General features: G+C 35.1%; 2 protein-coding genes, 2 long non-coding RNA genes and 1 pseudogene across 4 annotated transcripts; 3 read left to right on the plus strand and 2 right to left on the minus strand.

Annotated features, from left to right (window-relative positions):
* The first annotated feature begins 15624 nt into the window (after window positions 1-15624).
* On the plus strand, window positions 15625-19305 carry LOC136820341 (uncharacterized). The gene is made up of 3 exons (XR_010848561.1): window positions 15625-16056; window positions 18937-19011; window positions 19237-19305. It is a non-coding gene; the product is annotated as an uncharacterized lncRNA (long non-coding RNA).
* Window positions 19306-25622: 6317 nt separating this feature from the next.
* LOC136820377 (uncharacterized) lies at window positions 25623-26720 on the minus strand. Its single transcript, XM_067076563.1, has 2 exons — window positions 26418-26720; window positions 25623-26105 (listed from the first exon to the last, which is right to left on the minus strand). Exons 1-2 carry the CDS (start codon window positions 26718-26720, stop codon window positions 25623-25625), a joined length of 786 nt encoding a protein of 261 aa, XP_066932664.1.
* A 12554-nt stretch (window positions 26721-39274) lies between these two features.
* LOC136820378 (uncharacterized) lies at window positions 39275-41230 on the minus strand (annotated as a pseudogene).
* A 4786-nt stretch (window positions 41231-46016) lies between these two features.
* Window positions 46017-46993, plus strand: LOC136820379 (uncharacterized). The gene is made up of 2 exons (XM_067076565.1): window positions 46017-46197; window positions 46344-46993. The coding sequence occupies exons 1-2, from the start codon at window positions 46017-46019 to the stop codon at window positions 46991-46993; spliced, it is 831 nt and encodes a 276-aa protein (XP_066932666.1).
* A 2779-nt stretch (window positions 46994-49772) lies between these two features.
* LOC136820349 (uncharacterized) lies at window positions 49773-52656 on the plus strand. The gene is made up of 3 exons (XR_010848567.1): window positions 49773-49888; window positions 51623-51850; window positions 52326-52656. It is a non-coding gene; the product is annotated as an uncharacterized lncRNA (long non-coding RNA).
* The last annotated feature ends 19433 nt before the right edge of the window (window positions 52657-72089 follow it).

The following is a 72089-nucleotide window of genomic DNA, read 5'->3' on the forward strand; positions in this document are numbered from 1 at the left end:
GGACTAGGTTGGATTGTTAAACAGTGGACTAGGTTGGATTGTTAAACAGTGGACTAGGTTGGATTGTTTAACAGTGAACCGGACATGGCTAGGTTGGATTGTTAAACAGTGGACTAGGTTGGATTGTTTAACAGTGGACTAGGTTGGATTGTTAAACAGTGGACTGTACATGACTATAGGTTGGATTGTTAAAACAGTGGACTAGGTAGGATTGTTTAACAGTTGACTAGGTTGGATTGTTAAACAGTGGACTAGGTCAGATTGTTTAACAGTGAACTGGACATGACAATAGGTTGGATTGTCAAACAGTGGACTAGGTTGGATTGTTTAATAGTGGACTAGGTCAGATTGTTTAACAGTGAACCGGACATGGCTAGGTTGAATTGTTTAACAGTGAAATACTTTCTGGTCTGTATTTTATAACATTACTAGGTTAAACGAAATTAGGTTATATTCTTTAACAGTGCTCTCCACTACTAAAGAATCCAACCAGTGACCACGCTAACTGCACCTGATCCGTTTGTTCTTCCACTTGCAACAAGAAGGAAACTTCAACGTTTGAAAAGTTTATGGCGCAAAAAAGCAAGCAACGATCTTCAACTTTATTTGCCGGGTCTATCAGTAATAACAAGAAAGTTGCAGTCAAATCTAGCCCAAAAGAAGTTAAATAAATATTGGGTTAATGACGAAAGACTTGAACAATCAGCTTAAAAACCAAAGAGGTGTATGGGCCCATGTGACCCTTAGACCAATTTCTAATAGTGACGAAGTTCAAAAGCTGGCATTAGAAAAACATGCAACATTAGATCAATACTTTTACCCCAGTGATGAATATGTTCTCCTCTAACCAGACGAGAAAATTGTATTGAAGATCCCAGGATCAGATGTGGACTTCACTGTTGAATATAAAACATTTTTGCAAAAGCCATACAATAGAGTCGATCTTTTTTGTGCTTGGAATCGGACTATATGGACAGTGCTGATGAGCCCACAAAACCTGACAATGAAGCTAAAGACTACTCATTCAATGGTGAAGATGATAATGTTGAGGTTGAAGATGGTAGTTGCAGTATCAGAAGCCAAACTTACAAAATTTTGGTGGACCACCGATCATAGCTGATGCAGAGAATTTATTGGACAACATTGTAATAATTCCAAACAACATTGCTATGGTTGATCAAACTGTTCAAACATACCCTTGCCCATCATGTCAGCAGCTTTTTCCTATAAATCACAAAGAAGCACGCGCTGATGAATGTGCTGCCAATGCTTCTCCCTGGAAGGGGGGTACTAGGGTTGGCGAATGAGGGGTATGTGCGGACGGGACCTCCGAAAACCGACTCTTAGAGAGACTGATTTTTGCTGAAAAGGTGACCCTTAGAAAAACTTTATTACAATTTTTTGCAAGTTATAAAGATGATCAACCCCTTGTTAAAGGGAAAGCATTCGAACAATACCAGAGAGAAGCAAAAGAGACTTTGCCTTTAGAAGAGAAAAATGTATAAAAAACAAGGTAAAGAAGAACAAAAAAGATAGCAAAGAAAGTTCTGTAAAAAACAAGAGCAACGAGAAGACCAAAGAGGAGGAAGGAGAGAAGAAAGGAGCCAAAGATTGGACAGACGATGAAATATTCATCCTAATAGATATGTTGGAGGAAAGGCCTTGTTTATTGGACTGTTTTGATAAGGAATATTCAAAGCGAGACCTAAAAGATATTGCTACACAGAAATCGCAAGTGTTTTGGAAGTAACCATAACATCGCTAAAAAATGAAATAAATGGTTTGAGGGCACAATTTGTATGGGAAGTCACTAAAGCGAAAAAGACAAAAAGTGGGCAGAGCATAGCCTGGAAATCCAAGCGTTAACTTTGTTCACAGTCTAGTTTATGATATTTTTGCTGCTTGTTTAACGCTTGGCGCATGTAACTCGCCTGCAGGGAGATTTTTCCCTGCAATGCAGGCTCGGCCTGATTGGCAAGCTTTCGGCGTATTACTTAACTGTACTTTCGCGCGCATTTTGATAATTTCGATGCGCGCGCATAATTTATGGCAAAAGCTGACTCTGCAGAAAAAAGGAAAACAAATGAAAATGAAAACATAGATTCATTTCGAAACAAAATGGCTGTTGGCTGGAAGTCTAAATACATGTGGCTGATGTTTTGATGTGGTTTTTAGTAGTTTTGAAAGTCTTCAGATCTTGTGAAAAAGTTTTTATGGTATGTTGACTATGTGTGTCTGCCTGGGTTTCCATAGTTCAAAAAGTCTGTCAACAAGGGTTTATAACATTCTGTGTCAGACTAATCCACCTGCACCAAGCTCTATAATTTTAGAACTTTGTGAGGTGAGGTATTTTTTGTTTTTTCTAAGATTATGAGCTTGGATTCCCAGGCTAGGCAGAGCACTGACGAGCTTCATGTTCCTAGCTGGATCTATTATCAGCGTCTTTTGTTCTTGATGCCTGTCGTTAAATCAACTAAGAGTAGAGATACTCACAAACCTAATAATGATAAAGAATTTTAAGAAATTGAAGATGAAGAGGACATCAAGCCCCCGTTAACCTGAGAACAGATTGTAATTGTTTTCTGCCCACCACGTTGAAGCTCTAAAGGGATGGCTGAAAACAAACAATATGACGTCTCTGTTGGACGGATTCATGCGAGACTGCGTTCAAAACAATATCCTGGAAACTAAAATTTCGACACCGCTTCAAGGTTTGTTTTGATTTTGCTGCAAAGGATTATGGGGTAGATTATTTTTGATAGATTTGGCGGGTGAGAAATGGCTCAAATGGGGCACTGTTTTAAACTTTCAAAGCGGTATGGTCAATGTCCACAGATGTTATATTTCGCATCGTACCTTCAGAGCAAAGCGTGTCGATAGCGAAATCCACATCTGGAGCAGGTAAAGCCCCCGTCAAACAAGAAGAAAAAAAACATTATTGAGCGGAAACTAGATATACTATCGAAATGCGTAGAAGCTATTACCAAGATGCCTACATAGATGGAAGACTCTCTAAATTAAGCAGCCGTAGAAGAAGATTTGCTGAAAAACGATCTATTACTTTTTAATATTACTTTATTTACGAAAAGTTCAAAAGTTATGTTCAAAAGCCTAAAATGTCAGTTTTAAAAAATGTCAAAAAAGGCTAAAAACCATAAGGGTATCAATTTATGAGAGAAACGACTTCTCTTTTACCAAAACATTAAAGTACAATGTCTTGCTCCTTGTAACACTCTTTATGTTTCCCCTTTAGCACTATTGTCTTTTTTTACTTCTGTTTTTCCCTTGGGCATAAACAAGATGCCGAATGCTTCAAACCCCACAAAATTTTCAACATCTTCCCAAGAGTTTCCAAATGTTTTTCTGTGTGTGCATCATCGTTGAGAAAGGTGGAAGGTGAAAGTTTTGAGAAAAATGCTTCGTTTGAACTGTTGCAGCTCATCTCGATGATGATTTAATGTATTTACAGGGATGCATAATCTTGTAAATAAGTGCTTTTTACGTAATGGAAATACATTTCCTGATGCATAAAATCGTGCCTCTATCACAATCAATTTAATACTCTCGTTTTCGCCTTTTTCTGTCATTTTTTAAAATTGATATTTTAGGTTTTTGAACATAACTTTTGAACTAATAAAGTAAAACTAAAAAGAAATACACCAAATTTTAAGTTAGGCTTTCCTCTGAATGATTCCGAAAGAATCTCTTTTCTACTGCCTACAATATCAAACCAAAGAGGGTAATTTTTTTGTGGCACACCCGGTACAAGCTGCTAAAGTCTGGTCCTGGACAATAAGCTGGGTTTTCTAAAAGCATATTGTGCAATGCTAAGGCCGAGAGGATTACGTTTTCGACATGATTTGGCTCTAAATTTATTGTAGTGAAAAATACTCTCCATCTGTTGGTAAGAATACCAAACAAATTTTCAGATATACGTCTTGCTCTACTGTGTCTGTAGTTGTAGATCCGTTTATCTTCCGTTAAATCATGCTGAGGATAAGGTTTCATCGTGAATTTCTTTAGTGCAAAAGCATCATCCCCGACAAAAACATAGGGCAAAGAAATACCACTAAATAAATCGTCATCCTTTGGAAGCTTTATTGAATAATCATGAATAGAGTTTAGCAATGAACAGAGTCGTTAACTCGACCATTAGCATACAGGCATTCATACTCTGGACCAGCAATCGCTAAAAGAATTATCGAGTGTGTATGTTTGTAGTTGCAGTAGTACGATCCACAATTAGCAGTCTTTCTGATGGTAATGTGCTTTCCATCGATTGTTCCTAAAGCATGGGGATAATTCAATTGCGTTTCAAACTTCTCGGAAATCTCCAGCAATTCTTTCATTCTCAGTTGATGATGGTAGTTGAAGAAATTTTGGGACTAATTTATCCACCAAAGCCTTACAACATCCCTTGATAATGTAGGATACTGCATTCTCAGAAATTCTAAACTGGAAATGAAATGATTGAAATGATTCTCCAGTCGCAAAAAATCGGAGAGTAAGGGCAAGTCTCTCTTCAGAAAGTATTGGTCGGTGGCCACCATCACTGTTACCTATCTGACCAGGTTATATCACATAAACTTCGTTTAGCACAAACTCGAAATCCCCCACATCCATTCGAAACATTTCCTTGAAGCCAAGTCTGTCCTCGATTTTTAGCTCTAGGATAATGTTGTGGAATATCCCTTTTTCTCTCTTCCCTTAATCCACTCTAGTTTTTCCTCTCGTTGGTTTTTCATCGTCTGAATCGACGAGCTCGTTGAGCAACGCCACCATTGCTGCATTTCTTTTCTCGGCCACCATTTTGTTTTGAGAGAACGAATGAAATAATTATCGTTCGAAAGAATTTTTAAATGAAGTACCTCAAAACTGAAATTTCGCTTCATCCAACACGAGTTTTCCCATCCAACATTGGAAAATCGTGTTGGATGAAATGTTGGACTGGTTTGCCCTGGCCTTTAGCTTTAGATAAACCAAATATGGTCTTTCTAGCAATAATTGTTATATATTGTGCTGCATGAAAATTAATATTTCCATTTAACTCTCTTAGCCTCAGCAGCAGCTGGAACAAAATAAATGAGTAGTGCATCTGGAACAAAAAGCAATAAAACCATTTTACATTTACCAACTGACACCTTAAAACAATATAGTCAAACGTGCGCACTGCACTGGGCTCAACTTCAGATATTTTGTTATTCGAAAGCCCAATTGTAACATTTCAAATATTTGGTATTAGGTAGCAAATATTATAACTTTGTCCTGTCCTGGCTACTCAAATCATTGTTATGATTCAAAAAAAATCCCGACTGATGATTTGATTTATAATTAAACAAGCGAGACACAAAGGTTAATTTTTGAGGTTTTACTCCTGGGTTCTTCTTATATTTTTTAGATTTTGATTTTAATCGAGGTTTTACTCCTATATTTTTTAGGAATCACATTTTTAAAGAAAAAAACAATCGAGTCAATAAGATACTGTATATATAATGTAATACTGTACATGGGCGTAGAATGGCGGTAAAAAACCGCGCACTGGAAAAGGAGGAGGAGAAAGCGCAGGAAATTTTTAATAATTCATTGATATTCCTAAAATGTAGATTGAAATAAAAGTAATAAAAAGTAATAAATTAAACATTTTTCCAAAAATCCCCATAAAATGACAATAAGAAATCTAAGACCCGACAAAACTACTTTTCACTTAAAACAGAAGCTGCATTAATTAGATAATAATCATGGTAAAGTTAAACTGGCATGGCCAATATACATTAAGTCACTAACCCTGAGCGAGATAAGATGATAAATATATACGGCGATCTCGCGCTTTACATGATTGGCTTAATTAATGGAAGTTTAATTACACTGATAATTTCTAATTTCTCAATCATGAAGTTTCTTTTTAATATTTTGATGGATAAATTAAATATTTTGATTTAATCTCAGCATTTTAGTTTTACAAATAGATTTGCCTACAATATCAACCTGAAATCGAGTGAATTGATGGAAAACTCGAACTTTAAATGAGGATTTCTTGTGATGTATACTCTCGGGGGGCTTTTTCAGTTTTTTAGAATCAGATTTCACTGTAACGAAGATCAACCTTCTTTTTTTTCTTATTAAACTTACATTTGAATAAGGTCTAAATTTCGAGTTTTCTTCTTATAGGGTCAAATTGAAAAAGATTTATAAAGTTTTATAAAAAATTGCTTCGTGATTTATTCACTCTTATTTTGTGTCTTTCTCTTAATTGATCAATCAGGTTACCATAGAAGCGCAATTAAAAATAAGTGTAACTTAATAAATAGGGAATATGTTCTACAATTAAATGTAATTAGAAACGAATGCTGACTCATTTGAAAAAGTTTCTAAATTTTACAGAACGTTTTCACAGCTATTAGAAAAGAGAAAATAATATGTAAAAAGAGCACTTTGAACTTCCAAAGCGAGATCGCAGTGATAGTTTTGATAGTTATAATAACAATAACAATAATAATAACAACCACAAGAAAATAATGGTTCCAAAGGGGTAATAACTCTTATGGTAATAATTGTGAAATTCTTATTATTTATAGTAATAATTCTTAAAATGGAACATATTTTATTACATTGAAATTGCTTAACATAGACGAAGAAAAGGAATTATTTTCCGTTAATGAACTCAGGTCAGTTCTTTTGAAAAAGATTCTGCAGTAGTCCTGTGTTGTCGAGCATGTTGCTGCTTTTATCAAGTGGCTGCAGTGCCGAGTGCTGATAAAAGATGGTGAACTATGGAAGGTGCGTCAAATGTTTGAGGAAAAGTTGAGGTCAGATGGGCATATTGTTGGTTTTTTTTTCATGCCCTACAGCTTTGGAGAAGAAGAACAATGGTCAAAAACTCCGCCTACCCGGACTTTCATTTTGGTTCATGTTTGATTGGCCTGAATACACGCTAAGCTCATTTGAAAACCTGCTGACCAAATTGTTCATGTCCATTGGTTCTGAACATTTGAAATGTAAGGCAATCAATGGAAGAGGTTTGTTCTCTATTTCACTTATTACTGTGTGGCTGATGTATCTTTTTTTGTATTTCCAGTCTGCATATAAGACATATTTTAATTGAATGAATGCCTTCGAGCATTAGGGTTTTGGTTATGAATCTTTCGCTCCCCTAGGCAACAAGATTTGTATTTTTTTATAATTTCTTCCACAGCTAAACCCATCGTTTTGGAGAAATATCTCGCTTCTTTTTGCATCACTCTTAAGGATCACGTCAACGATAGTCTTCTTCGCTTTATGACGAAAAGCCTAACCCGCTGTTTGAAAGCTGCCAAAGAAAATGTCGATCTTGAGACCGTTGAGCTGACCGAAGGCACATATTACTCGAGCCAGTATCTTGCAACACTATTTCTTTCAAAACGAATGAACCTGAAATGTGCCGAAGAGCTGAAGGCTGCAAAAATCAACTTGCAGCAGTACCTCCAGCTGAAAATTGTGCACGAAAGTGGGAGGGCGCATATAACTTTTGATTGAGATTCCTGTGTGAATGGTCTAAAAACAATACTTTCACATTTGAATCACAAGTTGAATCAAGCTGTTGATATTGTGCGTCCGTACATGGAGAAATTCAATTATGGCTTGTATGACGGCTTGGTTTATAAAAAGCCACGCGTGGCCAAGTTCACCTACGTTTATTGTTCAGACGTTGACCATTCGTTTATCCATCATATATTGGGTAATTCTGAAGTTGCGGATGCCATTGTATCGTACGTCACCTATCGTTTCCTTGCTTTCTGTGAAAGCATGTCGGATGATCGACCCCATAGAAATTGATTTTAATTACATCGGAGTCAAACCACTGGGGACATGTTTTAACATAGAAGGAAAACGCTTTGAGGTTGATCCTGCTGGTCTGAAAGATAAATTTTGGAAATTTTCAAATATGTGACTTTCTCATAGGTTTCACCAGGTTTCTAAAGAAAATGTCCATAGTCGCGATTTTCGTTGCACTTCTTTTTAAGCTTTTTAATATTCCTTTCGTCCTTACAGACGTACGTGGACTACAATTATACGGGTGAAGTGCCGTGCCCTGAACCCTTTGTCAATGGCATTCGTAATTCGTTCCCCGATCCAAAAGAAATACTGCTGTTTCTTCGCAAGTACTGTCAGCTTTTGCTTCATGGAAAGTTTCCACAAAAAGAAAAGAAATTGTGTCTTGTTGGGAAATCCGACAGTGGAAAGACCAGTTGGTTTGGTGCCTTTCAAGGTGAGTTTGTTTGTTTTTTGTGTGTAACTTTCGTTTTCGCAAGCAATGTTTTGTTCTTTTAAAAGATGATTTTTTCTTCTTGCTCCACAAATGTGTTAAATCAGATTCGCGCCGTTTTATAAAGACTTTGAGTTGTTCGATAAGTTTGTTTTGATTGATAGATTAGACTTTTTCTTTTGTTCTTTCTTTTCTTTTGTTTTATGTTTTCGAATGTAATTAACGACCTTATTTGATTTGAGACATTCGAATTCTTATCAAAACAAAAAAAATCTTTCAAACTATATCTGTTAAAGAAAAGAACAAATATAAAATAAAACATAAAGCCACAAGACAAGTTTGTTAGAACAACAGCAACATTAAAAATACATTCAAAAGGCGGTAAAAACTAGAGTTCTTTTCTATGTCGATAATTATTTTGCTGTAAATCTAAGTTATTGTTGAATTTGAAAAGTTATGACGAAGTTATTTTATAAAAAGCAACATAAAATTGCGCTATCACGCTTTTTGTCTGCGTGTCCTAGCTGCCTTCCGGGGGGGGGGCTAATGGTTGCGAGCTGACTTTCGGCCCTTCCCCTAGGAGCCTTAGTAGAATAAAGAGGAGAAGAAACAAGGGAAATTGCGTGAATTTTAATTCACTTTTTTTTTTTTTATTGAGACAAAAACACGTGTACACTACGAACATATATTACAAAACATTACTTAAACATAAAATATAGTCCCTCCCCCCGCTAGGAACTAACGTTATATCGCCAGAGGTACTAGACTGTATCGATACATCAAGTTTTTACGGCACCGTATGACATCCTCGCTCTATGATATCGATGGTCCACATGAAGAAAAATAAAAGTTTTTTTATTTCTTTTTCTTTTTTTTTCTTTTCCTTTTCTTTCTTTTTAATTTTTGTTTTTATTTTTTTTAATATTATTTATTGTTTTTTCAAAAAATTCATAAAAATGCTTATGAAACCCATGAGTCACCATACACGACCATGTTTTATCACTTTAAAATAATTATCAAAAACTTCATGTTTGTACACTTTCTTTACAAAATTTTTCTCCATCAAAGATGCAGTCTTTTTAACTGAAGGGATACCAATGATCTTAGCTGCACAACGTTCAAGAGAAGCAAGCTTAGATTTTTGCCCCTCAAAGGACGTGGTTTTGATCGAGCAACTATAAGTCAACAGTGGGACAATCATCAGTTCATAAATTGATTGTGCAGCACTGGCTGTCAAAAATTTTCGAACACCAAATAACAAACGTAATCGACCAGGCAGGCAGTTTTGTAGAATTTGTCAAAATTAGTGGAAAGGTTGAGGTGGTTATCGATGACATTTCCAAGATAACAATATTGGGTTACAGTGTTAACAATGGTGTTGTTGTACTTTATTGTAACTGTTTTTCCATACCTTGTCATTCGTTGAGCAGTACCCAGCAACATTACCTCAGTTTTACCTTTTTTGAAATTTAGTAAAAGTTCATTCTCCTCACAATATTTGACAATGGTCGATAGATCTTTATTGAGGGCAGTTTCGATTTCATTTGTTGTTTTGGCACCAAAATAGATAACAGTGTCATCGGCATATTGGATGATTGAAGAGTGTTGGATAGAATCACAAAGGTCGTTAAAACAGACAATGAAGAGGAGAGGCCCAAGAATTGACCCCTGTGGGACTCCTGATGTGATAGCCTCTTTTTCCGAAAAGATGCTATTGATTTCAACACATTGGGTACGATTGAATAGATAGTCGGTGATCCAGGCTAGTTCTGGCCCAAAAACATCATGTAATAAAAGTTTTTCAATGATCAAACTGTGCCCCATTGTATCAAAGGCTTTAGAAAGATCTAAAAACAGACATCCAACGAGAAGTCAATCTTCAAACCCTCTCCGCACAGAATCACACAAAAGGGTAGCAGTAAATTTGGTGGATCGTCTTTTTCGAAAGCCAAACTGACAGTCTGAAAGAATTTTGTCTTCCAAGAAATAATATAACTGGTCATGAACTGTTCTTTCAAGCAGTCTTGACAAAATCGGTAATATTGAAATGGGTCTATAGTTTTCAACAAGATCTACGTTTCCGTACTTGAAGACTGGGTTAACTTTTGCAGTTTTCCAAATGGTGGGCACTGTGATGGTCATTAATGATAGGTTGATGATGTGAGATATCGGATCAGCAATCTGCTCAGCGCAGTCATTTAACATATTCGGCGGGAGTGAATCCATACCAGTTGCTTTGTTACGTTTTAGTTTGTTTAAATGTTTTAAGATATAGCCAGGAGTAATGAACGAGAACTTGAAGATACTATTAGTTCGCAAGGGACGTTTCCAGCAGTAGTTCCACGTACAGTTTCTGAGTGGAAAGCTAATTGACTTTACGATTGTAGAAAAGTAGTTTGAAATTTGTTAGCACGGACAATGGTTAGAATGGTGCCAGAAGAAGCAGAGTGTTTGGACTTTGCTGGAAAAATTGATTTGATTGTTTTCCAGAACTTTTTTAGGGATACACGGTCATTTTCGTTCAAAGTATTTCGATAAGGGGCCGACTTTGCTAAAAGGGTTTTCCCTCTGAAAAATATTGAAATTGGTGGGGGTGGGAAGGTAATGCTTAGCCTCGAAGATGTATCCAAAATTGGTGAATTACAAAATGTGTAATGCATAAAAGAAGCATGAGGGAGTGAATTGGCATTAGTTTTATTTTTAGTTTTATAAACCTGCTTGGTCGAGGCCACCAGCAACAGGCAGCTTCGTTGCCCGAACGGGCACGAATTTGAAGAAAAAAAAACGAAGCCAGTCGATTCAACTACTGGCATGAAGACCATCACCCAAACAAATCGTGATTGAGAGAAGAGTGTAAATATTTTTTCTTGTGGATTTACATTGATTGGCTCGCCTAATAGTGAAAATTCGATTCACTTTTTTATGGATGAAATTCATTTGAATCAGATTTTTACTTAGATCATTTGAAGAAAGGCTCCCCGCACAGAGACTGTTTAAAGTTACATTCTACCTTCATTTAATTTATTTCATTAGATCAAAACTCTCAACGAACAACATCACTGGCACATCGTCACCATCAAGGCCAAGATCGATTGATATATAATAAGCCTATATTTGGGTTGGAAAAATTTTCAGTTTTGCTTACAGGGGTCACATGACCAAAAATCCGCCATTATGGATACCCGGGTGAGAAATCCATTAGGAACAAGAAAAACCCCAAGAAAATTAATCCACCAAATGGATATCATACTTCCCGGCTGGTACCTGTCTATCAAGACCTTCCTATTTCATAAGTCAAAAAGTGCTAGTTTCTGGTCTGTTAAATACACGGTTTTATGATCAAATCTGCTCAAAATATTTTCTAAGAAGGTTTTTAAACTCATTACTATCTCTGTTGTAAATGTAAACACCAAATCACATTAAATTTAGAAGTTATTAAGCGAAATACAGCTAAGACCCATAAGGTAGAACTTGAAATATGAATTTCGGAGAGATTCTGGTCCAAATTCTTAGGTCTGTAAAAGTAGGTATAGTCAAGCAAAAAAAATTTCCAAGCTGTCTTATTATATGTAAAGGTTTCAGAAAAAATCAATTTTGGCTACCAAATCGATGTTTAAGTGAGTGTCAAAAAAAAAATCGGATTTTTGGAAAATCTTCAATTTTTTTGACAATTTTGAATATTCTGGTCTATAAAATACACAATTTTTATCCAAATGATCTAAAATTTTGTAGGAAGTTATTTAGTATATTTATAACCTGTGTGCAAAATTTTAGAGCTTTATCATTTAAACTTTTTGAAATATAACGGAAATCAGTGACCTACGCCAGGCAAGAAAGTTGTTCCCCATTTTCTCTACCACCCCCCACTTAGGGCCCTACCCAACATTCTTGCCCCATAGTCAGCCTGAAAACCATCGTGATTCTCAAAATATAGGTATGTTGGAACCCAAAAATACTCGAAGACCTTGGTCACCGGCAAGGTGGGGGTAAGTGCCCCATATTGCCTGAACTATGGCTTATATCTTCTTACGATTTTCTTAATAAGCTTTGGTGTTTTTTATTTAGTATCATAGGCATTTTTCGAGCCTCAAATAGCTTTAAATCTATTTACTTTTAATTTCAGTTTGTACGAGCGATCATGCCATAAAGGACAGCGAATATGTTCATTCCAAGTCACCAGGATCAATCGTTACCCAACGTTCCATGCGTATGTGTACTACTTAAAACACTCAACCATATATAATGACACTGGAGTATCAAAGATGCTGCAAGTACTGAGCCAAAGAAGGATACGGTCAATATTCTTCTGTAATTAATGGGCATCAAATGACCTATGTGCTAATTGGACAATTCTTTAACCACTGGTAATATAATTCCAATGGATTTATACGTACACAAGTATAACCAGAAGATACACTCAACCATCAACGCAACAATTATTGAACACTGCTCACGAATGATTTGAATCGTTTCCATAACATTTTGCTTTTTCATGACATTGAACTTTGATACTTAAGACATGATTAATAGTGGTTACAGTGTTATAACCTAATTATTTTTGCCATTGAAGGGGTCAGATATCCTTGTTATTGTGTATTGTCATGAATTACAAATCTGAATACTTAGCCCGGGTTTTTATTTTTTCTGTTTAAGGGATGGAACGTATTGCTGCAATACTTATGTAAGTAATAAATTTCTTTGACTAACTGAATGTTTCATCATACAATTTATTTATCTGATTCAAAACATAAAAAGCGAATTTTCTTATAACAAGATTAACCTTCCAATTTCAACCCCATTATTCGGAAATCTCAATAAATTCTCATGAGTACATTACATTACATTACAGGGTCCTCAACACGTCATTGAGGGAGGAGTGTTTAGTTATTTTAAGTCTATGTATCAATCATATATTTTCCAGAACGTCTTGTATTATCATCGTTTATTATCGAAATAATTTTTTTAATTTGCCCTTGAATATTAAAGATATCTTATTACTAAGAAACTTGGTTAATTGAGCAATTATTCATGTTAAGGTATGTGTTCACCTTTCTTGACACATTCTCTTTAATTGATCATATCTTTAGAACAACAAATTTTTATATATCAAAAGTATATATTTTCTGAAAACCAATAATATTCTCTTTCTAATGGGAAAAGTTTCAGCTGAATTTAAAAAACTGAGCAGGATATAATTAAAATCTTAACAATTTTAACCTTACCTACTTTAAAGAAGTCACCCAAAGCAACCCATTGAAAAGTAAATATCTATTATTATGCCGAATAAAAGATAAAACACTTCTTCATGTCTTTAATAAGCACACATCTTGTAAAATTAGCCATTTTAGCCTCAAATTTCACAAAAAGCTTGTCGGTATTGAAAATTTGTATAGGAAATCGATTGCGCTGAATACGATGGTTTTATTAAAAAATCTTTACAAGCGCCCTGACAGTTGTTGGGGCCAAAAAAGCTCAGGAAATACGACATAATATCATAAGATACTAACATACACGTTTTTTATTAAAACAAAGTATATAACAACATAAAGCTTCAGGGTCAAAAATGTTTAAAATATTGTTGTAAGAGCATTTAAGAGGTAATGAGGTGGTAACGAGGTAACGAGTGGTAACCAATTGAAAAGGGTGGCCCTAAGTCTCCAAATTTGAATTTCTTGGTTCTGGTGTTTTTGCAACAGACAGATGCTGATGGCTCCTGAGGTTCTGCAGCAGGACCTGGCAGATCTGGTGAATGTGCGGTAGGAATTGGAGATTTAGGCGAATGTTATGGTAGAGTTGATGGATCTGGTGAATGTGATGGTAAAGCTGGTTGTTTGGGTGAATGAAATGGCGGAATTGATGAATAAGATGAATAGACTTAGTCAACCATGCGTTAACTCGCGACCAGGCGTTCATTTATCTGGGCGCACGGTTCACTTATCTGGTCACTTCTATGGTATGGGCTTTAATGTGCTGTTTTGTTTGTTATTTTCAAATTTCCTTAATAATTGGTAGGTAGATTTGTAGGTTGACCCTCGTTTATCGTGTATTTTTCAAGCCAGAGTTCTATAGTTGCTCCCTGATTTTCAACGAAATCAAAGAATTAATTTCAAAACAGTTTTTTTTGTTTAGGAAGAGCAAAGTTATCCTGAAGCTGACAGTGAGCCAATATCTGATTTTTCTCAAGACACTTAAAAAATCTAAAAACTATGCCACGAGACACACAAGAAGTCCACATACACGTTTTGATAGTTTAGAACCAAACTTTGGGGCTGATGGTAAAATAACGAATTCCTTTTTAGGGAAATTAGAGCTTGGGATAAGCTGGGCTGCTCAAATTATGTCCTGGGGTAAAAAGTTTTTACTATATTTTATATCTGAAGAAGCTAATTAAATTCTGAAACGACACATGCTAAGCTAAAAGTCCAAAACCATTCAAACCAAATAAGAAATCATATCATCAACAAGACAAGAACAAAACAAACTCAACAAAAATGAAAAAGCCTAAAAAAACAACAAACCGACAAAAATACAAATTTAGCATAGAGAAAACTGGTAAGTGATCATAAAGAAAGTTGATTAATGGATTGCGGATAGATGAAGACCAAAGTCTAGCATCAGGTGTGGCCATGTGTAAGCATGCCCTGCTATTTAAGTCACCCGTCATCCAACCAAAAGAGAAGGAAGTGTTGATCAAGCACTATCTAGAAGTGAAAAATTAGGAAAGAAAGATGCAATATTGAAAAGTTTGAAAAGTTGGCCTAGAACCCGGTTCGGCGTGCCGTATCCGAGTTATTAGCGAGGTTAAGCAGGAAGCTATCTATTACGTACGGAATCTATTACGTGAGTTTTTCGCGGGCTAGAGCCCGAATCTCAAGGCTAACTCTGTCCCGTGAAATTTGACCTGTACGTCATAGCTTGGGGAGTGGATCTATTGCGCGAAATTCTCCAATCTCACGTAATAGATATCGATTAGGATATAAACATGATCCACGGGAAATTTAGCTTACGGAGATTGGGGTGAATCGTTTAGGATCAAAAATCACCCGAAAAAAATGTAAACAGAAAAGAAACTTTGGTAAATTTTTTTTGATTTCTGACATAAGTTTGGGCTGAGAAAACTAATAGTAGAAATTTTTTGAATCTCATCTGTGGAAACTATGATGCATACAGACAAAGTGAAATGATTTATTGCACAAAAGAAGGTCAAGATGTAAATGTAATAAAATAATCTTTGCTGACTTTTTTATCAAACCAAAACAAACAGAAGTTTCTTTCTGGTTCTTTTGTTTTTCTTCTCTTTTTTATCTTGTTTTTTTATATGCTCTCAAAGTCCAAATACATTCAAAGTAACCATTACAATGAACAGCATGTAACCATCCCTGGTAAATCAACTCGGGTTCAATTGCGGGTGTATCAGGTTCACCCGACCTTACCTGAAATTGCTATTTTTGGAAGTCCGGTTCGTTTCCAGTAAATCGGGTTAACCCGAATTCACGGGTTGTTCAGGTTGTCGTTTTTTCGAGTATTTCGGGTTTACCTTAAAAGTCGGGAAACCCAGGTTAGCGCGCGCCTGCGCACCGAGCACTTACCTGAAGAACTCGGGTTATTGGACGATTTTGAGTGGTCCTTCGCGTCCGCAAAAATATTTTTTTCACGATCGAGAATTTAGAGCGCGCTTTTTTTCTTTCTGCGAGAGAGTTCAAGATGGAAGGTCACGTCACTTCGTACTTTGAATTTTTACTCTGACAACTGGATGAAGAAAATCGACTTCAATTTTCCAAAGGCAATGACTATGACTGGATGAAGAAAAAAAGGTATGCTTTTATCATTCTTTATTTTCTTAATAAATTTGACAGGGCAGGGGAAGTTATGGTTTGATTCATGGTTCTTCTGATCAATTTCTTGTCTCTTTTCTCAGCCTCAGAGTGTTCTTTGAACTTAAGTGCCAAAAATATATCTCAGTTACATTATTTATCTTTGCAAGTAAGTCTATAAAGTAATCCCAATAAATTATTTCCTGGAAACTTTTAACCTTTATTAGAGCTAGAATCTGAGAGTGTTTGTTTGAGGTGTATCTGGGTGGAGACAAAACGCAGAACGGCGGAATGCCGGAATGCCGGAACCGGAATAGGTGTTCCGGCCGGAATAGCTATTCCGTGGAATTTGATTTTTTTTAATTTTTTTTATTTTTTGTATTAGCTATTCCGCGGAATATGATTTTTTATTATAATAATAATCTTTCTCTTTTATCACCCCTGAGGGTATATCTATGTACATAATCATCCATAATCACCCATTACCACCCATAATCAGCAATCGGCTACCTCATTGGCTGTTTTTCGTATATAAAGGAATGCACTCGTGCACTCGCTTGTGAAGTCATTCTAATACACCTTTCCCGGGGTGTTGTTTGGGATTTTAAGTTTGAGTGTTTCCCTTGGATATAACTAAGATAGAACTAGATTAATTATACCTCACAGAAAATTTGACCGGCTAAAAACGCCGTACGACCCGGCAATCGTCCGTACGGGGACGTCCTGCAGCGTACCTTGCGCAGCACGTAGCCCGGCGACCGGTAACAGTGGAGTGATGAAATTTGGCATGCTCCCCCCCTTCGATATGCTTGACGTCTCCAGAAAGTTTCAAGTCGTGAGACCAACCCGGCGCTAGGGGAATGGGTTATTCACCGTCCCGTACGGGTCCTTTACGGTCTCTTAGCGCCCATCCGTCAACTTTTCAGGACTTCAGACCTATTTTTTCGGAATCTGCACCCAAAAAAACATGAAACATCAAAACCTGGATAAAAATTTTAAAGGTGACTTTGACCCGCTTCGATCTGGGGATCCCTAGTGCGTGAAACCAACGCTTTAAACCACTGGACCAAGTTCTAGCCGTGCTTAACAGAAATTTTTCAGCGATGTCATACCTTCGTTAGCTTGACTTGGCCCAGATGGAAAAAAATATATAATCATATTCCGCGGAATACAAAATATAAAAAAAAAATCATTATTCCGCGGAATAGCTATTCCGGCCGGAACAGCTATTCCGGTTCTGGCATTCCGTCGTTCCGCCGTTCAGCGTTTTGTCTATACCCGGTGTATCTCACTAGAGCACCTTCTACTTCAACAACAACAGTCGGAATCCAGCGTGGAAATTTGTCTACTATGACTGCTTTTTTGTCCGAACACAGTTGCATGATTTGTCATATTTTGTCTGAAGGCCAACCAAAATAGTGCATCTCAGAAATCAACAATTCTTCACTTAGTTTTTTTTTACAATCAGCTAAACTTTTACCAATTGGTTTACCAATTTTACCAACCGGCAACAAATAATATTCTCAACTTCAGTTGAGCTAGAATCTGAGAATGTCTGTCAGTATGTCTGTGCAGTCTGTCTGTCTGTCACCGCTAAACTTTGTTTGGGGCAGCAGGCAGGCTGGAGTCTTCAAAAATGGTCGGATTCGGCTGAAATTTTGCACACTTGTTCCTTGGGTGAATATCTTGGAGCATATTTTTCATTTTTTCAAAATATTGAGTCTTAGGGGTGTGGTCACGTGTTTTAGTCTCAAAACGAGGCTAAAAACTTTGGGACAGGTTGGAAACTTCAAAAATATTCCGATTCAGCTGAAATTATGCACACTTGTTCCTTGGGTGAATATCTGGGAACATTTTTTTTATTTTTTCAAAATTTCGATTCTTAGGGGCGTGGTCATGACTTTTGGCCTTAAAACGAGGCTAAAAACTCTGGGACAGGTTGGAGGCTTCAAAAACGGTCCGATTTAGCTGAAATTTTGCACACTTGTTCCTTGGGTGAATATCTGGGAATATTTTTTTCATTTTTTCAAAATTTCTATTCTTAGGGGCGTGGTCATGACTTTTGGCCTTAAAACGAGGCCAAAAACTCTGGGACAGGTTGGAGGCTTCAAAAATGGTCCCATTTAGCTGAAATTTTGCTTTTGCCCACTTGTTCCTTGGGTGAATATCTGGGACCTTTTTTTCATATTTTCAATATGTTGACTCTTAGGGGTGTGGTAACAAGTTTCAGCCTCAAAACGAAGCTCAAAACTCTGGGGCAGGCTTGAGACTTCAAAAATATTCCGATTCAGCTGAAATTTTGCACACTTGTTCTTGGGTTAATATCTGGGGTATTTTTCATTTTTTTTAACTTTGATTCAATAGGGTTGTGGTCATGACTTTTACCCTCAAAACAAGGCTGAAAACTTTAAGGCAAGCTCCAGACTTCAAAAATGGTCCGATTTTAGCTGAGTAACAGCAAAATTCTTTGAAACTTCACCATTTCCATTTTTTACACTGGCACAATAAAAAAATCTTTCAAGAGATTCGTAAAGTACACTATGAAATGCTTCGATTGCAATTCTACCGATTTTGTCTTTTACATAACTTTTTTTATTGCACTCATTAGACAGGTAACATTTTTTTTGGGCCGGCCTGATAACTAGATTTTCCTTACTTACTATGCTTTAGAAACGTCTGAAATTAGGTTGTGGTGTGTCATTCAGGTAGTTAGATAATTTTTTTTACTTATATAGGTTCATAAGGGAATAACTGATATTTTTTTGATGGGTGTAGCTCAAGAAAGAGAATCCAATAAAACATGCATACCCTGCTACCGTCACTCAGGAAAGAACAATATAAAATGAAAAATATTTTTTGATATTCATTCTTTTTTAACAGGTTCAACCCCAACAAGAGCAAAAATGCACAAAGAATTCAAAATTGACAATTCACTCAGACTACACCGCAAGTCAAGTAAGTACCGAATGTCTGTTAAACTATTCAGATGTTGAAAGATGCCTGTTAAACAGATTGCCAAACTGTAAAAATCACAAATATTTGGTCTGTATAGCTCAGTACATTGAAGGCTGTGAACAAGAATTTGTAGCCTTCTGTAAATTCTTAAAAAAGTCATTGCTTGAGATTTAAATGGAGTTTGTGGTAACAATTCAGTAATAAGAAATTCTAATATTTTTTTAGACATGGCTCTTCCAACCATAGTACCAACTGAATCAAAATTTGAAAGCTGATGAAAATTCTTCCCCATTTAACAAGCAAGTGTTATTTTTCAATGCGAAGATATTTGGGCGGATGAACAGGTCATGAACATATCATGAACTATATCATGATATATTCCAGTATACTATTTTTTAGGGAAGTCATTTCAAGTTCTGAGGGTTTGAAATTTTTGTTGAAGGACTCCCTAGGGCACTCAGGCAAGATGGGGATGTGTGGCTCACCAGAGTCCCTTTTATAAGTAAAGAAATACTTTGGATATTTTAAAACTTACTAAATTTTTGAAATCAGCTAAAAATTGTTTAGGATCCATTTTTGAACACCAGTGACACGTCAGTGACAGTACCCCTCCCCAGGGAAATTCAAACATTAAACGTATACAATAATGGACAACGCTTCAAAACCTTACTGAATTTCTATGACATCATTATTTATCATTAATTTTTAAGGTGAAGAAAGTCAATGGAGTTTTGTGACAGCAACAAATTCGGTTGACTCAACTCAAATTTGCGATGTTGTTTTCACATTTCTTTTGCAATATGAATCTTCAGTCTCAAACACGTTCCCCGTGTCTATATTAGATGGTGACAGCTTATTGTATAATGTGTTCCAAACAGTTGTTATTCCTGGTTATTTATGTCAAATGAGTGCAACTGTAATCTGCTTTTGAACTGGAACCTCTTATACATTCAATTGGACATTGCATGTACCAAAAATCAATTAACGAACAATCAAAGGAGTTTCATGACAGCGACAAATTCGGTTAACTCAACTCAAATTTGCGATGTTGTTTTCACATTTCTTTTGCAATATGAATCTTCAGTGTCAAACACGTTCCCTGTGTCTATATTAGATGGTGACAGCTTCTTGTATAATGTGTACCAAACAGTTGTTATTCCTGGTTATTCATGTCAAATGAGTGCAACTGTAATCTGCTTTTGAACTGGAACCTCTTATACATTCAAAGGGACATTGCATGTATCAAAAATCAATTAACCAACAATCATGTAAAAGTAATTTTTTTATTCTATGAAATGTGTTAAAGTAGACAAATTATTTACAATTTATGAATTTAGAATTTATATCAATTTACTTTCATTTTATCAGGGGGGTGAAGCAGTTAGTACAAGACATCATGCCTACTAACTGCTTTCTCGGAAGAAGTTAGTAACACCACCACCTTGGTACACTTAGTACAGTTAGTACTAACTGAATTTAGCCTTGAAAAAGGCTTTTGACCTTCATAAATTCAATAAAATCAAATCAAATAAAATTTAATATCTTAAAAATGGTTCAATTTTCCATAGCTTTCAATAGGAAAAAACAACATTTTAGAAAATCAAATTTCTATTGCAACCAGCAAATTGTTTTTAAGATTTAAAAAAAAAAATTCGAAAATTTGAAAAAAAAATCTACTTCCCAAAAGATTTTTTTGGTAAAATATGGTCTTTTTTTTTAAATTTTCTCACAAAATCCTATTTTTTACACAGTTAGTACCAAAATTTGGCAAATTTTTAGCAGGGGACCACCCTTTTTTGCAGTTAGTACACCTGAGTACTAAGTGATTTTATCCAATTCATATGGCACACCACCACGGTACTAACCGGCATGATGTCTTGTACTAACTGCTTCACCCCCCCCTGATTTTATACTATATTAATTTTATCAAAAATTTTGAAGGATAACCTTTCTTGACACTGCTTTAAGGAAATCAATTTTTATAAGAGATTCTCATTCTCGCTGACTTTTGTCAGTTCCAATTCACATTTTTAAACATCAGTATTATATTTTAAAGTAATATCGCGTTGGAAAGATAATTTTGAACAGATTGATTTGAGTTCGCTAGGTCCGTTGCAATTATTTCTAACTTAACAGTATCACTAAGACTTGCCTTATTAATCCACTCAAAATTATCTTTTGGACGAATTTTTACTTTTATTATGACATCTTTCAATCGTTTCTATGTTCAAAAACTAAAGAAAATGCCTTTTCTGAATTAGTTGGAACAGACGTTACATTAAGTTGATAAAAGAGCCAGTCAACAAATCATTTTTCCCCAAAAAGATCGTTGACAGTCTATGTTTGTAAATCGTGTATTTCGAAGCTAGATTACTCTTAAGCTGTTAAACTGTATTTGTGAATTCTTATGTGATTATTCTGAAAATATATCAAGTAAAGTAATGCAAAATGTGATGCTTCCTCTTTTTTCTTGCGGTATTTTAACAAAACAATTTCGAGTATGTTTCGCAAAAACCACTGATATCTAAACCTGATTTACCCGAGTTTGAACTGTAAAGAGGCTGACGTGAGCAAACGGGTAAATCAGGTAAACCCGAGAACCCTAGTTACCCGGGTAAGACGGGTTTCTATTTTTGGAATTTTTCGACCCGAAATACTCGAGTAAATTGCTCATCGGGATTTTCGGGTATACCTCACATCAATTACTTGAGTATTACCCTAGTATTACCCGAGTTAGTTTACCAGGGATATTTCTTTTTCATGTTTTTCAGTGTTTCTTTGGTGCCACCATCAAGTGCGAAGAAGCCAAAGTTATAATGTCACCCACCCAAAGTAACAAACACGAAAAAGACTGCTCTGCCAAGCTCAAATAAATTTACCCTTCCACCCGAAGCATTACAGAAGAAATCTTTATTTATTGTTCCAATTTCAACTGCTACAACTAAGCAAGGAGATTCAATTTTTGCTCTCTATCATCAACTGAATATTGTACGTACAAATCAGCCTGCTGAGGAGTAAGAACCTGATGTCACACAACCGCTGAACTTCAAACCGTTCTCGAAAATTATATAAAGCTCTATCTTCTGGACAACCGCTACTGCTTGAAGTTCTCAATCCTTTACTGAAAAATGGTTTATTGACTGGTCATCCTTCAACTTCTTCGACATTATAATGTTATAACGTTCCAGAAAGTTTGGTTTGATTCTAAAGAGACATCTCCCTTCCTAAAAAGGTGATATTGATACCTTGGAATGTAAAGAAGCAGAAGAAGGAGCACCTGCCAGATATGAAACTCGAGACCTGGTTTGCACACTTTTTTATAAGAGTGTTTTTATTGGTAATGCTAATGGTGAAGCATTCATATAAAAATGCAGCTAAATAAGGATGACAGACTGTATACACTATGCTCTTACAGATTATTTTTTTGTTTATAAATAAAGCAGTAATTTTTGATTGGTACCTATGTAAACTAGGAATGAAATTATGAAATTATATATTTCTATTGCAATGTTAAGAATTCATTGAAATGATAAGTCATAGTCATATTTTTTGTTTATAAAAATGTTGAATAAAAATAGTAAAAGTAATACAGAGAAAACTCTGACTATGCTTGTCTAGTTTTAATTTTTGTGAAAACATTTGTCTTGGGAAAAACTTAGTAGATTAAGATTGAAAGTAATGGGATTTTATAGACCAAACCACCAACAAGAAAGCTGGAAAAGAAAGAAAGAAAAATAAAATTTTATAAGTTGGGGCCGAAAGTGAGATACGGAAAAATAAACATTACGTCATACGTCATAGATCGCCTTTTTGCTTAACCACTTTTTTTTCTATGCCGTGAAGCTTTAGGAATCAGGCTAAAACGCCTCGGATCCAGCCTAGAATCTCACGTAATAGATTCCGTACGTAATAGATAGCTTCTTGCTTAACCTCGCTAATCTCATAACCGATCACCATTGCTAAGGGACCGTGCACAAATTTTGTTTCACTTTTTAACGAATTGATACGAATTTATTCGTTTCGTTTACGATCCTTTTCGTTTCAAACTCGTATTGAAGGTAAAATTGTCACAATCTAAAACGATCTCAAAACGGTTTGAAACGTTTTCGTCGAAAAACAAAAAACATGAAACGAATGCAACAGAATTTTATTATGAAGGAACGATTTGAGAACGATTGAAACGAATTTTAAGTTTCCAAAACGATTTGAGAAAATAGAAACGAATTTTAAGTTTCCGAAACGATTTGAGAAAAATTAAAATGAATTTTATGTTTTTGGATCAAAAAATTGAATCGATTTTTCTTTACAAAACTCAGCCAGGTGGAACATGTAGCAAATTTTCTCTTTTTCTCTTGAAGTATGATTTATAAATAACTTCTGTGAAGGAGACTTAAATTCTTAAATTTTGAATGCAATCCCATTACAGAACACTCCTTTGTTATGCTTTCACGTGTGTCAAGTAATATGCGATGCGAATATATATGCTTCCTTTATTCAAAAAGTGTAGTATTTATTTGTCTCTCCTATATCGACTATTATCGAACATTTGCAAATCTCTTTTTACAAATTTTATCTGAATTTCAAATATAATGTATCGCATATTTCCTATTGATTTTACTTTTCCCGTTAGATATCTGATTAGGCAAAAATCTTACAAGCTCGCACAATTATGGAAAAAAACCAACCACTAAAAGATCTTTCATCCGTGAAAATGTATTTGCACACCCACGATCGAAAATTCGTATAATAAAGTAAGCAGATAATGAAGTATTAACGTTAAAACAGTAAAATGACGTTGTCTGGGTATCGTAGAATATCAGGGAAACCTTTATAAAAAGTCGAAAAAAATTTTTTACGGCCTCCCGGGTTTTTTTTATTGCCCTAAATCTCCCCGTGAAAAAGTGTTACGTATAATTTAGTAAATTAGTTTTGTTTCTAGAAAAATTAAATATATTTTAGAACAGTGAAATCTAAAAACTGATATACTAAAAGCCAAGTCAAATGCTTTTCATTAAAAATAAAAGGCAACTTTTTTGGCGAGAACTATTCGACTTCCCTTTTTAAAGACAATAATAGCTAATAATTTTTTTTTTCAAATGATTGGAAAAAAGGACATATAGGATAAAAAGAAAATTATCATATGTATGAATAAAAACAAATAATGAACTACTTAAAGGAGACGTCAGCTTTGGGATATAATTTTTTACCATTTTTCTAGAGAAGATATCTACAATGAAAAAAAAGTGATTGCAAAAAGAACGAATAAAAAATCTTTTTTTTTGGCTGAGTAATTCAAATTTTAATTTTTATTGTTTTCACTCTACGGTGGAGAAAATAAACGAAAAATGTGTGGCAAAAATTTGAGCTGACGTCCCCTTTAATAATAAAAACTTTACTTTATTGTTTCTTTCCGATACTCGTTTTACCTTCTTTCTGTTCTTTAAGATTTCCTTTCCTCTTCACTTGCCTGCACTTCGAGTTGACGACTTCATTTATGTCCAACGTATCGTATTCTTGCTTGAACTTCTTTTTTGCCTGTGTCAAGATATGTGTTAGCCTCTTTGGCGATAATGGTTGAGTTTCGATTTCATTTTGGAGGTACTTTCGCTTAGAACCACTCACACGGCCGATTGTAAGCTCGTCTGAAGTAAACTCCTTTGTTAATTCTGCCTTTATAAAACATGCGCACCCACTTTTCTGCCTGATTGTTTTTGCCTTTATTCGCTTTTCATTATTACGTTCAGTGGCATCGCATACGTTTTCTCTTATGTCGCTGATTTCAATGGTGGGCAGCTGAGGGTCATTATCGCTTACCCCTGATTTTTTTGTTAGTATTTCAGTCGTCTTGTCAATATTTGATGAGTTGTCCTGCAAAAGACTTAAAAAATAACCCCCTGAGTTTTTGGCAGCCTCTTTTTCCTGCTCCGAGGGGTGAGCATTGTCAGAGATTCTGGTCGAGTTGAGAAATGATGATATTGGAGGAAGGATTCTGGGAAGATTAGGCATTGGAACATCGTGGTCATTTTTTGATGTTTGGGTACTTGTCGGGTTTGGTCGATTTATTGCTTTTTCGTTTTCCATATTGAACTTTTCTTTCTTTTTGGAAATCATACTTTCAATGGATTTGACACGCTGATCTATGCGGTCAATCTTTTCATTTTTCTCACTGGTTGATTTTAAAAGGTTCTTGATTTCTCGAAGTTCAGTTTTCATCTCCTGCATTTCAGGAGAGAGAGATGAAAGCTGAAATGCAGGAGATGAAAACTGAACTTCGAGAAATCAAGAACCTTTTAAAATCAACCAGTGAGAAAAATGAAAAGATTGACCGCATAGATCAGCGTGTCAAATCCATTGAAAGTATGATTTCCAAAAAGAAAGAAAAGTTCAATATGGAAAACGAAAAAGCAATAAATCGACCAAACCCGACAAGTACCCAAACATCAAAAAATGACCACGATGTTCCAATGCCTAATCTTCCCAGAATCCTTCCTCCAATATCATCATTTCTCAACTCGACCAGAATCTCTGACAATGCTCACCCCTCGGAGCAGGAAAAAGAGGCTGCCAAAAACTCAGGGGGTTATTTTTTAAGTCTTTTGCAGGACAACTCATCAAATATTGACAAGACGACTGATGAGAGCTTCAGAACTTGTGTTTTCAGTAAGTAGAACAGCGCCTTCGAGCTTATTAAAAGATCGCGTAGAAGGCTTTCTGATGGTTGTGCTAAAGACTTCACTTAAGCATTCTAATTCATCTCCACCTTGTTTACTATCATTTATTTTGACATCGCCACCAATATCTGCTGCTTTTTGTTGCTTCTTATTCGTCGCTGCTTTTTGTTGCTTCTTTTTCGTCACTTTCTTCTTCTTCTCGCTGGCAACCTCCTTCATCTCACTTACAATCTCCTTCCTCTCGCTGACAACCTCTTTCTCATCCTTAGAAACATCATTCCCCTCGGTGGCAACCTCCTTTCTCTCCTTAACAGCTTCCTTATTTCCTTCGGGATCATTACTTGTTTTGTTGATGTCCTTGATGGAAAAATCGATGTCCCTCAGTTGCTCATATAAGCAAACTTCTCCATCTTGTCCACTCCCCTAAAAATAGGAAAGGATTATGATCAGAGGGACAAATTTTGGAATTGCAATCCTATCACCTCAGATACTTGGGCGCACGTGTTTAAGAACGTTTAGCCTGAAATAACTCACTCCTAAAACGTCTATCAGTTGTAAAAAGCTTGGAATCAAATTTACTCAAAGACAATCAAAACTTACACAGCACACCCAAATGAATCCCCGGAGAAAACATTCGTTGGGAAAAAGTTTTTTTATTTCCCGAAAAAATAAAGCCGACGTTTAAGGTAGTCAATTTTGAAAACAGTAAACGCAAACAAATAAATATCTAAATACCTCTCCCTTGAAAGGGTCGTTTGTTTGCACAACGATTTCTTTATTCGATTTTGAATTATGAAGAACATCACCACATTGAAGGTATTTAGGGTCTTTCAAAAGTTGGATATTTCTTTTCGGGAAATCACGTTTGATTATTGGCTTCCGTACTTCGTTGAGCGATACCCAACAGTTGTAATCCTTTGGATATCCAACCCAAGAAACTTTAATTTTATTTTCTTCGATCAAAAGAATTGTTGCTGGCAGCCAATGTTTTGATTCCGGGTCAAGAGTGTGAATCTTTGATTTCAATTTTAAATCCATTCTTCTCTAACGAATACGAGCACAATAAGCAATGCGAGCACAATGAGCAATGCGAGCAAACTCTAACAACTCAAAACTTATACTGATTCGCTTTTGTCACGTTTTTAGCAACATTAAGAACGTTCGAAAATTGTTTTTTGTTCGAAAAGTAATACTGTAACGAAACAATTTTAAAACGAATTTTGAAACGATTTTTGAAACGATTTGAAAAAGGCTGAAAGGGTTTTATCGTTCGAAGCGAATTTTGTTTAAATGAATTTTATACACGCTTTTTTAAATAAAAATACACTTTATAAGAATGTCCATGATAAAAATGGCCAACAAATTAAGAATAATGCTAAGAATATCACCGTCATGGAATTTTGCTACTCAAGCTAAGAATGCCATTTTTAAAGCATTTTCAATTATAAATTGTCAATTACCCCCAAGTAAGGATCACTCCTTTCACAAAAATGTCATTTTATGCTTGAGACGTATGTACTAAATGTTAAATCTAGTCTGAATTAGGATTCTAACCTAAGAATGCTGTAAGAATGTTTTAGGATAAATCTCCCAAAAAAGTTAAGAATATCCATGATGAAATGGATTTACACCATTCTTATAAAAAAAAGCGTGTATCGACTCAAAGAGCAAAGAGAAGTTTATTGCATTGCTCTAAAAGCAGAGCAAAAAGAAATTAAAACAAAAAACGGTGACGTCATTTCAGTCACGTATTCAGCAACATTTCATTGGAACGTTCGAAAATAGTTTTTTTGTTCGAAAACTATTTTTAAACATTAAAAAAAATTGTCGAAAAGACTTTTAAAACGATTTTTGAAACCATTTTTGGTACGATTTATCAAACAATTTTCGAAACGTTTCGTACACAAACTACCAAAGAAGGAATCGATAAAAACAGTCTAAAAGATAGCTATGTTGTCTAACCAAAAGAATGCAAAATAAAATGTTGATACAGAATGAGTTTTTTACGAAACAATTTGAAACAGTGTAAAAACGGGGTTAATTCGCTATGCTGGAATACATTTAAAAGGGATTGCGATCTGAAACATCAAAATAAGTCTGAAACGATTTTTGACAACCTCGTGCCCTTTTTCTTTGTTCATGGTTTGTTAAAAACAGTGTATTAAAAAAGAGCCTGGACACGAGATTGGTTTATCGCTGAAAACGATTTCAAAACTTTTGATGAAAAAAATGAAAAAGTGTATTATTAAATTTTTACGACTGGAGAGTTAACATCATTCTCTGCGTGAAGTTACCAAACATAACAACACTTACATTTTTTAAATTAAATTATTATGGACGATGCTGACACTGGCAGTGAAAGTGAAGATGAAAGTGATTTTTGGTTATTTGATACAACAGATTCCAGCAGTGAAGATGAAAATGTCGTTGAAGATTTGAAAAGGAAAGGTTTGTGTTTCCTTTAAAACCGTATTTTTCTATCGATTTACTTTCAATACCATTTTTTCTAATTCTCAACATATTTAAATGTTCACATCATCATTTTCAATCTACTACCACACACCCCTGTCTCAGTGACCCGGTGGGAATTTTTCAGCCACTGGAGATAAAATGAAGCAGCTAAATGCTAACGGGGATGAAAAATTCCCTGATTTATTTGGTTGGGAATTTCAAATTCTAAATCCACCAAGAAAAGGGACAATGTCAAGCAAAAGATACAAAGGTTTTATCCAGGCAAGAGTGCCTCCTAAAAGAAACACTAAAGAGAAAAAAGAACACCCAGATTTTCATTTTACTTCTGCTCAGGTGAAATTAATCAACGAGCTTTCGTATTTGTGTTCAGATAACACATTGACATTGTCAGTTGACAATAAAAACAAAGTCGAGGTAGGCATTCCACCAACCAGCAGGCGTAGCCAAATTCGAACGTTTTATTTAACTGAGGACTCTCCAAATTACAACGATCACGATTTCCCTCATTCAAATTGTAAACTTGTGCCAGCAGGATATCAAATATTGCAGCATAGAACTTTTAGAAGTTCCTCTGTTCAATCACGTCGTGGTAATTTTGAAATATACTCAAAAAGGCGAAGTCGCTCCGTTGATTCATTTTTAACAGGCCTTAAGAAACTCAACAAAAAAATTGACAGAGTTGGGAGGGAAAGGTTGAAAAGACCACTCTCCGGACCTCTTAAAGTACATGTTTTTCCTTCTCGGGTGATAGAGGCCACCAATGTTTTGCATGCAAATCGGTTTTAATAGCTGATGGAGGTCCAGATTGGTCTGTCAAAGGTGTTATAAACTTTCTTTCGATGGGTTATCTCTGGAAGAATCTTAAACTAGATTCTTTGGTAATTCAATGCTATGCACCAGGACATTCTCGGTTTAATCCCATAGAGCGCAGTTGGTCATTTCTAACCAAAAAGATAATCGGAGTTGTGCTGCCCAATGATATAGATGGTAAGGTACCTGATGTTAATGACAAAGCTGGTTGGTTGAAAGTTTTAGATAACGCAACTGAACTTTGTTCAAAATTTTGGGATGGAAAGATTTATGATGGCTTTCGTATTAAAACGAAAAACTTCTTTAGCGATGATCCCTTGATCAACCCTATCAAGGAAACACACAAAATTTTCAAAGAATTCACCAACACCAACAAAACGAAGCTTAAACAACGCGAAGATTTAAAAGCCCTTCAAACTGTGTACTCTTTTCTTGTGAAACATTCAAATCGAAAAGCATACCAACTTGAGTTTTTTCGTTGCCAGAATGACACGTGCGATCACTGTAAAGAACTTCCATTAAGAGAAAACAAATTTCTAGACACTGTTAAACTGTCCGTAGGTTCTTGCCCCGTTCCTCAAGAGAGCCAAGTTTACAAAAATCACTATAAATCTTTATTGGAAATGTTGAGAAATCCTCACTCCAACAGAAAAAAGACAACCTCTCACGGAATGTGTAAAGAAGGATGCTCCTATTCTTTTTTCTCAGATGCAGATAGAAAAAGACATATGCTTCTGATGCATCATTAAATTTTTCACCTTACTTGTTTTATATTTAGCTGTTTGATTATTTTGTTTGATTATGTTTGATGATTTTCTGAAAGGGATAACCAGAAAAAAAAGTTTGCCTTATTCGTTCTGAATAACACCTCCAAAATTGTAAAATTGCTTTCTCAAATCGACGTGTTTAATTTGAAAATTTGGTAGTTTCCCTCTAGCAAGAACAATTATTTCAATTTGTTTTACTTTGTATACCCCTGTATCACAGACCCGGTAGGAACCCCCCACCTACTGGAAAAATCGGCCAAAAAATCATCCTTCGTTAGAAAGGAAATATCATGTATCCCCATTGAAAAACTACACTGAACTCTCACTAGACTGGAGTCGTTTATAATGCATGTAATACTAATAATAAACACAAACAAGACGACTCGGAAGTCGAAAATTTCGCATAATATTCAAAATGAGAAAAATTGACCATAAAATAACGAGGTCAAGCAGGAGGGTATCTGCTGTACAACGACGTGTTAAACGTGATGCATGAAGAATATTGTACACGAGGTTGTAGATACCATTTTACTTTTTCATAGAGAACCTAAATGGGGGGGGGGTTTGTAGCATTGAGTTTAAAGCCCGAAGGGCTGGAGTTCAATCTCTAACCTTTCTCAGGCAAGAAAAAGTGAAGCCTTTAAAAAATGCGCCGCATTTTTGACGACAGATTGAATGTAGCAATTCCTTTGTTTACGATTTATATTTTTTTCGAAATTTAGCGGTAAATTTTAGTTTCAATCCGTCATTTGTGTAAAAACCAGGCGAGCCGCTGAAGGCCGCGCAAGTTTGGTAGGATTTGTTGGCTTCAAATCTTACCAATGGGATTCGATTCTAGCCCTTCGGGGTTATACTTCATTGGTTTGTAGGGGTTCGAAATACCGTTTTCCCGTCAAAATTTTGGCTGAATCCCGGAATCCCGAAAATTGAAAAAAATGATAACACCGTCACACCAGTTTGTAGAGGTTAAAATACCGGCATAATGGCAAAAAATAGGCTAAATACCGTCATCGTCTGATTTTAAAATACCGTTTTCCCGTCTTTTTTTCGTCAAATCCCGTAATACCGTACTTAAAAAGGGTCAATCCCGTCAGTGTGACAAACCCCCCCCCTAAATCCTTTCCATAAATCATCATCAAGATTCTTTTTTATAAGCGTAGAAAAGGCTTTCTATAGACGGCAATTTCACAATTGACTTCATACAGAAGAATAGTATAAATTATCCTAGTCTAACACTTTATACTTCTTAGGAATATACTTCTTACAAAGTATACAGAATAAGTGTAACTTGCACTTCAAATGAATACTCAAAAAATAAATATACCCAAAGGCTCAATCTGAGTTTGGGCTCTTCCAGAAAAAAATTGTACATGGGGGTAGAGGATATTTTGTCCGGGGGGGAGGGGTAGCAAAAAATCATCAAAATTTGCCTTGTCCGGGGGGTAAATTTGCTCTGTCCGGAGGTAATTTGGGGTGTCCGGGGGGGTCAGCAGATGCTTGTCCGGGGGTAAAACCTATTGTCTGGGGGGGCCAAAAGTCACCCTGTTTGGGGGGGTAAATCACTAAAAATTGTTATATCCTCCACCCCCATGTAAAATTTTTTTCTGGAAGAGCCCATTTTTCCAAACTGAAAAATGAGAGTATCAATTAATAAACTGACTAAAATATGTCTGTTTTAAGCCCAAATTTTCCAACCGAATGAAGATATGTTAAAAAAGCTCAACCAAGGCTTTTTGCCAAGACAGAATAAGGGGCTTATTTAGCACTGTCACTCAATTTTTCCCACCTGCTGTACCCCTATTTCAGGTTCGAATTTTATTAAACAATAAGCGATATATGGATAGAAAGGCAGTGTTATGCTTATGGAAAAAAAAACATTATTGAACTTTGCAAATCTTCTTAGCAGCATGGGGTCAACCTTCCTCCACCCGTTAACAGCCGAATGCCATTAAAAATTGAAAATGATTTGTCGATGGCCCCTTCAGGAGTGCAATGTCAAGTTGAAAACAAATTAAGAAAACTCCAGACTCCAGCATCAAAACAACAATAAGAATGAATAAACTCATAAATTATTCTTTTGTGTTTTGTTTTTGTGATGTTGGAGCTTCATCTATCCTGCCGATGCACCAGACTTTTGCTCATCTTCTATTGGATGCTGAAAAGTATTATTAGATTACACCGCTCAAAACTGTCTGGTGTTTGTCTAGTGTTAAGTTGCACAAATTCTTGAAGCTGGACAAGCACCACACTTTTTCCTTTTACCCGGCAACAGTAAGAGTGATTCAAATCTGGTCCCTTGTTTTGTTAGGATTGTCCAGTGAAACAAAGTTTTCTCAGTTAACCAGCCATTTATTGTGTCCGGTGCTTCAGTAAGGCTGCTGTGCTGGCAGGGTCGTAACCTTATTTAACCTGGACATAGTGTCCTATGAAAACAAAGGTCTATTCAAGATAGACCTTTTGCTAGTCAGGATGTTGAATAATTTAAAAAGACCAGCCTCAAAACAATGATTAAGAAAAATAAATGCATAATCAGAATAATCATGTGCTATATGTGGTCATTGTTTTTAGTGCTAGAGTTTTTAATTATTCAACAGGACACCCGGACTAGCAATAGGTCTATTTAACATTCTCCCACTCGTTACAATCAAAAACTTTTCCCAACAATGACCAATGGGGGATAAGATGTACTGTAGATTGATTTCCACCTTCACATGTTATGGCCAGGACGGTGTCAATCGAATGAATTGAACGCCGAATCAATTGAATGCAATAGAATAATAATCGCAATCAAATATCACCAAGGATTTGCTGTTCGATTGTACTGATTATGTTTGATTACACTCGATTGATTTAATTGTATTCGATTTTATTCACTCTCGTACCGTATATACTTACAACACGCTTGGCTGTCCACGCTAAAAAAGCTCTAAAGAAGTGATCCAATTTAATTTAATCCCAATCAAACTTATAAAACATAATCGTAATCAAACATAATCAAAGGTAGTTTACAATCAATCAAACCAATCAAACGTTTTACTCGAACGCAATCGAACACGATCGAATATCACCAAAAATCAAAAAAGTTTGTGGTCTATATAACCGATAACCACAGAAAGCCCTATTTCCACGAAACAGCGCTTGAGGTACAGGTACAGGTCAATCATAAATTGAAAAAAGATAAATCATTTTGAAAATGACGTCATTTTCTACATTTATAAATGCAAAAACTATGCAAATCTATTTCGGCAATCTATGAATGTATAAAAAATGGCTGGTTCCATATGAATGTGATCAACGACAAAAAGCTCTATTCATTGTTCATCAACACCTATGACTAATTGCTAAAAAATATTATACCTGTGTTTTTGTATTGAAGGGTTCTGTTGTTAGTTGTTGTGGGTGGGGGTGTGGTCAAAAAGAAGACAAAAACTCTACTGAGCACTGTAAAAGCTTATTGGTGCATTCACTAACTACACAAACATAAAATACTAAGTAGTAAACGAATGACAAACCTCTTTAAATACTCTTAAAGTTACCAGAAAACATAATAAAAATATATACACAGCAGGAAAAGTGTGCAAAAAGTGTTGACTTCAAGCAGCCATCAAAAAGCTTTCACACGGAATGTTTACAAACCCTTGGTTACACTCACCTTGTAGAACCATCAAAGAAATAGTGTTATTCATCTTTGTGCGTGAGTCCATCTTTAGAATATTCTAGAATGTTCTAGAAGAACATGTGGAGCACTATGAACACGAAGAACGAGTGCTGAGTGTTAATTTTTAGCACTACGACCGCAGAAAACCGATTGTAATACTTTCGCTATGCGAAATTAATAATGATACGGGATTTAGTTTGTATAAACGACTGGAAGAATCCGGTGTTCCAGCCTTATAGATACCGGGCCTAGCTACGCAGAAACTTGCGTAGCGAAAAAACAATTTATCAAGCAACAACAAACTCTCAAAATAAAATCAACTAAAATGAAACATTTTTAACACACAAATCCACACACATTTTATTTTCAAGAACTTTTTTTGAGCGGGAAAAAATTTTAATTGCGATATTGACGCTTTTTTTTTTGTTTGGAGTTAGTGCACAAAGGTTTCTAGACGACTAAAATTTACTTTTTTGCTTTATTTCTAATATGTCTGAATTAGTCGTCTAGCTTGCTAGACTAAACTCTCACCCGCACAGCATTTAGGTGCTTCATTTTATCCCCAGTGGCTAGAGAATTCCCACCGGGTCACTGAGACAGGGGTCAATTTGTTTCCAAAAAGAAACAATTTGTTTCTAAATGAAACGATTTGTTCAAAAAAGAAAAGATTTTATTATAATCGAAACGAATTCTAATCCTGTCAAGTGATTTTCTTTTTATTGAAACGAATTGTATCCAAATGAAACGATTCGACTTTTTTCTTTTTACGATACGATTTTTATCTTTAAAAGAAACGATTAAAAACGAATTTTGGTAGAATGAAACGAATAAAACCGATTTCGTGTTTTTCTAATCGTTTCAAAAAATAAATGGGACGATTTTCAAACGAATTTATCATTTGAAAAATCGTTTAACTGTTTCTTCTTAAACGGTTTTTTTTGAAACGATTGGAACAAAGTTTGTGCACGGTCCCTAAGGCATAATCTGAGGGGGGTTTCGGCTCATAATTCGATTGAAAACAAGAAGTCGTGGTTGGGGGCGCCGTCTTTCGAAGGATGTCATGGTTGGGGGCGCCGACTCTCGAGAGTCGTCGTGGGTGGGAGCGGCGTCCTTCGAAGGTCGTCGTGGGACAGGTGGTCGTGGCACAGGACGTCGTGGGAGCCTCTCTTTCAATTTTTTCTGGTCTTCTATTTCTCAATATTTTCTAGCTGGTCCTTAAAATATCACTTAATATACCCACGCCGCCCTTCGAGAGCCACCGAACAGTGCGGTGACCTTCGAGAGTCGTGGTTGGGGACGGCGAACAGTTCCAGCGACCTTCGAGAGTCGTGGTTGGGGACGGCGAACAGTCCGGCGACCTTCGAGAGTCGTGGTTGGGAGCGGCGACAGTGCGGCGACCTTCGAGAGTTGTTGTTAAAACCAATTAAGTATAAGCCCGAAGGGCTAGAATTGAATTTTTAGCCTTTCTCAGGCAAGAAAAGTCAAGCAAGCCTTATAATTTACGCGGTGTTTATTATCACTAAGGCGATCAGTGAATCACACGTCATTAGAGTTGATGGACCACCCACCCATCCAAATTGTGAAGAGATAGCCTTCGGGCTTATACCTCAATTGGTATACCTTACAGGAAGAAATTTTTTTGTCCAATATTGGTAAACTTATTTTGCAGTGATTGAACTGACTCATCGTAGTGGTCTACACTATAGGAAGATGTAGGTTTTTTTTCAGGTTTTCCTTATTCTTTATCAAACACGAGAAAATGGCACAAGGTTTTAGGAAAAATTAGCCAATTTAATTTGGAAATACTTAATAATCTCAAACTTCTGATTAAACTATAAATATTTGCATCAGATTGATGGAGGCTTGAACATTGGTTGATTCAGATCTGTAAATAAGATTTAAGAGCCATTTCTTTGGAATTTGTTACGATATACTTTTGAAATGTTGATTAGTATCCTTCAATCGCTTTGTGATGAGTGATAAGCAAGAGAGAATATGGATATAGGGTGACAATTTCTTTATTTTTTGACATAACCATTTATATTTTCAATGTTTCTTCACTTTCAAAACTCTTTAATCATTAATATAACATAAAACAACTATTAATAATGAAATTTCTGCAACTTTTTTTCAATGAGTCATGGATTTATTATAGAGACTCTGGATAAACACCGAATGAAACGGTGGAGAGCAAAGTCTTTCTATTGTTTCATGCAAAAGCTTTGTCCGCAAAGGACAACTGTCATGGCGGCTCGAAGGACTCTGATCTTTAAAAATGACTAATACTCTTATTTCTAATAAGTTTTCTAACTTTTTCTATTTGTACTTTTGCTGGCCAAAATTTTGAAAAGAAATGCTAGAGATTCACGCATCAAGTAAGTAAAATCAATTCCCCCTCGGAGGAATACTAAAAGTCTCATTTGGGAATTAGATAAGTGTGTTTTGATGAGAAATGCAATTAAATTGCATTTAAATTGCAATCATTTTATGATTGAAGGAGAGTGAACAATAATGTCATTACTGCGGACAAGGCTTGTACATGAGAAAGTGGCAAAAATCAGTTTGATGTTACCTTAAGGGAACTTTTTTTGGTGGGAACTAATTATGGCGAAATTGGCGAGCAAAATTGAAATTCGCCAAATTTAGTTCCTACCAAAATTATTTTTTTAGATCATTCGCCAAATTACAGTGAAGTCAAGTTTGAAGATATTCTTTATTAGAAAAACAGTCAAAACGCAATTTACCTTACCTCCTGAGTTTGTCTTTGTTATGCTAAAATATAACAAACCTTTGTCATGTTGTCTAATTACAAAAACCTCCAATCACTAATTCTCCGCTATCTTGTTTCACTTTAAATGTCGTGTTTTAAAATTCCTTAGCTACATTATATGTACGGAAAAGGTTTTCTCCAGGTTTTTTCAATCCCGGGATTAAACTACGAGGGCGGTTCCGCCTGCTTATTTTTCTTTCCGCGTTGAGCCCTGGGGATACTTAAACAATAAAAGAGATTTTAAGATTAATGTTGAAAAGCATATTTTTTCGATAAATTTAGGCGATACTCAACAAAAAATAAGGTGGTTTTAAACAAATCTTTGACAAATTGGCGTTTCTTTCTGTTCTAATATATGCAAATCACGTCGAAAAAAGAATATACTTCCGCCTTTACTTTCACTTTCGCTTTCGTGTTACGCGATTCCAATTGGATGAATACCGCTCGCTAACAAATTCTGATTGGCTGTAAGTCTTTAGCTTCGGGATTCTGATTGGATCATTTCCCGCGTCACGGTTGAATTTTGATTGGTTGAAAGTTTCTGAGCGTGAATTCTGATTGGATGAATACCTGAAAAGTAAACAATAGTATGTATGTATTAAGTCTACACAATAGACAGATCCAGGCTATTAGGCCTTACTCTTGGTCTATAGGCACTGCTATAGGCGGCCACTAGTGACCCCCACCGGGAATTGCTTATTAATAGGTTTAAACTTAATAGACAACATTCACAAAAAATGTTTATCAATAGAGATTTTAAATAAAAGAATGTTTAAAACACAGCTGATTGGCTTAGGTTTCGAAACTCTCTATTGTTTCATTAAAACCTCAGTGCGCATGCGATTTATCTGGAGAATTTCAATATTCAAAACAAGAGCAGTGCTCATAGCCCGAAGAGTAGGAGTTTTACGCTCGAAACGAAGGAAGATATGACGTAGCCTAGTATGTATTTTGCTTATCAAAACCTAAAGAATTCCAGGGGGTTTTATTTACTTTCCATGACGATAATTAAGCCTACAAAACACCGAGAAAAAAACCCAACATAGAACAGGTGTATTTTGTAATGTAGAATATGATAGCGTGAATCTTTTTGAAATTCTATGTCAGGATTTTTTCTCAATGCCCCGTAACTATGCCCGGGGTACTCGTTGCTAAGACCTTATGTTAAAAACGAAAGCGATTACGGCAAAAAGTAGTGATTTTCGTAATACCTCAAATATTGATACTTGACTGTACTGAATTAAGTTCTTGCCAAAATTAAAAAGAATCCTCGTCCGCCAAAATTAGTTCTCGCCAAAATTAATTCTTTTAGTGTTTTGCTTAGAATTCAACAAAATTGCTCAAAATGAGGGAAAATAGAACATATTTAAGCAGACATTCGCCAAAATTAGTTCCCACCAAAATTAAAGAAATTCACCATTCGCCAAAATAAGTTCTCACCAAAATTAAAAAAATCGTCGATTCGCCAAAATTAGTCCTCGCCAAAATAAAAATAAATTTTGCATCGATCGTTCGCCAAAATTAGTACTCACCTAAAAAAGTTCCCTTAAGGTATGTGTTCACCTTTCTTGACACATTCTCTTTAATTGATCATATCCTTAGAACAACACATTTTTATATATCAAAAGTATATATTTTCTGAGAGCCAATAATATTCTCTTTCTAATGGTAAAAGTTTCAGCTGAATTTAAAAAACTGGGCAGGATATAATTAAAATCTTAAGAATTTTAACCTTACCTATTTCAAAAAAGTTAAAGTCACCCATAGCTTTTGAATTTTGAAAAAATAATTTCGATACTATGCTCCCAATAGATCGAACTAAAAAATTTTCTTGGGATTTTTTTTGGAATTGACTTTAACTCTTTAAATCCTAAACTCTGTAAAAATATCGATAAAAAAGTAAATTTAAATGTAATTTTTTCAGTTATCTGTAAATTGAGGAAAAACAACTCGGTTAGAAATAAAATCCTAAGACACTTTTTAAGTTTTATCTTTTGTGAATCTCATAAAAAAAGAATGAAGTCAATATCTAAGTGCAATGGGTGACTTTAACTTCGTTAAAAGTAGTATGGTGTGGTAAAATTTCGTTTTTTTTCTACATCAATTTGAAATTTTTAACGAGATAATTGCTGTTTATTTGAGTAATCAGTGAAATGTGTCAAAAATATTACTATTCAATAGAGGTGAGAATAAACATCAGCTGAATTCTCTCTTTTGTCTTTGTTGTTTCCTAAAGAGACAATTATTTGAGTAAATAATCCATCATAAGACGAACTTTGTTTTGAAATTTAAATGGTTATAACTCTGGATCAAAAAAAGATTTTAAGATCGCGATTCTACCAAAATGGAATCCAGTAACTTTTCTTCCACTTTGACTGAAAAAAATTTTTTGACAAAAAATCGGAAAAAAGGTGTACACATACCATACCTTAAGGTATTCCAGTGTCTATGATAAATCCATGAATGAGTCAAAGGCAGGTTTAGGAGTGACTAGGTAAAGTATGGTGAAATCACTTTTTATCAAAATTGTCTACAGAAACTTTTTTGCGAAGTCAAAAAGGTGAGCTTAAGTTTCATAAATTGTGAAATTACTAGGAATTTCAGAGATAAAACTTTCACGAATCCCTCTTTACGTAATACGTAAAAATTTAACAACTGAAAAAAATAATTTCAGGATTAATTTCTTACCTGGCAGTAAAAGGTCAAACTCGAATTTGGCACACAAATGTTGACTGGATTAATTTGCGAGAAAAACATTGTTTCTGGAACTTGAAAACTAAATGACGTAATAGATTTTGCGATTTTTGGACCTGCTCAAAAAAGCTTCTGTCCGTGAAAATATATACGCTTAAAGTAATTTCTTATCGTTAGCTTTTTTTCTACATAAATTTACAAAGACCCTACTTAAATTTAGCGCAAATTGGAATACAAGAAATTACGCAACCGAAGATACGTTGATACGCCATGATCTTCGTCTGCATCGCTGTCAACTAAAGGGCCAAAACTGTTTTTGATTACAATCATCAGGTTCTCTGGAACATTCGGTTCAATTGATGGAACAAAAACATGCTTATATTCATCTTCTTGCCGAGTATTATCAACATTTAATGATCGATCAATCCCATAAATACATTGCTTCTTCCTGAAGTTTTTATCGAAAAAAAAAAAAAATGTATTAATCTTATTCCGAGCAGGTAATTTTGTTAGGTCCTGAAAACTTTAAAATTGGCTCACTAAAAAGATAGCTCTTGAAAAGAACTAACAAACTCAAATATGACATTTTTTGCTTCAGCCAAGGCAGAGAAGTTGAAACATCATCATTATTAGAAAAAAAAAATTAGGTTTCCCACTGTATTGAAGGAGTTAACAGGCCATATGAAATAGCTCAGGAATCTGTTATTGCAACTATTTGCAGCATTTCAATTTTTTTTGCGTTTAATGGTGTTTTTTCCGCCGAACTAAGATCAGCATGCCAACATCCGACAAACCCTACCCAAAACTTGTCCAGTTAAAAAAGGGGAAAATTCTACATAAGGGCCATTTATGAACCAAATCTACCAGATTTCATTAATTTACTACTTGAAGTACCAGGAAAAGTTTTAGTTGGGGTTCCTTGGCCCAGTATGACGATTTATCTATACAGACAATTCTTAAAATTGATGAATCCCAAAGTATTTAGGTATATATTGTTAGTTAAACAGAGTTAAAAGTTATCGTGCATCTTTCTAGATTCGTAAAAGGGGGAGAATCTTAAAATTTTAAGATTGAAAAGGTATACTATGATTTTGATATCAAATTTAGACCTACGTCAGTTTTTGGTTCCCATATTTCTTCATCTATCTTTGAGCCTGTACCAGCGATTTTATGCAGTCCAGAAATCCACAGTTGATTGGGTGTTTTGTTGTTTTCCGTCTACTTAGTGGGTGGTGGTTCCAACCATTGACAAATGCTTTTAAAGATTTATTGATTTTTGTAGTGTAGACAAAATGCAATGCAAACAAATCTATTTCAGACGACAAGTTCAAATTTCCAGTATTCTCTAAACTGAGAAAAATTGTCTGAAATAATTTAGTAGCTCCGTGATAAACGTCAACCCACAAGCGTTCAATGCGCTGATTATGCACACTCTTGGAAGCAATAAAGCTGCCTCTCCCAAGGCCACGTAAAGGATGCATTAACATAAAACGAGCAACGTCAACGTTTTCACCACCGTGATCACCTCGAACTCTTGAAGGAAGACCGTGTATACAGATAGTTTTTTTGAAAATTTCCAATACAGTAGCAGCTTGATTATTGTTAGCACATGATAGGTAAATAATACGCCTAGAGTAGCCATCAATACACCCGTGTATAACCATCCTGTAACTAAAACAATATCATGATATCAGTATCAATTCATTATCGGTAAAACATTCCCTAAGGTGTGTACCACAGTGATGCTCCACTTTTTCCATATTATTTCGAAGCCTTATTGTACCAAGGTTGAAAAGTGTCCCTAGACACTAAAAATCAAATTTATGAAAATAAAGAAAAACGTCCAGAAAATTTAAATCAAGGAGTGCACTTTTAGCAAATACTTTATATTACAGTATATTGGATATTCTTACCTAATTAGTTTATGGTTTCCATCCATGTGCCACAATGAGAGAGGGCCAGCGACGCGATATTTTCTTCTTAAAACTACTCTTGACTGTAATGACCGAACTATTACTCCCTCAGGATCCACTCTCCTCATTGCTTCTCGTACCCTACGTTCTTGGAGAATCAATCCTCGTGCCAACAGAAAACCCCTCATCTTCTTGTAACCAGTATTAGGATGATCCACAGAATTTCATTTACCACTGCATCAAGTTCATCGTCTGTCATCCTGCTGAAGTTATCTTTTTTGTTTAGAGTGTTTTCACTAAGCCGTCTTTTAATAGTACTGAGGCTTACATGTAGCATCTTCGCAATATCAACATTTTTAAATCCGTTCAACATAATATTCAAGCACTTCAACAGGGATAAAGTATTTTGGAAGTCCGATTTCTTGTGGTACTTTTTGAACAATTTTCACGGGTTGAATTACCATTTTTTCTATTTTAAGCTCATCCTTTAGCTTATAAATACATCGATTGATTATAGAAAACTCCCGCACATTATATAGAGTTTCCAAGTCAGTCAAAATTCTTTCCGTTCTGCATAAAGTGCTAAACACACCCTCTAAGTCATCCATGCTTGCGTCGGGCATTTTAATTATTGACTTTATTTGATGGAAAATCTTCTCAATGTGTTCAATGATAACGTTCAGTCCATTCGGTTGTAACTAAAGTTGAAGATAACAAGATGATAGATGAATACACTGATTTATTGTTAATTGATTTTGGTTAATCCATTAAATGCCATCAATCCGTAATTTCAAATTTTATTTTTTGATTTCTTCAAATGCGTGATCACGCCCCAACTAAGAAAAATTTGTCGCTTCTCGATATGGTTTTTTTTCGGGTTTAGAAACAGGATGACATTATGTTTAGGAATCGGCCGATATCATATGAAGCCATGCCATTGACACTTAATGAGTTAACCAGTTCAGGCTTCTCATTGGTTGATATTAATAAGTTTACACCAACCTTGATCCCAGGACTATCATTGACCTTAGTACAATATTTGATGATATTTTAGGAGACTGGTGAAAAAGACAATGCATTCATGAATTCCAGTCACATATGATTAAGATACGCTACTGAAAAAAAGTTGAATAATTACATAGTATCTGTGACGTCCTGGCTAGTCAAATATATTGGTATATTGATGACCATAAACTTTTTCTTCAAGTTTCTAGCTCTTATTTTATTTTATTTTTATTTTATTAGTTGATTTTTTTACTGAAAGGGAAAAAGCAAGGAAATATAATGTTATTACCATAAAGTCCAAGCATTATGAAACACACATTATGAAACAGTCTTCTGTTTTAAAAGCGACGCTAATTTCCAAACATAATCGAACCCCTCTCACCCCCAAAGGATTAAAATACTAACGCACGCATTCACGGAGTGTTCTCAGAAGCTCCCCAGAATAGATTTAGTTAAAAGTTCACCTTCTTTTCTCCCTGACCAAAAACGACAAATCTTTTATGTTGTGGCTAAAGAAAAATTGCACTATTCACAAACAACCCTATCCCATTTTTACATTAGTCAACTGACATTTGTGGTCATAATGGTTATTTAGACGACCCATCATGGTTGGGTTCGAGAAGAAAGATTTTGAATAAAGGAGTTTTCTAGATTGGCTAAAAAACATTAAATTCAAGGCACTCTGGAAAACAATTTCCTGACTTTTTAAAGATATTTCATAAATACTCCCTGGCTTTTCCAGGTTTTCCTTAAGTAATACTTTTGATGATAATGTTCGCAAAAAAAGTACACTTAAATAAAGACAGATTGACACCCTGTACTTTGAACTAGCAGGAATAAAAGTCAGCATTTATTTAGTCTAAATAAAAAAAACTAAAAACTAAAGACCGGCTTTAAAGAACTTTAAAAACAAAAAATGTACATAATGTATAGCTGAAAAAAGTAAACTAAGGCGAAAATAAAAAAGTGTTTCCGAACGAAAAAAGCTCTCATGCGGCTGGTTGGAAAATATCTTTTTTTGCTATTTTTGTTAACTTAACATCACTGAAACCGAACTTTAACAAAGATAACTTTTTGTAAAAACAGTATGCAGTGAGCCCTGAAATGTATCAACTACAATCGTGGCCAAAACCCCTGTCCATACACCTTTTCAACCTTTAAACCCCCCTCTGCCAAGTTCAATGTTGTTTTCAAGATTTTTAGCCCAGTCCCAACAACTTCCTCATCAACACTGATATTGGGGGAAGGGGTGGACCACTAGTTTTGTCCAGGATTGTACTAACGAAAGTCTGCGGCCAGGTCAGAATAATCTTTTTTTCAACCGGCCGGATTCAGGAAACTCTACATTTTTTTTATTTTCGCCAAATCTATATTTTCTACAATAAACCATCAGTAATACCTTTTGATGAAAATGTTTGCAAAAAATATACATAAACCAAAAGAAAAATTCACACCCTGTACTTTGATAGTGTATGATTTTTGTAACGGACCCTTAAGTCAAATGAACAAAAAAGAACGCTGTCATCTAAATTAAAAATCTAAACCTTTTAAAGAATCGTGAAATGAAAAGATCATAATTCCTATCACTTTTACTTAGGTGAAAAAATGTGACTTCCCAAGCAATTTAAAGTACCTGAAAATCAGACCGGTCTTGGTACGGTATTACGAGCGGTCTAGTAGCGGTCAAATTTTTGTTTTAGATCGGCCTCCAGACTTTCTGGAAATGTGATCTCTAACGGTCGTGGCCGCTTCTAGACGCCCGTAGCCGATCGTTAGACCGGTCGTGGTCGCTCACTAGACCAGTCCTGACCGCTCGTTGGACCGGTCCAGGCCGCTAGTTAGTGATTTTTAGTAACAATCACATCAAGAAAATGTTATAAAAGGATGTCAACCAAGCGATCGGGGCCGGTCCCCAAACTCGTAGCGGCCTTTTGGTAAGTTTTTACCGGTCATTTACCGGCCCTTAAAAGACCGTCTAAAGACCGGTCCCATTTTCAGGTACTTTAATTCGCTTGGGGAGTCACAAATGTTAACTTAAAAAATGAACCAAGAATAATGAACGAAAGATAAACCAAATATATCAATAAAATGCTTATCTCCTATTACTTAGGAGTAATGTATATTTTAACTTGACGGAAATATCAACGTTATACTGTAATGAACGAAAGACACGCTAAATATATCCACACAACAAATGTCGATTAAATAATGTACTAAAGATACGCTAAAAATATATTAAGTCTCGCGTCTATTCTAATAATTTCCAAAAAATGTTATAAAGTTTCGCGACTGTTCTAATAATTTCCAAAAAATGCATTGGCAAATGCGTAGTCGTAAATCTTTAAAATCTTTTCCAGGGGTGGTAGTTCTTCATGCAATAAGTCACGCGGCATTTCTATCTGGTTGGCGCAAATGTGCGCTTTAGGCGTGTAATCGATGACCTTCGCCTTTATCTCTTCACCATTCTCGTCTTCTGGCGTCGATTCATGAGTCTTCTCCTCGACATTTTCCTCTTTGTCTTCATCCTTCGTCTTTTCTAGTGGTGTCTCGCGTGTCTGCTCGTTAACTTCTTTTTCTCCTTGTTCGTCTAATTTTGTTCCACTTTCAACTTCATGAATAGACTTTTCTAAAAATCAAACCTATTTAATTTGATGTACACACCTATGTACGATATACATCAATTAGATACCCGAGATTATATAGCCTTTCATTAATCACTATTTCATGATTTTTCGAATGGTAAAAAATTTTCAATTAATAATTTTGACGACTTTTCTTATATTGGTAGCAAATGAGACATTAATTCCATGGTTCAAACCTTTTAAATTTTGATCTTTCTCATTCAGGGAACGATGGTCAATCCCTAACTAATTTTTACAAATTGAGAAATTGAGAAGAAAAAAAATACACCACCGCCAGACTATAGAAGGTTTGCATTCTGCATTTTGACCTCCAGTATCTCTTCGAGCAATATAATAATTTACCTTGATAATTTTATATGTTACTGTAGAGTCAACAAATGTCATTTTCAGTGGCACAGCAAAGCCCAACTCTGGCACTTCACTGCAACCGGTTATAAAACGCAGTACATGCATAGTGTCTCCCCCCCCTTTATACAGGGGGGGGGGACTAATTTTCCAATTTTGAATGGGTGAGGAGGGAAAATGAAAATTTGAATAGTAAAGGGGGGGGGGAAAGAGGGGGGAAAACATCGATAGTTGGCAAATTTGGTGGGGGAAGTGTGAAATCACTTTAATTTCATCTCAGCAACCAAGGTCAGTCCACATGATATCATGTGATTAGACCATGATTGAAAAATTAACCAATTTTCGTTCTATTTTGTCTAGTATTCCTTTTGCAGCATAATTTTACGTTTGTGTCAGGTTGAAATTTGAGAAATTTATACGGGTATATGGGGGGGAAAATGATATTTTCAGAATTTTCTGGGGGGAAAGCAAAAAAGAGGGGGGAAACTAAAAAACTGAAAAGTCATAGGGGGAAAAAAATTTTAAAAGATTTTAGAGAGATTTAAAAAAATCAAGAATTTGGTGGGGGGAACAAACCATTGAGGACACTATGACATGTCCAAGGGTTATTTCGCCTCTTCGCTTTGCGGCAACTTCTCTCAAATATTTGACGAAGTACGAGTATATGTTCTTTTCCCTGGGTGACCAAATCGATCCATTGGGTTTAAAGTCCGTTTGAATGAGATTCATCAATTATTTCGGGCTCAGTTGGAAGTCAGACTTCCTGAAAAGGTGGGCCAACATGGGAAATTTTTGAAAGACGGTATGGAGGTGGAACACCTCCAGACCTCTGATCAGTTGTTTCATTGGTTCCGTAGCCTTCTCAGAATGATGAAATATCACTTCCAGCTGTTCTTCCTTAAAGCGTGGTTTTCACTTGGCGATAAGAACGAGATAACCACAGTGCGCATGATAAAATACGATAGGATGTTTTCTTATCGCCAGTGAAAACATGCAATTTTTTTGTTATCACATTTTTCTTATCGCATTTTTTGCGACACCCCCTATCTTATCGCATTTTTTGAAAACAAAAATTTTTGTTTTCAAAAAATGCGATAAGAGTGGCGATAGCTCGAATTTTATAATCTTCAAAGAATGCCGACAAAATGTACCTAAAGTGAGTAGATTTCCCTTTCTTTTTTCTAACATTTTGTTGAAATTGATGAAGTGAGTTCATATTGTAGTTGTTTGAAGTGAAGGTGTAGAGCAGAAATTTGAAATGGCTGCCAAGAAAAAATCCCAGACGAAAAGATTGACTGTTGAAGAAGAAGAAAAGCTAGCAGTTTACGTTCAAAAGTACCATTGTCTTTTTGACAAAGCAGACAAAGCATATAAAGTAAGGGATGCTGTTTGTAATTCATGGCAAGAAATCGCGTCAGAATTGGATTTCATACCAAATGGTAAGTAGTAAAATTCTGTTTGCATCTCCATATTGGTCTTTTTTTATTGATTGGCATGATAAATGCATTGTAAGAGGGGGGGTAGATAGAATAGACCTTGTGCAATATCATTGTTTCTAATCAGTATTTCCTTCGTTTATCTTCAGGAGATGCAGCTGAACATGCATTCGGCCTATTGAAGAAACGCTACAGTAAGAAGAAGAATGCTTTGAAGAAGGTTGACAAATCAGGCGCAAAAAGATCTGACGTTGAAAAAGCTGAAACTGCTCTACAACCATACAGATTCATGTTTTGGCTCGATAATTTTATCTATACAAGAGAGAGTAAGAGCAATATCCCGGGGTGTAATGACGAAAGTAAACCTGACGATGATTCTTCACACGACGACGATGATATTGATGAATTTGCTAACGTACCCTCTATGGATAGGCATGACGGAAACTCAGTATTAAAAGAAAATTCTTTTAACGATAATGGTGAGGAAACTGAGAAAGATGCAGATGAGGAGGAGCCAAATACATCCCTTGACACCAGTCGAGCAAGTTCAGTCAATCCAGATCTACCTAATCAGCAGAAAGCACCCAAGAGGCCAGCTCAAAATAAAAAATCTGAGCCAAAGAAGCCTCCTAAAATGAGTAAAAATGCTGACGCTGAACATCTTGTCGAGATGGAATTGAGCCTATTGAGAGATATTGCAAAATCGATGAAAGAAGATTCAAAAGAGGATAAGGAAACTGAGAGAGCTTCTCTTGACCATATTGATGCATATACAAATTCACTCGCTATGCTCAAGTGAGTTACGGCATATCCAAAAAAGAAGTGAAGCACTTCCTATTCTTTAAGAAACTTGTAACTTATATTTTCATAAAATATACAGGATGAGCTTTCCGAAAACTGCTGTATGGAAAATAATTACCCTTGTTATGACGTCATTTAAACGGTTTTTCTTAAAATCCGGGGGTTCGCACTGGAACATTTCACTAAAAATTGAGCGCGAGAAAGTCGTTTAAATTTTTCTAACACCCGTTACAGTAACCCACAAAATCTGCCGGTTCGTCTGATATAATTATTTCACATACATTTGAAGCAGAACTGGTCCACTTTTTAGGATTTACGATATTTCGCATATTATGATGTAATGTTTCCGTTTTTAGAACATAAAACGCGCTTTACCCGTACTAATTTACCCCCGGTTTAATTTTCGGTACCGTAAGTAATTTTGTTGTTGACGACGCGATTTTTTTTAATCAAAACATACAGAAGAACTTTCTTTATCACTTTTACTGTTTTATGGTTTATTGAATTTCTCTGCTTATTTTAATGAATATGTCGCTTATTTAAATGGATAATTTCGTGTTTTGGTTAATGTTTGAATTTTTTTTGTATGAGTGTATGGATTTTTATATAAGTGTGTGGTGAATGATGTTTTGTATAGATGTGGAAAATGTTGTTGGTGAATTGTGGACTGGATTGTGGTGATTTTTATGGACTTTTTTATGTGTAAAATAAGCAAACAATGACAATTTACATGGTGTAATCTCTAATTTTTTTACATACCTCATTCATAATGGCTAACTTTTTCAAATGCTGGTATACGAAAGCCAACATATTTCGGTCAAACAATGACATCCATTCGTCTAAACCGAATCTTAAATACGAAGCTTTTGTTTCTCAGTTTCCGCATTGTCAGATTGAGAGTTACAAATTTGCTTCATATCAAAAAACGTTTCCTGGACCTACTCACAATAAAAAAAATGTCAGCTGCAAAAAAACAAGATATCATTAACAAGTACACTTTAAGATATTTGGAATAATTTGAGTATGGATATGAGGAATTCTCACAATTTTTTTAACTGTATTGCATGCAAGACTGCAGAAGAAAATGAAAAACTTTTAAATCAAAGTCTTCTTGTGAATAAAGAGAATAATAATATACAGCTTATCATTCCTCAGCCAGAGAAGAAATTTAAAGGAGTTGAGAAAGTTGCAGCTCAATCAATTTTAAATGAGGTTAACGGTCAATTTCAAACCATCTTTAATCAAAGTTTTACCGATGTATTGTGTAAGTTAAAGGGTACCGATGTTGAGAAGAAAAAGTCACCAGCTGAAAAAAAGAAGTACATTCGAAAGATCCAGGGCAAGGTAAGTACCAAAATTAGCTTTGTTTCAGAGGGGTAATTTTTAGATAATTACCTCATAAATCGTTTTACATCAATATTATTGTCGCTCTGTCTTAAGTTGACCTTACTTTTAGGTTCTAAATAAATGTCTCCCCCTTGTTAATTTTTGGAAAATTTTCCAACCCCCCCTCCCGGACCTTATTAGGACCCCTGTTTATTAATTTTTAAGAATATTTTCTGCTGTCAAAGAGAAGGCCCCTTATTTTGCTCAAAATAGCCTGATTTTAGCCTTTATTTACCTTACTTTTGGGTTTTCAGAGGTACACTTTTCAACCCCCCGGCAATTAAGTCCCCCCATTTATTAAATTTTGAAAGTTTTATATTCAAACCCCCCCCCCCCCGTTTATTTGGAACTTAAGAGTAGGTAATATTTTTTAAGTGCAGCTCTCACTATATTCTATTTACTAAAAGTCTACTCTGAATTAAATTTTGATTATACTTTTGAAAATCAAACTTTTGACTAAAGCATAGGTATTACTTTGGTGTGTTATATTTTGAATTTTTACTCCATTTTTTATCTTTTTTTCCAGGCTAAAGCTTCTCTAGAAAAGAATTACCAAGAAAAGCAAGCTGACATGATATATGGGACCAGAACATCTTTAAGCAAATACGATAGCCAACGACTTGCATTGAATTTTGAATCGCCAGCTTCGGCAGTTTTGTGTAACAACAAAAGTAAGTGTTTTAACTTTCACTACCTAAAGTGCTGTGTGGAGGATATTGATAGTTTATTCTTTTCTTTAATGTTTTGTCATCTTTTATTTTCAGATCAAAACATTCAATAGCACATAAAATTAAAAAGTAATTACAATTGTTTCATCAATTATTGAATGATCTTTATCCATGTTTTGATCTTGTCACATTGTTGGATTATCATTGGCTTACTGACACAGTAATCAACACGTAATCAACATGGTTGTGCTCGATTATCCGCTACCAGGATGTGGTTTCCAGACACCTGATCATGACGTCATTGGTGCAGCCGCTATCCTCAACCTTCAGTCACACACACACATTATGAATCCGGTACCACAAGCTGCTCCACGACCCAGTGCCCCAAAGCTGATCCGACCAAAGATTCAGGACAACTCAACGTCTGAGGATTGGAATACCTTCATTAGACGCTGGGACACCTTCCGCATTGGCTCTGGAATCACCGACCAAGCTGCTTCCACTCAAGAAAAATACATTTTTTACTAGTAAATTATATTTTTTTAAATTGTAGTCATGTTACCTATATTCAGGAAGCCAAAGTTGAAAAATATTTAGAACCATGTATTCTGCTATTTTTGATTTATAACTCTGATTCACTGTTTATTTGTAGGGAAAGGTAAGATAAAAAAAAAAACAGTGCAATTTCAAAATTGTTGCTTTTTTTCTTCATTTTTTAAGGGAAACAAACTGAGATAGAGACTGGTAAAAAGCGACGTAAGCACAAAAAACCAGCTGATTTTGACTTTGACGGTGATGCTATGGTAAATGAAGTTGAGAGTATGCCTGACAATGCAAAGGTAAAGGAGGCTTTTGTAACTTTTATCTTTTATTCACTATTACCTCAGTTGAAGAGAAACAGTGATAAGGATTGTCAAATAAAATGCTCCAGTCTAGTATGTTACCGGCCACCGAGTTCACTACCTGTGGGTGAACCAGCTTTGGAGCGGAAAGGGTAGCGAGGTTATAATTTTAAATACCCGGCTATTCTACTAAAGGTAACAATTTATGTAATCATCATAATGTAAATAATTACATCTGTGGTGGTTACAAAACGACTCATATCTAAGTTGGATTTTGATACATAAGAGATTTTTTCCATTAAATTCTTCTTTAATCAAATCCATAAATTGAAAACCAAATAGCTTAAACTTTTGTTAGACCAAAAATACACCCACATCTGTATTTTCAATTTTTTATTTTTTTGACCTATTTTTAACTTTCAGATAAATTTTACTGAGATTGCCGACAAGTACAAGATTGTTGATGGTAATAATGGAAACAGTATTGTGATAGAGTATCTGAAAAGTAGAAATGTAAACTTATCCAGACTACACAATCCTTTTGTCAACTTAGACAAATCCAGAAGAGCTTCGTTGAAGTTTTCAGGTATCTAGTCAGCTAATAAACAGATTTTATTGACCCCAGGTATTTTGAGGAATAAGGATTAATTAGAATGAAACTTTGGGGAGAATCACACATTTTATTTCAGGACATAAGAGCAGAAGTCTACAACTTTACTAAAAATCCATACTTTTATTTCGCTGAGTTTAGTTGAAAATAATGTGAATTTAGGCACACTTATCACTTTAGTCTTGCTTGTTTAGAAGTAAATTATGAGTAATAAAATATCATTACTTAGTATCTTTAGCTTTGAAGTTTTTTTAAAATTACTAACTGGTTTTTATTCTAATATGACTTTCTTATGAGTCTCTAGGTGAGCTTTTTTTAGTCCAACATTACTCTAGTTCATTTAATTTTACTATCATTTTAAACCTAATTTTACTAAAATGGTTATCCTTTGGTTATCATTAAAGGCTGCACCATCCTAGGGTAGGTCACCTTGAGTGCTTTCCAGCGGGCTATAAAAGGAATAGATTTAGTTCTGAAATTAAATTTCAAATTATTAAAGACAGCATGGGCGCAGCACACATTTAAGGGGGGGGGGGTCAAGCAGTTACTCCAGAACACTATTTGTACTAACTGATTTTTTGAAAAATCTGTACCCCACCACCACCCTCTGTCACTTAGTACACTGTGTACTAACTGATTTTGAGGGCAAATTTCAATACACCACCCCCAAAATAACCCAAAATCGCATTTTTGGCCCATGCACTTTTCAAAATTTGCCTTTGTTGAAAATATGTTAGAAATTATACATGTTTTAGAAAAAGATGTTTTTTTTATTTTCAAATTTTCAAATTATTTTTTTAAGATTGAAAAATTTCTTTTGTATTTTCCTCCCCAAAAGCCCAATTTTTTCAGAAAAAAATCGATTCTTGGCAGTTAGTACACAAATTTGCTGTTAATCGCCAAGCATACCACCTGCTTTTGCACTTAGTACACTGGGTCTACTAACTGCATTTTGCTAATTTTGAAAATGGACCACCACCATACTAAATGTCATGGGTATCATGTACTAACTGCTTGACCCCCTGCACATTTTAGTATTTCTTATCAGATCAAACTGGTCCTTATTGAAATTGCAGGAACAAATTTATATTTTAGAACTGTAAACCCCTATTCTATTCTAGGTGGTGCTTCATACCCCAAGCTACCTACAGGTAAACAGTTACGGAAACAGATGTCAGATCGAGTTGAGAAAGGACAATATTTGCTTGGGGACCTAGTCGAGGGAAAAACGTACACCAAATTGGTCCAAGTTGATGGTGAAATCGTTAGGGAAAGCTTTATTATTGAAGCACGACGTATTCCCATGGAAGAGATTCGATCGAGGATTTACAAAGAACATTCCGAGCTAGGTATGCTTTTGCTTTCTTATAAATTTATGATCGTGGACCTGCACTTGTTTAATCGTTTGATCAGGTTTGATTTTTATTTATACCATAAAATATATCAAACATTTTTTTGCTCAGGAAGTCACAATTTGAAAGAATATTTGTGTTTAGGCATGAGATTTTGGTTTCTAGACATGTTTTTATAAGAAAACGGGCCAAATTGATTTTTTATAAGCACATAACAAATTACTTAGTCATTAGCTTTCTTTTGAGATTGGTTCATTAAGTTATTTTGTTTTTTTTGCACAATAATAGGTAAACATCATAGGAAAGAGGAAAATTAAACGGCTCTTTACCTAAAGAATCATTACTTATAAGCATAACTCATTTGTTCTTCACTAAATTACTCTTTTTTATTGGATAGATATTTTTTGCCTATATGAAGTCGTATTTCAACAGAATATTGTGTTTGAAACGTCCATTGGTTTTTTTATTTTAGGAATTCTACGCTCAAAAAATCTTCTTAAACGTTATTTGGTTGTCTGGGGAGATCATTCCTCGCACTTGGCCCATGGTGTGCTTTTGTATACGGTGAAGGTGATTTACTCCAAATCGATATTTTATACGGACGAGGAGATGCAACAAAGGTTTGGCGTGGTAGTCAATGTGCAAAGTGTGGTGGAGCAGCCCCAAATATACATATTTGCTCATTGTGGGGATAGTATCGCAGAAAAGCTGTCCTATATAATGTTTAGACGGGAAGATATTCTGAAACTCAAACTAACGATGTTTTTTGGAAGTATTGAAGTTCAAGACGTCATGAGATTTTTTATCGGTATGAATTCGCTAGTATGGATTTGCATAGTTTTGTCATTGGCCCAAGGCTAGCGATAGGGCCTTTCATTTGCAACTCAGTTTTTTTTAGCAAGGGGCAATTTGTTTATAAAATGCTTTTTTTCAATAGAAGAGAGAAAGATTAAGCATACTATACTAAGGATATGTTAATAAAGTTGAAGTGTATAAATTTTTGTTTGAAATATCCGTTCAGGATTTCCATGAATTCTAGGAAAGATGAAATTTTGTCCAATTTCTAAAATCCATTAATTTGAATCAGACCATCAATTATTTCATAATAATAATGTTTTACAGATTTCCAGGCCACCGTGCATGCACATCAGCCTCTATAAATCGCTCATACATTGGTTTGGTTTATTACAAAGGTTACTAAACCAATCTTGTTTTACAAAATATCTTTTTTAAATATAATCCTCCTTGAGGACTTCCTCGCACTCTCCATTTGTAATCGCTCTGCGGCATTGCTCGATTTCTCTCGTTTGCTTTACTTCTCCATTCTTTTACTTGGTCTCTTTCCATTATTGTTAAATCGTCTGTGATGCTCATGTTGACGTACTTGTCGTACTGCTTCAATTCCCTTAAGTTTCTCATAAATTTGTATTTTACAAGCCCGCCATTAAATACAACTTTGATTGGTCGTGTACGATTTGATTCTTTACCAATACAGGAGACGTAAGTTGGCTCTGTGTTTATTTTAACGTCGTTTAGGAGTTTGTTTACGAAATCATTTTCATCTCTATTGCCATTCTCTTCCACTCCATGGATGATGATGTTAGCTTCCCTTGATTGCTTTCTCTGTTCTTCCATTTGTTCTTCGACCTTTTCGCTGCTAAGTATTTGTTTCATGCTAGATACATTTAACTCGTCATTGGTTTTCGTGATTTCGGCAAAACTTTTCTTTGAATTTGTTTTCGTTTTGTTATCTGTAGGTTTCGCATTCATTGTATCTTCGATTTTAGTGGTAAGTTTAGTTTCCAGCGCTAAAAATTGAGCTTGAATTGTATCGGCAACATGGTTCCTTTCTTTAACGTATCCCTGACATCTAGCTTGTAATTCTTTAACCGCAACATTCAACTTCCTTTCATTCTCGTTTTTCACCTTGATAATATTTTCGCACGCTTCAATTTCTTTATGTTCCCTTCTGTTTTTTAAATCTAATCAAACTTAAAGAGGATCTGCGTTTTGCGAGAATTCGAAATCAAAAATTAATTTAACTTGTAGTCTGATAATTTGCGGAGAAGGGTTTGGTCAAGACGGATCAGAGACGTATTGTGTAAGTTTATGGCCTCCTACAAAACATCTTAGCTGTCATGGTCATTACCTAATTTCCTTTTTCAATCCAATCCCGACCGAGTGTTCAATTTTTGTTACAGCCACACATTGTTCTTATTCTATTCTTTGTTTTAAGTCAAGTCTCATTGTCCTGATGAAAAAAGAGTAAAACGAGAAAAATTAATATGATCTTGTATATCAAGTGGATTCATTCTGTACTAAAATTGAAAATGTAATTTTTCTAAACAAATGACTTTTTGATAGACAAAAAAAATAAATGCTATAACGACAAAAAGTGATACTATTAATACCTTTAAAAGCAAAAGTTCCATTCCGCTTTGGTAAATTAATGCATGGAAACCGACGTCATTGGTTACTGTATCAACCAAAATGAAAAGTCGTCAAAATTGAAACAAGCAACATGCTGAATGGACCTACCTGATGAAGAAACTTAGATAGCAATAAGGAGAAAAACAATCATTAAGAAAACATAGCGGTTAGCGATTTAGGATGTAAATTAGCATTTAAATGCATTAAATTTCATCATTGATTGTTGAATGAATGATTGGGGGGGGGGGTTTAGGGAAAAAAGAAATAGAAAGTTCCGGTTGCAAAATTGCAAAAGTTTTATTGACAATTGAATCATGCTTGATGGTGGCATTGTTATCAATATTTTTTTTAAATGAAAAAACAAAGAAATATATGGAAAAAGACCAATTCAAATCTGCAAGAATCAGAAAAAACTAATGATAAAATCTCGAGAAAAATGCCAAAAAAACAGTTTTTCCGGCATATTTCAGGCATTTTCGGCCGGGAAATTTTTTTTTCTCGAAAATCAGGCTCTGTCACATTTTGGGCATTGCCATTTTGCATCATTGTGCCAACAATTAGAAAAAACCAATGAGCCAATCCTGAGAAAAGCTGGTAAGAGACGGACGAACGGACGAACGGACGGACATCGGTTAATTTATAAGACCTCCAAGGTAGGTCCAAAAAGGTTTGTTTCATTCGTAAAAGCATGGAAAACTGATAAAGAAAAAGGTAACAACCTATATCTGAAAATGAAAATGTCAGGAGATATTAAGAAATAAGGCAAAATCATGGCAAAATAAAAACTTGTCAAAATTCGAAGATTATTGTTTTTTTGGAAAGGATACCTTCCAGAGTGGACATAAAATATTACTACAAAATTATTTGAAAATTCGTCGAAAAAAAATACATTAGCCAAAATAGATATTTTTAGTTTTTGCCTGTGGATTGTTGGAGTTTGGGGCACGCCCAGCCCAGCACGTTACAGGCGAAAATTTAAAATATCAACTTTCGGTTGATAAACTTGATTTTCAGACTTTTTCATAATAATATTTTATGTTCACTGGAAGGCATCCTTTCCAAAAAACCAAAAATTTTCGATTTCTGACACTTTTTTACTTTCCCTTATTTCCTTAATATCTCTTGACATATACATTTTTAGAAATATGTTGTGACCTTTTTTTATCAGTTTTTCATGCTCTTTCGAATGGAACAAAACTTTTCTCAAATTTGATTTCACTTTTTATTTCGGTTGCTATAGTAACCAATGACGTCAGTTTCCATGGCAACGGGTGGTCACACCCGGCGTCACCTCTTAAATTTTGATCTTCTTCATTCAAGGAACAATAATCAATCATAAAATCCCTTTGCATAAGCTATTGCACACGGGAAGTTTTTTCGCGACATAATGGCCTCGACGAGATACTTAATTTTATTGTTTTTTCATCACTGACCTAAAAAAAACCTTTTTTAGCTGTATTCATACAAGGCTTTATGAAAGCTTTTCCCTTTCCTGTGCTGGTTATTTTAAAGAAGGAACTATCAGCAAAGAAAGTGAGCCACACTTAAAAATTTCGAAAAAAATGGTCGCTTATCGCTAATATTAATAACATTACGGTATAAACGGTATATTCGACAAAAAAAAGGCATTTACACTAAAAGTATGGCAATTTCATGACACCTGTGCGTACTGAACTTCCGCCTCAAGCTTAGTTGAAAGTGCCTGTTCATAATGTTTTAAGAATAAAAAAATTGAACATTGATTTGATTTTACAGATAATATAATTGAATAGAATAACAGGGTGGTAGTTTGAATGCTACCCTTCTTTCCTAAAATATTGTAAAAACATCAAGTAAAAGGTTCCGCCATCAAAACACAGTTTGATTTTCTTCTACTACAACCGGCTCTATCTCATCCATGATATGACCAGATAGAACAGCAAGATTCGTATACCTGATATTCTGGAGCGACATCGTCTGTGCCAACGTAAAATACTCCATACGTTTCTCCTTCATGCACAGTTCTAGGCTAGCCATATCCTCGCTGATAATTTCCCCGTAGATGGTGGGGTCCTGGTTCCCAGTGGTCATTAGGTACTCAGAATGCCTAAGTGAAGCCCTCCATGCCACTATTTCCGAGCCAATCTTTGTGATGCGAGTGCTTATACTGTCGTCACAATGAAGCAATGAAATACCTAACATTCAAACAGAGAGGTAAAATGGAAATCTAATGAGGAATCTCATAAATTCAAGAGATCATTTTCCCTACACCCATGATAACATAGGTATTCACACCTTATAAATTGCACTTGATAATTATGGGTAATCGGAATGAGTGAAGAAAACATCCCCCACATTGCCCGATGATGGGAGAAGAATCTCTCGAAACGTAGCCAAATGTAAATCTTGTGATCCAAGCCACAGTAAACTTCCAATTAATATCACTGGTTCGATAAACTAAAACAAAGTTATTTAGACATACCTCTCTTTACAATGGAATCCATATCGTCGACATTTCTTTCTTTCAACGCCTCCCAGGTGTCCACAGTCGGGTTGCCCTTCGGTAGAAGCATTTTCATGCGCTTGATCCTCTGTTGGAGCAAAAAGTCACCCCCTTGATGACGTTGTGTTGGCGTTCGATTTGTGCTGGATTTGGGGCATAAAGGCACGAAGGTGGTGTTGTTTGAACGAACCTTTCTGATATGTTCAGGGTATAACGCCAAGTTACGCAGCTCATTATATTCGACCTGTAATAATAACATATACAACAATATATAAAAATAACAAGATGATCTGATATTTAAGGTTCTTGTTACTTACAACTAAGCTTTTAGACAGCCCAGTCATTGTCTCCCCAGAAGCCATTGTAAAAATGAGGTAAGTTAATAAAGTAAGTTAATTAATATTACTAAAACTAGAACTGGAACAAGATATTCTCATCTCACGATAAATTGGATGGTTAAATCCAAAGAACATATCCATGAACTTCAATCTTCCCGCTTGACTTTGTCGATGATCATTGTTCCGATCACCGACCCTTTGGATATAAATGGGCAGGGCGACGTCCAGTGTGATAAAGCAGAAAAACTTTAATGTCTCAGATTCCAGCTTGTATCACCAGTCATTAAAACCACGTGCGTCTGGGACTCCCTCTGTCTGCTTGGCATATAGACGAATGAGCTCTATAGTGCTGCCGTGCAGGAAAACTTCAAAGCTTTCCCATGACTTGTGGTTGCATTTACAATCCACTAAATACTTGTATGCTTTGACTGTGTCAAAATGAAGTACATCCTGGGCAAGAACATCAAGAAAGACCTTGTCGACAACCTTAATATAAAAACAAAAAAAACAATGTGAATCACTTTACAGTTCTTTGGAGTTCATATAAGGGAGATGTGCTGATATGCAATTTACATAACAGCTTCATTAATTTTTTAGTGACGAAACGAAGGCAAAGTTTTGCAGACATGTCGAACATCTTAACATATCTTATGTGCTACTTCTAGGTATTCACTAATTTCCTCTAGCAGAACCAGTAGATATTATAAGTTGGGCATTGTTATGAAAGATATGAAAACATGGAAAAATAGTAATCTTTGGATATATCGAAGTACTAATAGTATGTCAAACAGAAAGATTAAAACAAATCATTCATACCTTGAAGAAGGTCTTCAGTTGGTTCATGTTTAGATGGCCCAATCCAGATACAATGTCTAACCAATTGTAGGCTTCTGGGCTCCTTTCAATCAAGTGACGCATCAAAGTATAAGGTTGACCATCAGCACCAACAAAGATCCACTTACGCTCGTTATTTATAGCCCTCTTTTTTATTTCCCCCAGTATTGTTTCCACACTTTGGAAACTGTTTGGGTTTACCATTACACAATCTCCCATGGACGAAGCTACCACGTTTGGTTTGTTTACTTGATCAATATCCATATATTTCGGAAACTGAAAGCTACATTTGATACTGTCTTCCGTGCTAACCATAGAAACTCTACCTTTACAATCATCGCACTTTCTTTTCAAACCACCATACCTTTTCTGACAGTTTTCACATTCTCTATTTTTTGTTGAAGCCAATTTCTCTAGGCGAGTGGTAATGAGCGTTTCCATCTCTTCTGCATCAGTCATAAACTCTCTGAAGTCCTTTTCCGATTTAGCTTTTTCACTTTCCATTTTCTCTTGTACTACCTCTTCCTTCAATCTATTCCTCCATTTGCCAGGCAAATTCTCCGCAGAATTTTGAAAGTCTTCCGTACCATTCAAGGGTAAATGCATTGTTGCCGTAACTACAGTGGGGGTGTTTTGACGAAGATGGTTGATACGGTAACTTTTAACAATATACTTTCCAACGTTGTCAAAAAAGATAATCTGATCACCTGCTGGTGCTTCCATGATTTTTACAGAATTTTGTTTCAGCCACGTGCGAAAGGTAGTTTCACTTCCACCAGCAAGCAATTTTCCATTGACAGCAGTAACTGTTTTGGATTCAGAAACAAAAGTTTGTAACAGGTTACTAAGAAAACTCAATTGTAGTACCAAATTCAAATTTCTGAGATGGTACACAGATTCAAGATTTTCGACGCTTTGGTATTTTTGACTGAGTGTATTACCATCATTCTTCTACACCTTATTACAGATCTGAGATAAGATGATGATTTTGATGACTCAGCAAAAATTCCTTATTACAAATCAGGCAATTTTTATTACAGCTTTGTACTCCATTTTCATTTTTCTACACCTTGTTACAGATCTAAGATAAGATGATAATTTTTGATGATTCAGCAAAAAATTTTATTCAAAATATTAGTCGATGCTTATTACAGCTTGGTACGCCTTTTTCCATTCAATTACAATTATTACAGTTGTAATAGAAAATAAGATTCATCACTGAATCAGTAAGTGTTACTTATTACAGGTGCAGATGATGAAGAAGACGAAGGTTGACTGAACGAATAATTGAGTGGTTCTTCTTCGTCAGATTTGAAAGGATTTTCACTGTCGAAGTCGTTGTAGATTGCACCTGTTCTCTCTTCAATTTCTTGAACGGTCGAAAACAGTGGCATATCATGTAATTGTTCAGCTACCCAATGAAAAACTTCCATGCAGTTTCTCCGTAACCAGGCTATGGGAAAAGAGTGGTGACTTGATTATTACTCTTTTAAACCCACTGAATTTAGTGAAAAGCAACACGGACGTCTCTTAAGAGGTGAAATCTTTACAATGTTCATAAAACTTACCGCTAATTGCGAGATCTTTTCGCTTCAATGAAACGGTGTTGCTTCTCCATCACGTCCAGCGCCAAAGTTCGGAAAATCGTTTCTCGTTATGAAGAATCCACTATTATAATGTGTGCTTTGAACACTGGAATGTTTGCGTGGAACTGTAATTCTGCCACCTGAGCAAGAAATACAAGCAGATTTTCAGTTTTCAAGTATTACGTTTTAGAATTGTCGTGAAATCAAGCAATCACAATTAATATGCTCTTTCGTATGATATATAATGTTTTGAATAATTAACATGGCTCACCTTGCAATATTCGTTTCACATCCTCGCAAGATAGTGATTCAGGGGTCCATTCGTCCATTACCACGACTTGCGTGTTACTGTTTATATCAGCGGCGGAAAATCGACCGTCAGGGACGATGTAACTGATGAAGGATGATGGAATAATTCCTTAGAAAAATGGTAATATGGTAATCAGTTAATGACCAATATTAATCAATGTACACAATAAATTGCAATTTCAGCAATCGAGGAATCATTCCAATTTCATCATAAGTGAGAAGTGGTCCATGTAAATTGAATAGCCTCCACATATGATATCATAAAATAAATACCTTCGAAAGGACAGAACCAGCTTGTTTTTCCACTATCTCCTAAAGTAAACAAGAAAGTGATTTATAACACGGTGTTTAACTATAATGTCAGTAAATGTCAGGTTTGGCTTTCTTTTACAATCGTAAATCACAAATGCTCGAGGCGACCCGTCAATTTCAATGTCAGATTCAAATTTCTTCTTTTCAATGTTGAAAAAATTGCCATCACTGACTTCTATGTAATTAAATTCGATCTTCATTTGTGGTAGCAAACGACATGCTGGTTCTTGGAGGATCCTGACTACCTCCCAAAATACGCCTTCAGCCAATATATCTGCAATGCTAGTATCTTTAATGATCCTCAGAAGGTAATTTTTCACAGACTTATAAAAGATGAACATGTGTTGCGACTCAGGAACATGCTTAAATATGAAGCCACGGTACAGTTTGCAATCATCCTCTTGCATTGCTCGTCTAATAACATGCACTGTGCGGTCGAGTCTGGTGTTGGGACGTGTCGAAACAATAACTGGTACTAAGAATAAAGGAGGTAAATTAAACATTAGAAGTTTGAAACTAATGTTTAGTTATTAAAGGGACTATCAGAAAAACATTTTCATGTTGAACCTTCATCCTGTCATTTCAAAAGATTAGAAAATTTATTTGAAAGATATTCCATGACTTTGGAAAAAATAACCTTTCAGTTAAAAGTTTCCTTACCGGGGCTTTCTGTTGCTTCAAGATTATAATCGACGTCAAATTGCCGTAAACAGGGCAATTCTTTAACGATCTCCTCTCGGCAGAAAGAATCAAAGGTTTGTGAAATATATATATTGACTTGTTTAATTGTTTGGTCGACTGGGATATCGTCAAGCTCGATTCCTTCCTCTAGTGCAGCTTGGCGCACCATGCGCATTCTATTTAAAATCATCTTTTAGAGCGGCTCAGCAAGTCGATGGTTCTTCATTGTTATGTACAGTTGGGCTGCAGACATATCTTGAAATGAATTGATACCTTCAAAATATAATAATGACCAGAATGAAAATCCATCATTCAACAATCTAAAGTTCATTTTGTTTAAGAATGCGCCAAAACACGTCATATAGAAGCAAAGATTTTACAGGCTCAACATTCAAAAATTACAAATTCTTGAAAATTGTAATGAGCAGTGCAAATAGGAATAAAATGTCAAAACTTGTAGTAAAAATGCCTCCGCATGTAATAAGAAATTATGCTGACTCAGCATTCAAAAGATTTCAAAGATAGTTGTAAAAGTGACGTCATTTTAACGTCCATCTAACGTCCATAACATTAATGCAACATTAGACTTGTAATAAGCCGTAGAAGCTTAAATGAAATGTCAAAACTTGTAATAAAATTGCTGACTCAGCATTCAAAAGATTTCAAAGATAGTTGTAAAAGTGACGTCATTTTAACGTCCATCTAACGTCCATAACATTAATGCAACATTAGACTTGTAATAAGCCGTAGAAGCTTAAATAAAATGTCAAAACTTGAAGTAAAAATGCCTCCACATGTAATAAGGAATTATGCTGACTCAGCATTCGAAAGATTTCAAAGATAGTTAAAATTTGTAACAAAAATAGATACCTCTTCCTTTCAATGCTTTGTAGTATGAAATTCTGCAGCCAGCTTCCAAAAATCTTTTACAAATCATATTCTCAAATTTCGATGAGGTTATATCAGGATGATCGTATACAATCCAAAAAGAAAAGCCTGTCATGGTTTCTTCTTTCTTTGCCATCGAAGTAACGCAAGATATTGTCATTTTCACTTCATTCATGTGTTTCAAAAGCCCTTCCAAAAATTGTGTCACATACAACACAAGTACTGTGTTTGAAGTACTGTCCAAGCGAAAACTTTTTCTTTTTATCGATTTGTGTGCTAATCGCGCAGGGAATAGAAAACAATCAAATGTCTTAAGGGAACTAATTTTCGCAAGAACTAATTTTCGCGGAACTTATTTTCGCGGTACACCCACTTTTTTTTTATATTTGATAAAAAATACACGTTATAATCCGTTATAAATCAATTGTGTCCATCTTTTTTGGTAACACCTGGTCAAAAACAACAAAATAAAAGAAGAAGAAAAAAAATCGAATTTCGCGGAATTTAATTTCGTGATTTAACAATTTTTGTGTGTTTCGCGGAATTTAATTTCGCGAATTACGCCCTCGGGTAACTTAATGCATGTCCCAGAATTGCATTAATTTTTCCGCCCCAGTTCCAGTCCCTAAACTATAACAAACTATACATTTTTGGAAGCGTATTTGGATGTAGAATACCGTATTCGGTGTAACTTAAATTCTTTCTCAGTATAATTAGAGATATCTTAAGAAAACCTGATTATGACGTAATAATTGATGACGTCATAAATACAAAAATTTTAATATTTCGAGAAATGTAAATCAGAACTTTATGAAATTTGGACCAGTGATAAAGTACATTAAGATGTTTCAAAAAGTTTTGAAATTATTTTTCAAAATTAATGATGTCAGCAGAAATTGCAAAAATTCGAATTTTTGCGATAAAATGCTGACATCAGCAAATTTCCAATTTTTTTAAAAAGAATTCTCTTCGTCTTGATGAGTTCTATCATTGGTCCAAATTTCATAAAGCCTTGAGTATTAGTTCTTGAGATATTCAACTTTTTAAAATTATGACGTCATAAATAATGACGTCATAATCACGTTTTCTTAAAAAAACTCAAATTCTGCTGAGAAAGAATTTAAGTTACACCGAATACGGTATTCTACATGCAAATACGCTTCTAAAAATATATAGTTTGTTATGGTTTAGGGACTGGAACTGGGGCGGAAAAATTAATGCATTTTTTGGACATGCATTAAGTTACCCGAGCCCCAATTTGCGAAATTAAATTCCGCGAAAATTTCTTCCCTTAAGGTAACCTATTAAAATCAAATAATAGTATAATATTAATGATAGTTTTATACGTTTCGTAATGATTCTATTCCCTTTGTTCAAGTCGAAATCAACTGTATTTTTTAATTTCCCAAATGTATATCTGCCATTTTTAAGGATGGGATCACATTTAAAGCTCCAAGGCGTCTCAAGGGAGATTGTAGTATATTCGCTTAGGTATTCAATTAAATTGTTACAAACGTTCCTTTCTGTGTTTCAATTAAGGACTTCTTGATTCCTTTTTCACTAGAAATCGAAAGAAAAGAAACGGTCCTTTGAGAGCGTCTAATGAGGTCGTTTGCGTTCCTGTCAAAATTATTGTCATTTATAAGAAAATCTTTGAATAAGCGTATTTTACCTAACGTTACTCCGTTTATTTTTTATGAGCATTTTACTGACCAAAAAGGGGACTGTTTTGAAATATGTTCTTCAAAAAACTGTATTACATCCCTTCACACCCTGAATATTGTCAGAGTCTTATTTTAAAAGCTTGATTGCTTGAGAAAATTAGGGGGTTTTAGTGAGCTTTGTAGTTCCCATTTATTTATAAGAGATTTCCCATCGAGTACCTCCGTTTTAAAGAGCTGAGATTAGTAATTTCAGCTGCATTTTTTGAAGTTTCAAGGGGGTGTCTATATTGAGAGAGTCTTTTCGTTCTTATGATTTCATTTTGAAGAAAGACTGTGGGTACAAACGACTGAACCGTTTACTGGATAGAGATTGGTTAATATGTAAATTTTGTTAAATTATGCTAATTCATATTCAGAATTTATAAGTGATAGGATGTCCCCGGATTTTCTTTGTTTTGAATACAAATCGGGCTGCTTTTGCTACTTTTTACAAGTTTATGCAATCTTTTTTCGAATGAGTGAATTCGGTCGAGATTGGTTTTATTTGTATATTGTGCGTGGAAAAGGAATGCCAAAGAAAAGACGCTGTAGGAGCTGCTTCTAAAACCAAAACGCTTGAGTTTGGTTCCAGATAGAGATGGGTTATTTAATTGTCCTGTAAAGAGTTGTGACAGTGAATCGTACCAAACAAAACGAGGTTGCAGGAAGCATGTTTATCAGAGGCATGGGTGGTATTATTTTTTTGACGAAAAGCGAAATGTAGAGGATGTTTTACCGAAGCAGGTTGTGACATCTACAACCCTAAAAAGAACGAAGCGGAGTAGGACTAAGGATATACCATCTTTCAATCGAGACTGCTCATTTGACATTTCTTTTAAATCCTGGCTGTGTAGTGCCGTCGGTGGCTTTAAAAGCTATAAACAGCCATGTTAGTTGCAGAGTTTTTAAGTTTTTAAAATTTTGCTGTCAAGATTGCTACCCTGAGTGGGACATACCACTAACCATCGTAGATTATTGTGTCGGTTCAATTTCTTCTATCTCAGACTTTATTGAATACTTAAAAAAGGATTGGTGTGTTGGCTATGCTGGTTTAATAGGATATATGAACTCCTTGTCGCATGTTCTAGATTTTATGAGAATGAGCAGCACAGCACTTAAGGTATGTGGAAACCTTTTACACCACACCTGACTCTTTTATTAATAGCTTCCGATACAGATATATTTCAATAGTAAAAGTATATTTTTGAAAAGCTTATTAAATTCTCTATCGAATGATACTGACAACATTAAATTTTGTCAATTTGACAAAGAAATAAAAGGTGACAAAGGAAAAATGACAATGTCATCTTCAGAGAGTGATAAGTCCCCGTATGTTGGCAATTTAATAAAGCTTTTTATATGATCATGATCCAGAAAAAAGACGATTTCTCTAAACGCTTAGTTTTCGAATTATTCGATAAAACGTCAAAAAACGACAAAAAACATGAAAATAATGGCGATTTTTTGCTTTAAAGGGTCATAACTTAAGTTTAAGACAAAAAGAAAGAAAAACGTGGCAACGTTTTTTATATCTATCTTTCACGAGCACAATAAAGAAAAAATGAAGTCCGTAGCTCAGAGATAAGGGGACTTATTACTCGTGGAATGACCCTAGGTATCCCTATTTTCTGTCTTGAGATATCATCGATTTAAGTTTTCCCCTTAATCTTTTGTTTGCACAAAGATTAAACAAAACTATTCATCAAACAACAAAAGTTATAAATATGAAGTTCCTGTTCTCTCCAACATTTTTTTTACAAGAAAGATTTAATGAAATTATTCTTGTCTAAAAGGTTTCGCTATTGCATTTCGAAATAAATCATATATCCTTATTATAATACATTCATCTGTTTTTGTAACTTCTCCACTATTTCTCGTCTTAGCTTGGAGTGGTAAAGATATAAAGAACAAATCTTAATTTAATTTTGGAATCATATTGCATTGAACACGACTAACTGAGATAATATATACGTATATAATATAATACTTATAAGTGAAAAGTAAAGCGATCATCTTTTGAACATCACACTCATATGATATAAAAGTTAAATGATTATGGAACGATCGACCAGTGAAAAATACTGAAGTGGTAACACCATAACAATCTGGTTAACACTAAAACAATGATAATTTTTCCGCTTTTCAGTTTACAACAAGAATTCCAAAAATAAACTCGTAAAAATATAAAAAATAAAGTTTGTGACGAAGCATGTAGCGTAAAACCCCCAGTGGCTGTTTATTCTGGAGGAAACATTATCTCCGAACCGATGGCATCCGTCACCCCAACCTTCGGAGGTTAAAGGTCTTCCCTCCCTTTACGTACAATTTTGTTAAACAAAAATATTTCTACATTTGTAAATTTTCGGTTACTAATCGTACATTCACGTTTGTTCGAACCACTTCTTCACAGATTTCGTTGTCTTTGTTTCTTATCGAACGGGCCGTAGAAATTTGATCGTCTCGGTTTACACATATAAGAAAAAATTAGGAAAGAAGAGTTAAAAAGGTAAACTCAACTAATCTCAGTTAGCGCTCTTCTGCAAATGCGAGGATTATCAGAATCGAAAGGTACCATTTTAAATATATTTTCAACGCATGCGCGCAGCTTGTCCCAATCTGCGTGCGTAAGATATATAAAGCAGCATAAGGCGCTAGCCTGCGAAACCGTTGAGAAACTCGTTTCTCGTCTTTCTTCGATCGCCGAGAAACACGCTTCTCCACTATTTCTCGTCTTAGCTTGGAGTGGTAAAGATATAAAGAACAAATCTTAATTTAATTTTGGAATCATATTGCATTGAACACAAGGAGAAAAAAGACAAGAAACGCAAATGTTGTAACTACGTAACGTTAACCCTATTCGTACTAGGGGGGGGGGGCTCTTTCTGTTCGGAAGTCAAACTATTGGTAATAGCTCCTGAAATAATAGAGCTTTTGCCGTGAAATTTTCTGTAAATTCCTAACTTTTATTTTGCTTCAAAATAAAAAAAAATTTGACACCTAAATATTTTCACACCTTGAGCATGATGACATTTCTGACAGTAAGGTGTCACAAAAATTGACACTTTTCCAATACAAATTTATTTTTAATGTCAAATATATCGTTTAAACCGTAATTTATTGAATATTTAGGATAGAATAAGCATTTTAAACTCAGGCAACTTTTTTCTAAAGCCTTTGTTAGAATACAATAGCTATTTATAAGAACAATGGAAAATTTCGGTTTTTGCTCACTTTGGGTATGATGAGTGACGTCATCAAAAAAATTTTTTGTCAAAAGTTACCTTACGTGAAACGGATCTTGTGTGTCAAATTTCATCCAAAAAGACCCACTAGATCAAAAGATAAGGGGTGGTACAGGAAAAGCCCCCCCTAGTTCTGAACCGCCCCTAAAAGCCTAGTTTGAATAGGGTAAGTGCCAAGGTTACTAGGAAATTTGAATCTTTTAGCATGACGGATAAGAATAAGATCTGAGGTTAAATGTTCCTTGCTGTTCTTCTTTGAATTTAAGTTTCTGCTAGTATTGAAATGTCTATCACCTTCAAGCGCAAGCTTCACTAAAGAGTTGTCTGTAGGAGAATAAAAACCTGAGGAATGATGGCCCCAACGAATGCAGCGGTCAAGGCTCCTTCTGTAGCACCAGAACAAGTAAGGTCATAAGGTCAAAAATATAGAAAAAATGTAAATGTAACTCTCATACCTTGTAAGGTGGTATGTGCAACGAGGCATTGATACCACGATCAACAACAAGCGATATATGCAACGACGGCAGGGATATCTTTCAAAATAATAGGCGCAACGAGGCAACCATATCTCTAAATAGATGTGTGCAACGAGGCATTGACATCTCCAAGTTGATATGTGCAAACGTGGCAGTGATATCCAAAAATGTTTCAACTCCGTAATTTAATTGTAACGTTTCGTACATGAAAAACAAGAGAAAGCAGAAATTAACACCTGTCTTTGCCACCTTGCAAAGTTCCTTGTAAAAGTTTGAAAATCGCTGATCGGCAAAATCTCAAGAATGACATGTAAAAAAAATAAAAATCTGTTCAGAAAAAAATGACAATAAATCCTGTGTAGTTGCCTCTGGATGGTAAAGAAAAATTATAGAAAAAATGTAAATGTAACTCTCATACCTTGTAAGGTGGTATGTTCAACGAGGCATTGACACCACGATCAACAATAAGCGATATATGCAACGACGGCAGGGATATCTTTCAAAATAATAGGCGCAACGAGGCAACCATATCTCTAAATTGATGCGTGCAACGAGGCATTGACATCTACAAGTTGATATGTGCAAACGTGGCAGTGATATCCAAAATTGTTTCAACTCCGTAATTTAATTGTAACGTTTCGTACATGAAAAACAAGAGAAAGCAGAAAATAACACCTGTCTTTGCCACAGTGCAAAGTTCCTTGTAAAAGTTTGAAAATTGCTGATGGTCAAAATCTCAAGAATGACATGTAAGGAAAATAAAATCTGTTCAGAAAATATACAATAAATCTTGAATCGTTTCATTCATCAAATACAATGTATAAAGCTAGCGAATAAAAACTCGCAAAAACATCAAAAATACAACAACAGTTAGAATTGTTAATAAGGTAATGGTCAAGTACAAGAAATTGTTTAAAAAAAGGCAAGAAAATTGTGCCATTAGGTGTGAGTAAAGGCCAAAAATAAGCAGATGACCATAAAGCGACAAAAGAATTCCCCTCTTGACAATTCTCCCAGTATTCTGAAGTTGATAAAAGGACTTATTATTAACGAAAGAAGTATAGACTTTCCTCAACACTAATAACAAATTCAATTAAAAAACTTAATAACAAGTAACCGTAATAATGACGAAATGTCTTTTTGAAACACTTTCAGTCTTTTAATTTCTTTTCCCACTTTTGGATGGCGATGATTTATGTTTTGATGTAGAACTAGAGGAACTTGATGACGTTTTTGATGATACAGGAACCTGAGGTTGTTCTTTTTGAACTAGAGGACAATAACTGGCATAATGTCCCATGCGTCTGCAGTTAAAGCATTGAATTTCGTCTAAACTTTGAGTGAAAGAGGATTCCTTGTGTGCTTTTTTCTCTGTTTCGATTCTCGATCTGAATTGCTCGAACGATTTTCTTGCTTCTTTCAGATGTTTCTCACTGAGGTCCCCAGTCGAGAGAAGAAGGTTTTGTTTGTAGTGTTTTACGACACCCCATCCTTCCTTGTCTGCTAATTTGATAATGGAAATTCTGTCTTCTAAAAGTTTCTTACCTTGTTTCATAAATCCGGTTGCTGAGTTGTTGTCATCTTTTTCAAGTGCATCCAGAGCGTCGTCGACAGTTTCCAAAACATTGATTGTATGTTTGAATTGTTCATCGTGGCCCTTTTTGTCAAATTCAGTTTGGTCGTATGATCTTTTTCTTTCTAATCTTTGTTGTAACTTTGCCACCACGTTTCCTTCCTTGTTTAATTCATCCTCGACAATTTTCTTGATTTGATCTTGAAGCTCTTGATTTGCCATTTTGCTTTGGTTAACTTAACTAATCTCAGTTAGCGCTCTTCTGCAAATGCGAGGATTATCAGAATCGAAAGGTACCATTTTAAATATATTTTCAACGCATGCGCGCAGCTTGTCCCAATCTGCGTGCGTAAGATATATAAAGCAGCATAAGGCGCTAGCCTGCGAAACCGTTGAGAAACTCGTTTCTCGTCTTTCTTCGATCGCCGCGAAACACGCTTCTGAAGGGCTCTATTATGGACGAAAAGATAATGGGCACACGATTGACTGTTTTAAGAAATTATTTTCAAGCAGCGGTTCTTATATAAAACGGGGCAAAACACAAATGTTCCCCTAGACTATGCTATAGTCTAAGACGAGTTTCATCTAAAAAAGGAACAAACGTGAAGAGGGGAATCTTTTTACGGGAGTGGTCGTTGTCTTAGACTATATCAATTTGGTAGAAAAGCGGAAATTTTGGATTTTGGTTAGCGATGTGATCGGCCGCCCGGTTCGAACAAATGTAAACAAACAGTCGTGTCTGACTGGTAAATCCCGCGGCAGTTCTTGCTGTGAATACAGATTGACCCGACTGGAATAATGATTCCAAAACAGGGCGACAGAAAGTTGTTGATCTGTTCGTGTGGAAATGTTTTATGTAATTCTTTAGCATTTGAGTCTCTTAGCCTCCTATTAGTTAGTACTTTAGTTTGTAACTTCTTTGCAACAAGGTGTTTTATGTAAATGGTTTGTTTTGAATTTATTTTTAACAAGCAGAACTCAGATTCAAGCAAGTATCATATTTTTCAAGAGTAAAAAGAGAGAAGAGGTAAGCAGTAAGGGTCTCTTTTATTTTGAAAGACTTATCTTTTTTTAATACAAACGTATCCACCAGGCTTATCTCCAGTGTATAAGGCTTGCTTTGTCTGATTGCTCTAGGAAAATTTTATTAGAGTGGCAAGCATTTTTCAATCACAGCTCTTTTACAAGTGTAAGTGTGATGCATTATTTTTCTTTATCAAAATTTTTTTAATTTTTATAAAACGCATAATTGTTGGTTTTAATTTTTTGTCTACATATATACTGTTCAGGCGAGACCAATATAATTTGTCGTTTTCTTACAGGCCGCAAGCTAACGAAAAAAGAGGATCAGTTTGGTTTACAAAAAAAGAATGAATCATACTTATATAATTAAAATGTATTGTGAATAATTATACCCGTGAAAACATCTGCAGTCTATAACAGCAAAAATCAGTAATTATACCAAACTTGTGAAATTAAAGATTATTGGTGAATTGCAGTTTTATTGAAAAATTGAGCATAAAATTCTGAAAAACTTGAGAAAGCTTTTAAATTTTTGAATAAAGCAGTAGTTTACTAGTCACTACTACTAGTCACTCACATAGCAAATTTTTTTTTTAAATCACCATGATATTTTGGGTGAAATTACAAGATTTCATTTTCACAATTGTAACTTTTTAAAGTGAATTATATGTGAGTTCATCCGAAAATCAAGGTATATATATATACTTTTTAGATTTTTTCCTGTGTGAATGATTGCGGCATTAATTTTTTTTTAAAATTTTAGGTTCAGTCCGGGCGTAAAACAACAAATTCAAGTTGGTCCCACATTATGGTCTTCCAAACCTTTCAAGTCCAACACAGAAAAATTCAATGTAAATCATTGTATGACTTTTTAGTGGATTCGCGATGAAAAGCTTCAATTAATAATTCACGATGAAAAGGTGAAATTTATCGTGAATTATTGTCAGATTGCAGCTTTTCACCGTGAATTCACTAAAAGGCCAATTTTTTTCCTGTGCTAAGTTTTCATATACTGATTATAATTTTGATAATTATTAAATATAGAAAAGTAAATATATAATAAACATTTCCAATAATGTTGACACCAAAGATTTATTATACACTGGATAAACGACTCATAAAACGATGGAGAGCGATCATATGTATTTTCATTGTTTCAGAAAACAATTGATGTTCTAGCTTTGTCCGCAAAGGACAACTGTCATGGCGGCTCGAAGATGTCTGATTTTTAAAAATGTATATCAGTCTTATTTTTAAAAAGTTCTCTAGCTCTCCCTTTTTGTACATTTGCAGAAAAAAATTTTGAAAGTAAGGCTAGCATTCCGAGCTGGATACATTTGTGAGATCTAAATTGAGAAAAACATCATTAGACAAGAAATTCAGACAAAATGCTTATAGTGACACGAAATTTTCAATTGGAAATATCTTTCCAAGACTGTCCCCAGAAGAGCTGAAATTAACATACATAAGACTTGAGTGTCTTGGCTCCACTGTGATATGAAAATCCTTTGGAGGCACGTGGTGGCAAGGCGGTTTTCTTGAGGTTGAAGTTTGAAAATTTCCGGTGACAACATTAAATTTCTTATACACAACACGTCTTTTGCATCTTTCTCACAGCTTGAAACGTCATAACGACTTATAATTAGCAATTAAGTGGAAGAATCTGACTCTCACAGGAAAGTTTTAAGTCTCTTTTGGGAATTGGATGAGTGATTTTCGATAAGAAATGCAATAAAAATGCTTCGAAAAATCATTTAATGAGGGAAGGAGAGTGAACAGTAATATCATTACTGCGGACATAGCTAGTACACGAGAAATTGGCAAAAATCTGTTACTTGTACATCCAGTGTATAATAAATCCTTGTTGACACCAACTTCAATTGTGGACAAAATAGCAACCATTCCTAGCAAGATAGTCATTAAGAAAAGACTTTTCTTTATTCATCTTCTTATTGACTGCTAGATGTTAGTAGTAGTTGCTATTTTGCCCTACTATAATCAAGAGGGCATTATATAAAGACATTATATTCAATATTTATTTTTTTCATGCAAAAAAAATGTGTATGAAATTTCTATCATATTTTTGGTTATCTTTTTTTTTAATTTTGAATAGATCAATTCATTTTTACGTGGGATTTTACAGGCTTGCCACTTGGATAATTTAAAAGGATATTTGAGTAAAGAAATTTGGTAGGTATCTGCAAAGCATCTGTGTTTGCAGTCAAAAATTCCTTCTCGGCCTCAGGTCTAAAATTGAACATTTGAACCACATATTTTTTGAGGAATTTTTTTTTACAAATACATTTCAATCGTCACAGTGACCCTACATTTTAAATTTAAAGTCATTTTGATCATTGGT

This window comes from Clytia hemisphaerica, unplaced genomic scaffold, assembly GCF_902728285.1.
Source record: "Clytia hemisphaerica strain Z4C2 unplaced genomic scaffold, Clytia hemisphaerica genome assembly, whole genome shotgun sequence".
Taxonomy (NCBI): Eukaryota; Metazoa; Cnidaria; class Hydrozoa; order Leptothecata; family Clytiidae; genus Clytia; species Clytia hemisphaerica.

Bases quoted from the DNA above. Each gene is read 5' to 3' on its own strand.
- LOC136820377 (XM_067076563.1), bottom strand. From the start codon at position 26,720: ATGGATTTAAAATTGAAATCAAAGATTCACACTCTTGACCCGGAATCA. The intron at 26,106-26,417 runs GTATTTAGATAT...TCCTATTTTTAG, and splicing joins ACGACCCTTTCAAGGGAGAG to GGGAGTGGACAAGATGGAGA.
- LOC136820379 (XM_067076565.1), top strand. From the start codon at position 46,017: ATGGCTGCCAAGAAAAAATCCCAGACGAAAAGATTGACTGTTGAAGAA. The intron at 46,198-46,343 runs GTAAGTAGTAAA...GTTTATCTTCAG, and splicing joins ATTGGATTTCATACCAAATG to GAGATGCAGCTGAACATGCA.